General features: G+C 35.0%; 1 protein-coding gene and 1 pseudogene across 1 annotated transcript; both read right to left on the bottom strand.

The window, feature by feature from the left end:
* Positions 1-23,789: 23,789 nt before the first annotated feature.
* LOC131054303 (heat shock cognate 70 kDa protein-like) lies at positions 23,790-25,970 on the bottom strand (annotated as a pseudogene).
* A 29,798-nt stretch (positions 25,971-55,768) lies between these two features.
* Positions 55,769-57,634, bottom strand: LOC131054276 (heat shock cognate 70 kDa protein 2-like). Its single transcript, XM_057988752.2, has one exon. It carries the CDS (start codon positions 57,632-57,634, stop codon positions 55,769-55,771), a length of 1,866 nt encoding a protein of 621 aa, XP_057844735.2.
* Between the last annotated feature and the right edge of the window lie 14,455 nt (positions 57,635-72,089).

The raw sequence follows: 72,089 nt of genomic DNA on the forward strand, positions 1-72,089 counted from the left end.
GTTTTGTACTTTCTCTCTTCTGCTCTTCTCCTCCTTTGTATTTCTGTTGTCGATTATCTGGTTCTTCTTCTCATGGATGATCTTCAACTAATTATTCTCCCCCTTTGATAACAATGCAAAAGGTGCAAATATCTCCGATGTCTTCATCTCTGCTTATCTCATCTCAATTTATCTCATCATAGATGCTCCCCCTGAGGAGTAGCCCACTTCACATCAATCCAAAACTGAAAGATATTCAATGAATTCACTAGATTGATGCATCACCAACATCTTAGTTGATCTTGTGAAGGGTACAACCCTTAATCTACCTCTGAGATATTCAAAGGTTATCTTAGTCAAAGGTTTAGTGAATATATCTGCTAACTATTCTTTTCTAGACACATACTCCATTCTTACTTTCTTCTCATGTACTCTTTCCCTCAGAAAGTGATACTTCAACTCAATGTGCTTTGTTCTTGCATGTAGCACAATATTTTTTGAAATATTAATCGCACTAGTGTTATCACAATGTATAGTCACCAGTTCAAACATGTCTTCCTTAAAACCTTCCAAAATATGCCTCATCCATATAGCCTGAGTACAATTCATTGATGCTGCCACATAATCTGCTTCAATTATACATTGTGAAATACAAGATTTTTTCTTGCTTATCCAGGACACCAATATTTCTCCTAAAAAGAAAGCTCCACTGGTTGTGATTTTTTGGTCATCAACATTTCCATCCCAGTCTACATCTGTGAAAACTTTTAAATAAAAATTATTATAAGGATACCATAAACCATAATCAATTGTTCCTTTCAAATACCTGAATATCCTTTTTACTACTACCATGTGTGTCTCCTTAGGATCTTTCTAAAATCTTGCAACCAATCCAGCAACATGTGCAATATCCGGCCTACTGTGAAAACATAATGCAACTTTCCAATCATAGACTTGTATTCTTTCCCATCAATAGACAATGAATCATCTTGTTTTGATAATTTACAACCTATCTCCATCGGAGTACCAACTGGTTTATAATCTTCCATGCCAAAATTCTTCAAAACTTCTTTTACATAGTCTGAGAGATAAATATTCAATTCTCTATTTGTTGAATCTATAGACCAATAAAGAATTTTATCTCACCAATAAGAGACATCTCAAATTATTTCTTCATTTCATCTGCAAAAGACATACACATGTCATCATCTCCACCAATTATTATATCATCAACAAAAACTTCAGCAATTAACATTTTTTCTCCATCAGTCTTCAAATATATGTTACTGTCTTCATTGGTTCTCCAGAATTCTATCTTGATTAGATGTGCATGCAATATTTCAAACCATACTCTCGGAGCTTGCTTCAATTCATATAGTGCCTTGTGTAGTTTGCAAAACCATCTGGTTGTTCTATATAAACTTCTTCTTCCAGGATACCATTCAGAAAAGCTGATTTAACATCCATATGGTATACCTTAAATCCTTTAAAAGAAGAAAAGGAAAGCAACATTCTAACACCTTCAAGTTTTTCCATCGGTGCAAAGGTGTCACCATAGTCTTCACCTTCTTCTTGTGTGTACCCTTTGCAAACCAAACTCACCTTGTTTCTTACAACTTTACCATCTTCATTAAGTTTGTTTTTGAATACCCATTTTGTCCCAATAACATTTTTGTCTTCCGGTCTAGGAACAAGAGACCATGTATTGTTCTTCTAAATCTGGTCAAGTTCTTCATTCATTGCATTCAACTAGTCTTCATCTTTCAAAGCTTCTCTAATAGTCTTCGACTCAATAGTTGAAATCAGACAGGAATTCTCTCTGATTTTTCTTCTTGTCTACACACCAACATTCTTGTCTCCTATAATTTGGTCTTCTGAATGATTTAGCCTTACATATCTTAGGATTACCGGGTTTGGTGCAATGCTTTCTACTTCATGTTCATCATCTTCTTTATCGCTTACGGGTTGAGCTCCTGTTTCTGCATTGTTCTGCTCATCTTCCTTTTGCATTTATGGTTCAATATACAAGTTTTTCTTTATCATCAGTAGGCTCAAATTTGCTAGACTCATCAGGTTTGTCAGAAAATTCATCAAATTTAACGTTCACACTCAACTATTTTCTTTGTCCTTTTATTATAGCATTTGAAAGCTTTACTCTTGGTAGAATATCCAAGAAATATCACTTCATCACTCTTCACATCAAACTTTCTAGTAAAATCATCTCTCTTAATAAAACATCTTCTGCCAAAGTTCATAAGGTATTTTATCATTACCTTTCTTTACAAGAACCCGGTTCAAAGTATAAACAATAGTGCTAACTGCTTCTCTCCAAAACATTTTTAGAACATCTCCTTGTATCAACATTGTTCTAGTAGCTTCCACTATTGTTTTGTTTCTCCTCTCTACAATGCCATTCTGTTGTGGAGTTCTAGGTGCTGACATCTGTCTCTTTATTCCATGTTCTTCACAATACCTAGTGAACTCATCGAAAGTAAATTCTCCACCCCAGTCTGATCTTAAGCACTTCAGATTCTTGTCGGTTTCCTTTTCAACTAGGGCTTTAAAGATCTTGAATTTGCTGAAGGTCTCTGATTTCTCCTTCAAGAAAGTTACCCACATCATCCTTGAAAAATCATCAGTGAAAATTATAAAATACTTGTCCCCAAAGAAACTTCTAGTTCTCATAGGACCACATAGATCAATATACACTAAATCAAGAATATGATCTAAAGAAAAAGATTTACTCTTAAAATATGTCTAAGTCATCTTACCCATTTGACAATCTCTGCATAACACATTATCCAGTTTAACAAGTTGGGGCATACCTCTCACCATACTTGATTTGCTAACCTTTATCAAATTATCTAAGTTGACATGACCAAATATTTTGTGCCACAACCAGCTATCTTCAATTTTAGCCACCAAACAACTATTAACATTAGTATTCAAATGAAAAAGATTACCTCTGGTCTTCTTACCAGTAGCTATCAAATATCCATTGCATCCCATGATCCTGCACATTCCTTTTTTAAAATCAAGGTGATATCCTTTATAATTTAATTGTCCAACACTCAACAAGTTATGTTTTAAACCTTCAACCCAATAAACATCATTAGCATTACTCTTACCATTCAGTGAAATAGATCCTTTACCTTTTACCATGTAGGGTCAGTTATTACCAAATCTTACCACACCGCCATCAAACTCTTCAAGGGATAGGAATTTGTTCTTATCACCGGTCATGTGATGTGAACACCCACTATCTATTATCCACTCATCACTAGAGTCAATATGAGATACCAAATCCTTTTCATCAGTCAGATCTTCCTTCACAGCAACAAAGATAATTTCCTCATTGTTATCTTCCTCAGATTCCTCATCTTTCACACCTTCATCAAATGCAACATAGAATTATTTTTTCCCTTTTCCTTTAAATTTCCTAAACTTCTCCTTTCTATCACTGTTAGGGAAATTTGCAGCAATATGTCCAATCTTATTGCAAGAGAAACACTTAAGAGGTAGTTTGTAACCTTTATATTTACTAGTGCCTCTTGGAAGTCTCTTAGCCAGAAGAGCTTCAAACTCCATCAGATGGTCTTCATCATCATTATCTCCTCTACTACTGCCATGACTTGATCTTCAATCATAACTATGACATACATCTTTCCCTTTTCTCATAGGTTTACCGGTTACAGATGTGCTAAAAGTTGATTCAGATGTCTTAGAAACACTATTATCAAAACTATTTAATTCAAATGCAGTCAGTTTACCAATAAGAGAATCAACAGTGACTTTATCCCTACTTACTGACCTTAACTCTTGAATAGCAGAAACTCTTATAGCATATGCAGGTAAAAGAGTTCTAAGCATCTTACTAACAACAGTGTCATCTTCAATCTTTCCTCCAACACTTTTAATACCACCGACAACATCTTTGATTCTTTGTCCATATTGAACTATATTCTCTCCTTCTACCATTCTCATGTCATCAAATTTACCTCTAAGACTTTCTTCCTTAGCTTTTTGAACATGTTTGTCACCACTGTAGATTAGTTTTAATTTCTCCCAAACTTCAAATGCAATTTCTAATCCATGTACATCAATGTATTCATTATCAGACAGTGCACTTACAATTGCTTCCAGTGCTTGATTGTTCTTTGTTGTTCTTTAAGCTGATTAGGACTCAAAGGACCGATAGGAGGTAGATATTTTGTAGTACCATGTTGCCAAAACTGAGAACCTATACCTTTGATATAAATCTTCATTCTGTCTTTCCCTATTGTGTAGTTGTCCTTGGTAAACTTCAGACCCTCTTTCTTCATCATCTTTCTCCGGATTTTTTCCTCAAGTTGTTAAGCTTCTACACATAGAGGACCAACACTTTGATACCAATCATTATTTGTGAGAATCTGGTAATTATTGAGAGGGGGGTGAATCAGTAATTATAGTAAACTTTATAACTTTAACAATCACCAAAAACTTCTTTCAAAACAACTCATAAACAGTACCGATAATAACCAAAATCATACTCCTAATCAGATTTATCAAACTGCTCTTCTAAGTGCTCATCAACATGCATGTAATAGAAAGAGATTAAATCAACACATGAACACTAGGATTTTCACCTGGAAACCCAAATGGGAAAAACAATGGTGTGAATTGGTACCCACAAAATTTTTGCACTCTTTTGAAATGCGGCCTGTTAGGAGCGTAGCCTGGTTAGGCGCTTACAAAAATTCCCGGTTAGGAGCAGACTTTGTTAGGAGTCCCCCGGTTAAGGGATTTACCTTAGCCTTGTTAGGAGCTTTACTCTATTAGGAGTAACCTTGTGAAAGGATTTAGAACCCAAGCTAATGAGTCATCCGGTGAAGGGATTTATACAATCAGGCCTGTCAGGACCTACCAGATTAAGGGATTTTGAGTTTGTTGCAACTATTAGGGAACAATAGATGTATGATCTCAAAATAACACTCTTTACTTGCTTGTAAAGATCCTTCTTAGCTCCAATCTACTTCTCTTGTAGACACACACTGGTTCAGCCACACACTTCTTTTGATCACCGACATAGTAAATCATCACAGACTTACCCTAAATAGACTTTACATCTTAGTTGATTAGAAAACCCTAGCCTCATATGGATTATTACAACAAATTACAAATCAATTACATCTGTTGAATGATCATAAATCATCACCGCACTTCGATCTGATAAGAAATCATGCCCTTAAAACATTCTACTATGTTCTTCATTGTTTCCAAATAGATTCCATCTTTAAACGTGCCAAAAAAAAAATTTAACACTTCACGCGGATACAACCACGCCATCACAAACTTACAAACATAATGAAATGCACTGCCAAACTCAAAATAATTATCGGCTATAAGATTTGAAAACCAGTTCTTAAACCCTACTAAAACCATACAGAAAATACATCAGTCAATCTCAAACATGACTTCCGGTAACCAAAACATGATGCGGTTCCGATCATATCCTCATTACATTGTCACAAACACATATTCCAAACCGCAACACCAATTACTTATGCATAACATAGTTTCACATTTACCGGTTAAAGTCCTATTTGCCAGTTCACTGTCAAATCCATTTCATAGCTTTCTGGTCAATCATAGATAACTTAGATAATATGATAGAACACTGTATCAATAGTTGACATCAAGGATAACACAAACTAATCATCAAGTCATCAAGCAACATCTCAACTATATCATCACCAACAATCCTTATACCAGTTCATCAATATCATCAACAGTTATGCCAATATCCATTCACATTATCAATTATGCCAATATGACAACAAGATAATTGCACCACACAATTCAAGAATGCAAGGATGCATATGAAAAGAAGTGTACAACATTTTTTGAATTTCACTAAGGCTAGACATGGTAAGGGAGAGCATGATCATGCAGGAGCATGTGTAAAAAGAGCCCTAGCTAGAGAAGAATTGAAGTACGAAGGTGGTGCTGAGTTGATAGATGCAGAAAAAATTGTACGATGGTGTAACTCTATGATGGGTCTAGGTAATCCAGGTATGCCAATGGTTTATAGATTTTTTTGGTTGATCACTGAATCTAACATTGAAAACTATCTAGTTTGTTGTACAGTTGCAGGATCGAGTGACACGCACTCATTTATGAGTTCAAATGCAAGTTCACTAGTACTTTATATGAGATAGATGGTATGTTTTTTGTCTTCATGCATGCATTTTTTGTGGGAAGAATGTGAATCATAAGAGTGGGTTGACAAATGGTCTTGTAGACCGTTGGTTCCCATTGATACATATTAGATTCCCAAAGCACTACAATTGAGCCAGATGGAGACATAGTGGATTTTGATCATGTATCCAACCTAGTGGATTTAGGTTATTTTTTGAGTTAATATTTTTGCAAGAATTCTTTTTGGTTCATTTTGTTTTACATCACACTTTATTTTTGGTATTAATTATCACTTTATAAAATGCAGGTCATGTGTATGCAGTTGTTGTAGAAGAGAACAATGAAGAAGGAATATATTACTTTTTGTATCGATGTGTTGAGCCTAAAAGAAAAATTAACAACCACAATCATTGACGGAGAGGGTATTGAGTACCCAATAGGGTTTGTTGTCATGACATGAACGTGGCTTAGGGGATACCCTATCAAGAATTCTAATGTTTGGTTGTTCGAGGACTTTGAAACACACAGACATAGTCTTCATTTCTCTAGCCTTGCTGTTGCAACAAATATTCATTTGATGAAGTGTCGTGGTAGACCTCATAACAAGATTTTATAAAAATTTCATGAATCTGACCATGAGGCAATACTTGACACAATACGAGTTAGAGCTGATCCTGAAGGCTCACTTGATTGATTCTACCGTTCAGAGTAGAATGATTTTGAGAATTTTGTATATATCATCGACGAATTATTCTATATTCATTTTTGTATATATAAATGCCCATGAGTTGATTTGTACATGTTTAGGGGCATAATTTTGTATATTTAAATGGCCATGAGCTGATTTGTACATATTTAGATGGCAAATTTTGTATATTAAAATGACAATGAGCTAAATCGCACATATTTAAATGCCAAATTTTGTATAAAATCCCATGAAATGATTTGTAACATATTTTTTTTGTATATTTAAATAGCCAAGAGTTGATTTGTCCATATTTAGAGGCAAATTTTTGAATAATATGTAACAATATTTTGTGACTATGTTTTGAGTTTATGTGATGTGATAAGGTCAATCATGACCATTCTTGATAAGGTCAATCATGACCATTCTTGATTCTTGTATAATCATGAAGAATTATTTGAATCATTATTGGGTCATGGGAGTCATAGATTGAGTCTAGATACAATTTGAGCAAAAACTGTCATTGTTGTCAAAAAAAGTTGTCAAGCAACTTCTACATCGCGCCGGTAGAGTATGGCTCTTGACGTTCCGATACATTGGGAGGCACAATAAGAGAATTCATAGAGTAAACCTTCCCACCTAGATGCACTCGTGATGTTGGTTTGTTCCCATGATGAACGAGATCAAATCTAGCCTATCTTGCAACTTTGCATTGCATGCCACTGATGGTTTTTACAGCAGGAAAAAAAATGATACCATTTGAAGATAGCTCTGATTCGTCAGAATATGAGATAGGTCATTGTAGATGAGCCTCACGTGACCCTATAGGTTCAAACAGATCGATCATATGCATCCTGGATTGCGAGAAATAGTCCGTCAAAGTTTGATATTTTTTTGCACTCAGGGCACTTGAGAGATCGCATCGGTAGGGTATAGCTCTCGATGTTTCAATGCTTTGGAAGGCACAAAAGGAGCATTCCTAGCATAAAATTTCCCACCCAGATGTGCTTGTGATGTTGGTTTGTGCCCACAATGAATGAGATCAAATCTAGCCTATCTTGCAACTTTACATTGCATGTCACTGACGGTTTTTGTAGTAGGTGAAAAAATGTTACCATTTGAAAATGGCTCTGATTCATTAGAAAATGAGATAGGTCATTTTATACAATCCTCAAGTGACCCTATAGGTTCAAACAAATTGATCATATGCATCTTGGATTGCGAGAAATAGTCTGTCAAAGTTTGATAATTTTTTGGACTCAAGGCACTTGAGAGATCGTGCCTGTAGGGTATGGCTCTCGACATTCCAGTGCTTTGGGAGGCACAATAGGAGCATGCCTAGCATAAAAATACCCACCTAGACGTGCTCATTTTGTTGGTTTATGCCCATGATGAACACAATCAAATCTAGCCTATCTTGCAACTTTGCATTGTATGTCATTGACAGTTTTTGCAATAGGTGAAAAAATGCTACCATTTGAAAATGCCTTTGAGTTGTCAGAAACCAAGAAAGGTCATTGTAGAAGAGCTTCACATGAACCTATAGGTTCAAACAAATCGATCATACGCATCCTAGATTGTGATAAATAGTCCATCAAAGTTTGACAATTTTTTGGACTCAGGGCACTTGAGAGATAGTGCCGCTAGGGTATGGCTCTTGGCGTTTTGGAACCTTGGGAGGTACAACAAGAGAATTCCTAGTATAAAATTTCTCACCTGGATGCGCTCATGATGTTGGTTTATGCCCACGATGAATGGAATCAAATCTATCCTATCTTGCAACTTTGCAATGCATGCCACTGACGGTTTTTTCACCTACCATTTACAAATAGCTCCGATTCATCAGAAATCAAGATAGGTCTTTGTAGAGGAGCCTCATGTGACCCTATAAGTTCAAATAGATCAATCATATGCACCCTGGATTATAAGAAATAGTTTATCAAAGTTTGACAAATTATTGGACTCAGAGCACTTGAGAGATTGTGTCGTTAGGGTATGGCTCTCAACATTCCGACAGTTTGGGAGGCACGATAGGAGCATGCCTAGCATAAACATTCCCACTCTGATGTTCTCATGATGGTTTATGCACACAAAGAATGGAATCAATTCTAGCCTATCTTGCAACTTTGACAACTTTGACAGCAAGTGAGCAACTTTGACAACAACTGAGAAACTTTTACATCTTTTATCCAAATGAGCCCAAACTTTGACAACAACTGAGCAAATTTGACAATAATTGAGCAACTTTTACATCTTTTATCCAAATGACCCCAAACTTTCACAAACGGCTTCAAATAATCATTAATGGTCCCAAATTACCTTATTTAGATAAAACAATGGGAAAACAAGATGAGAACCAAAATTTGACCATTGCGAGCAGGAGGGTGCTCTTGCACAACACACATTGATAAATTTAAATGAAAGGAATCAAAAGTATCCACTGATCATTGCCATGGATCAAATCTGACCATTACCATTGAATTTCATTTTCATTGAAACAAAGAGTTTTGTAGGGTTAATTCAACATTTTAGAAAGTTTATCAAATCATATTCCATGATTACAATGCTTTATATAATAGATTTTTGTTGTTTATACTCATATTGTTGATTACATAGGCAAATATTCATTTAACTTTATAAAAGGGCAGCCACCAAATACAACGAATACACAATAATGAACTCAATACAAGGAGTTTTGTAGAGTTAATTCAACATTTTTGAAAGTTTATCAAGTCATATTCCACGATTGCAATGTTTTATATCATATATTTTTGTTGTTTATATTCATATTGTTGATTACCTAGGCGAATAATCATTTAACTTTATAAAAGGGTAGCCACCAAATACAATGAATACATAATAATAAACTCAATACATATTTATTGGATCAAATATCAACATTTATATATATCAAAAAAGGCATGTATGCCAAGTCAATACAAGTATTACAAAAATGTGGCATATGCCATGTCCAAATTGATCAATATACAATAAAAATTTAGAATATATCTACATGTATTGGTCATTCAATGACCACAAATAGCACTATATAATCCTATACTTGTGGTAGACCATCAAAATCAAGCCTCTTTGATGCAGTATGCGGCTCTGTAGATGGCTACAAAACCACAATTCAAAAGCCAAGTTAGAATCCTTTTGTAGAAAATAGTTCACAATTATCAACATAACTATGCATTTAATTATAATTTCTTTGTAATAGAAATGTAGATTACCTCATCTGTTGATATAGGATCTACTGTCTTCTCTATCTTCTCCCTGTCAGCCTTAGGAGTTCTCTTGAATACCTTCTTCAAAGGCTCCAAGTTATGACCAAACCGTGAAGGGGGCTATTGTCGATTAAATACAATTAATACAATATACTAACATATATACATCAAAAACACTAAAAATCTATAATATAGAGAACAAAAGTGTAACGAAGCCTGAGATGCTTCTCCAATAGACTGAGGAGGGATCACCATTGATGGAGCAACTGTCACTATTACCTGTACAAAAAATGATCAAAGATTAAATATAATTAATATAATGATAAGTATTGTAGGTTAAAAATAATTAATGTAATATATCAAACAAAAGTGTACTGGATCCTGAGATGCTTCTCCAGTACATAGAGGAGGGATTGCCATTGATTAAGAAGCTATGGATATTTCCTATATGAAAAAATGATAACATGATAATTTATCACAAGTTCACATGTACACATGGGTAGAATCATCAAATCAAGAAAATATAGTAGAGATACATACCTCCGCCCTCTCTCGATCCTCGGGCATATCGGGTGCATTCAACATATCTACATAGCTCAATGACTGCTGTACATATAAAACAAACAAAAAACACTAATCAATCTACAAATCCCAACTAAGATAATTTCAACCTTTTCAAACAATTATACAACTAAAAATGTGTTCAATTACCTTCTTCCTACATTTTGGCGTCCTCGAGTATATCTTTTTCTAAGGATGAGGCCTAGATATGAAGGGGGTACCCTAAAAAATAAAATTAACATGAGATATTAGTATAGATAATATTAAACATAATTTAACAAATCTAAAATGAAATGACTTGCATATTCCACCAAAAGAATACATAAAATAAGGTGTACACAATATGATACCGTATAGCCTAGTAGGCTAAAATTGATCGTTGAGAGTGTGACATCATCAATCTGGGACATTTGGTCCCCTGACAACACCTACAAACAAAAAATTGTCAAGCATTAAAGAGAGTTAGTATATCTTGTAATTTTTTTGAATTCAAAGTGTACTATTCTATTTTAACATGTTACAAAATTTATACCTCAGACGTCGAAGTTGTCGCTGTAGTAACTGTGGGAGGAATATTAGATACCGTTAATGCATATTATTTGTATCAATTTAAATTGATCTAGATAAATGAAAATTCATTTAAAATTAGAAATTTTAAGTGACTGATAAATAAAATATTATGAATTCAAATCAACACACCTGTGCCTACGGATGACTGCCAAACAACATGTCAATCAACTCATCCGTTAGTGCCACATCCTCAGTCGTCCAGGTCTGGCATCTACAACTCATCCATTAGTGCCACATCCTCAATCGTCCAGGTCTGGCATCTACACCCACAAATCATGCACAAATGGGATGTGGATCCATCTAGAATTGCCTCATCATCCATCCCTATGCATATCCCTGAGCAAGTGGCACACACATGCTGAATGGGCTCACTAGTGCCACCTACAACAACTAATGGCTCATCATCTGGTACAAGAGGGTGTGCTAACTGTGTCCCATCCTGGATGATCACATCAGTCAATGTTGTGGCTACCTAAAGAGTCTGTAGCTCCATCGACTCTTTCAGGTCTACTGGGACAGCCAAATGCACCTTGGGTTTAGGTGTTAGGGGGCAATGACTCTCCTGGGATAGTCGCCTACGGGATCCAGGTCTATCTTGGGCAGAGCCACCACCTCTACCATGGAACTCTCTCATGTCAAAATAATTAGGCAGCACATTGAGGACAAACTCACAGTATACTTTCCTCAAAAAATACAATGGTACCTCAAAATTATTACAAGGTGGTTCGTAAAAGACCATCTACCACCTCTCCCAAAAATGATTCTTCATCTGCACATTGGTACACCAATGTATGGAAAACCTCTTTCCATTAAGAGGTAATGACTCACTAGTTCTAGGATCAATAAAAAGGGCACATATTTGTCATTTACTAATGTTTTTGTTTTTCACTCCCTCATATGATAACCCACTAGCATAATATTGACGACAACTATCCCCATAGTTTCCCCATTTTGTAATTTGAGTGGAAACTGTAGTGGCATCGCTAGCTAATGTTTCTAGGCTAGTGGCGAGGGATATATGATGCTCAAGCTCAAATGTTTTCAATTTATTAATCAATTTATTTATTTTAGCTGTGTTTTGCCCTAACTGATTAAGAAATTGCTCTCGTGTATCAGGTGTACAGTCAAAAGGAGGAGTTGGAGGTGTATTATATGGGTTTTTTTCGGGGTTTTGAGGAGGTGCATCTTGTTGTTGTGGATTTTCGGAATCTGGTTTGTGTAGTTCAAAAAATTAAAAAACCTAATCAAAATAAACGAATTTAAATTCAAAACGTAAAAAAAATTGGACGAATGCGAAAGAAAAGGAAAAATCAAATAAAACCAACCTTGATCCATGGTGTTTGGATGCGAAAAGAGGGAGCCCATGCGTGGTTCAGTGATAAAAACCCCAAACTATCAACTCGCAACTTTGTGAAAAATAAGACACAGTTGGCCATTTTTGTTTTATTGACAGGTACCACGTACGCGGTTCTTTAGGACTTAAAAACGCGTATGGGGTTCTAAGTCCTAAAGAACCGCGTACATGGTCATTTTTCTAAAGGAACCCCATACGTTCTTTTGTCCTTTTAGGCTTGGGGACAACTAACCTTAGCACGTAAGGGGTGATTTGAATTTTAAGTATCACGATCGCAATGCTTGTTTATTCAAGTTTTTTTAGGTGTGTGTCGACTTTTCGACACGCCATCTTTGTGCACTTACCCTTGAGTCATTTTTTATGTGATGTAAAGAACATGGTAGATCTAATATAATTATGTGAAATATTTTGACAATGTCTTGGTATTCAAGGTTATGAATTTATGTATGTTCTTTAACACCATGTATAAGAATTTAGCTATGTGTCTTTTAGGATTATTATAGGTGGAATTTTTGATGATTTGTTCCAATTTTAGACTAGAAATTTTCCATGTAGTGAAATCCTAGGAATTTATATGTCTCCATAGAATATAATAGATAGGTCTTTTAGGTGCCTCCTATTGGCTTAACAATGGTAAAGTTCCTCATTTTTCCTTGGCTTGATAATCAAGTTCATAATTAATTTGAACTTGATTATTAACAAGTCATATTTGTGAATGACTTGTTCATAATCAAGTTCAAATTAATTATGAACAAGCTAATGATGGTTCTCTTATATGTTGAAATATTATTTCAGATAATCCTAAACGTGGAAACCATATGATGATGAAATTCCTCTAATTACTAAATCAATAATGCCCCCCCTGCTCTCTCTCTCTCTCTCTATATATATATATATGTCTCTCTCTCTCTCTCTCTCTCTCTCTCTCTCTCTCTCTCTCTCTCTCTCTCTCTCTCTCTCTCTATATATATATATATATATATATATATATAACATGTGACATTTTTATCAATTTTTAGTAATATTAAATATAAATATAAAATATATATTATTGATAAAAATAACACTATGTATATACCATTCGTTAACTTTTTATATTGTATACATTAAGGAAAATTTAATACAATTGTTTCGTTTCAATTTATAATACCTCTTATTTTTATAGATGTTGCATAATTCGATATTCTATAAAAAAAGTGAGAAAATAATTAACAAAAATATTTTTTAGATGAATATTGTTGAGAAAAACTTGATCCTAATAAGTAGAGATATTTTGCACAACAAGTCAAATTGTGATATTACAATCAAGTTTCAACTATGTAGTTTGACTTGAAAATTCAACACTTTAAAGCCTAATAACAATATTATAATAAAACTTGATCCATTGAGATTCATTATGGTCAATGTAAAGTCATTCCCATTACCAATATTTGTAATATCAACTATCCTTTATCAATTTTTCTCAATTAATTTGTAATGTTTTTAAAACTCATTTTCAATAAATTGGTTTAATGTAGGCTATGCAGGAAGAGCTTGAGCAAACACATGCAAAAAGGAAGTTGTCTATGGAGATTGTGATTGGTGCTGCTCAAGAGTCTATTGGTACCATTGTTAAGGCAAAAAGTGAGTCCCTTGCTACTTCATTTGGAAAGGGTTTGATTAAAAGGTTGTCTTTCCATGAGAAGGTCAAAGAAATTAGCTAGGATTGGTAGGTTGTGAAAACTCCCACCATGTAGACCATTGGTTTGTGTTTTCTATAGGTGCTGTTTTTTTGTTGTTGGTCATTTTCTATTTTAGTAATTTTTTCATTTTTTTGGTCTTTGTCTAGTTCTAGTTTTTTGTTGTGTCTCATGGTTCTAGTGTTGGATGTTTTACTCCTTGTGAGACCCATTTCTTCTATTGCTTGGCTACTATGTAAGGGTTCAAACCCTCTCTTTCTTGATCTAATCGAAACAAATTGGTATAGTTTAGTTCTAATTATTAAGTGCCTTTGAGTTGGAGTAGTATTAGGATGAGTGATCTTGGTAAATTATAATACTTTGTTTAATAATAATGTATGTAATTAAAAGAATAAATCTTGATATTGATGCCACAATCTATGGATTTTTATTTAAAGTTGTAATATTTCAAAAATCTGTGAAACTAGTATGCCGATGCTTTGAGATATCTCTTGAGATTATTTGTATAGTCTACATAATGAAGACCAAAATTAACTATATAACTATTATTCCACTGTCAAAGTTGTCCAACAAAGACAATACAAAATATACTTTTACATCAGATCCTTCTCTACAATCAAATTCACCATTTATGCATATGAATACTAAAAATATGAAACATACTCATCAATTGAAACGACTTGCAGCTTATCGCCATGTAAAGGTACCACAAATGTTGTGAATGGTAATCTATTTGCCATGTATCATTCAGAGATTCCCATAATGATAAATTCTCATTGTTGACTTTGTCGATACCTATGACCAAAATTGGTACATAAAGTCATTTTTAATAATAATACTTTATTTTATTTGAAACAAATGGGTTCTTTGGGATAATATTACACAACAATTTATTACCATTTTCTGTTATGAAAATGGGAAGATTATCATATCGATCTTTAATTTAGTTAACAATGTCTCTTATTCCTCGTGGATACAAGTGAAGCCACAAAGATATAGCTTGTCCACATTATTAAAAATTAAGCATTGGCCATGAGATCTTCTAAAGCAATTTTTTTAATTGAGAATCAATAATATAGCCAATTAAAATTTTCACGACTCGTCTAATGGGCGCACTGTTGGAAAATTGAATTTTCCTAGAGCCTTTATGTACCTGCCTGCACCTCCCTACGCACACCTACCTTGTGTACTGCCCCTCTAGTTTCTCTTCTGTATTTTTCCTCCTTGATGTGGATTTGGCTAGATAAGCCTATGATTGTGCCATTTTCTTTTTGGCTGTTAACATTTCTGTGGTGCTTTGCTATTATTTTGGATGTTGCATTTGATTTCAATGTCAGACCTTGAGTATCTAGCTTATGCTCCGAGTGGGTATATGTTTTGTGTTTGTATTGGACAATTGATGTTTTGGATTGAATCATGATGATCATGGTTGTGCTATTGTATTGGGATGTGTGCTTTCTTCTTGTGTCTAGTTGTGAGGACCATGGTGTTATTGGCTACTACATATCTATTTGGATACTGGATTTGTTGGAGATTGTTACCTTATTTATGATGTTGATATCAATGTTAATGCTAATTCGATTAATAACTAGAATGCAACGAATGATGTTAATTTGGTTGGTTGATTTAAAGGCAATAAATCATATTTTATGTTATTATATTTCTTTTAAGAGATTAAATATTTAGCAGTATATTTGTTTGATGATGCTATATTAATTTGATGAGAAATCATGTTACTAACAATGTTATTATGTGACCCCAATCAGAGAATGATAATGATGCTTTCAAATTTATTATATGTATATGTATATGTATATGTATTTGTATATGTATATGTATATGTATATATATGCATAGGTTTTTGTATGTTTTGGTTGGTGCAGGTACAAAGCATCGAATCCACCTGGCTCCCCAAGTTTGAGCGTGCTCATATCCTCGACGGTGGTTATAGGAGATAGAACACTAGCCATTAATGTTACCTAGCCATAGCCATCATTCCTAATTTGGATGATATTCCTTTATTTTATTTATTTATATATCTAGTTACCAATTTTAGTAACGTCCGGTTACCCCAATGCATATTTGTGAATGAATAGTAAAGATTGTTTGTACATAGTCGATAATATATGAATTATCATCAATTATAGTGTATATATTAATGATATATAAATAATATAGTGGTAATTTAATATTTAATTATGAAATGTGGTTTATATGTATTTGATTTATTGTGGATTGAATGAATTTATCTTTGGGGGTATTTTGGGAGTAATTGGATCTATTTGTTCAATTTTAATTTTAATATTTTTTATACTTTTTTTCCAAAGTCAATTTTTATTGTAATTTTGAAGTTCATTTTGGGACTTAGTTTATATTTTCAAATTTGGAGTTCTTAAAACAGTACAATGGAAAATTTGATTTGTTTCGAGGGAAATTCCTAGAGAAATTTTGTGGGTAGGAGCTTGTTGGATTCATGAGGGTGAACTCATTATGCTACCTAAATTTTGTGAGCTCTTTCTAACTCTTTGGCTCCATGTTTGATTTTGAATTTCTTCAACTTGAAGGTGCATTTTTATCGTCTTCTCCCTTGTTTCTCAATGAAATTGTGTGATTCTTGTTGCTATTATTTAGAAAATTTATTTATACATTTCCTCTAATTTGAATTTAAATTTTATGACATGAATTTATTGTGCGTGAAAATTTGAAAACATATTTTCACAAAAGGAAACTCTGCCCAATTTTATTAGATGCTCAAATTATTGACTCTATGACATTTTTGGGTTGTTCACCTATCGATCAATGGGTTTTCCTATATTTTTGATTTGTTAGGTTTGAAAATTTAAGCTTTTTGAACGTCCATCAATGGTGGATGGCCTCCAAGACCGGTTTTTGGCCAATTTGGCCTTTTAATAAAAATGTGAATTTGGTGTTTTTAATGTGATATTATTATATGGAGTAATAGTATTATATATGTAAATTTTATTGTTGGATCAATTCTGATAGGTTCTCTTGGCATTTAGGGCCAATCGAGTATGTTTAGATGCATGTGAAAATGTCAATGCATATTGTGTGTTCTCTTAGGAGCTAGTTCATCTTCTTCAAATGCACGAGATTGAGCTTATGATTTTAATTCTCCTTTTGTATGTTGAAAAATATAGCCGAAGACTTCCTTTGGTTTGTTTTCTACTATTTTTTGAGAAAGATGGAAGAATTTCCAAATTTTGATTTTTGGATGATCTCTAGCAAAATCTTACGAATAGTATTTTTTTGTATTTTTCATAATTTGTAGATGCAATCTGGCACTCTAGGGTTTTATAGTTTTTGTCTATAATGGCAAAACTGACAATCTCTTGTTATGTCTATTTTTAAATATTTTTATATTAATATATATCATATTTGGTTTCAACCTTTCATTAATAAAATAAAGGTGTATCTTAGGTGCTACATGGAAATTTTGATTTCATTACTCCTCAATCTTCCTTACGATAGCCATCAATTATCATTGCTTTAAATCAATAGTTACAATTTAAGAAAAGTCATGATTGCTCTCTTCCTAACTCTAGGATGGGGTCTATAATGTTCTATTGGTTGAGTAATTACAATTAGCATTTGTATTTATAAGAGGTTCAAGGCGTATGTGATAGGAAAGTAAAGGTAAGATTTAAATATTTTTAAACTTTACACAATTAGTTATATAATAGTATAAATGCATACATAAATCAAATATATTAAATAAGTTTTTTTGTATACAATTGAATTATTTTGAACTTGCATGTATTTATTTAAGTTATCAACATTATAAGAAAGGTCTAAGTGGGTAAACTATATTAAGGTATGGATAGTAGTTAGTATGCAATTGTAAAATATTATAAATATGGTATATAAAATAAAGATAAGTCTATTCAATTACTTTTGTTAGGAAATAATAATCTAATAGATAAATGAATACATGTTTTGACTACAAAATTGATTTTTTATTTATACAAATAATCATTGTATAAATATAATGACATATGGTTGTTTAGAGTCTTCACAAGAATAAAATTCTATAGAAAAATAAGTAAATTGAACAAGTAAAATTATTTGCTTTTGTTCAATTTGAAATTGAGATGAGTATAGATTTCCAATAAATCAAACTTATATTATCTAAGTGTCTTCCTATCTTTTTGTATGGAGGCTCTCCCTCCTTAAGCTACAGCTTCATCGTGACTCTTCAAATCTCTTAGCAGTAACAAACTCCTTTCGTTCCTATAAGCTTTTTCCAAGCTTCCTTTATATCTAATGCGATTGATATTGTAATCAGGGGTTTTATCTGGGTTGCCTATGGGCTTTTGTAATGGGTAAGTAGGCTTTTGTTTTTTGAGCAATACTTACTGGTTCTTTCCCTTTAGTGCTCGTTGAACCAGACACCATGTAAAAAATATAAAGATTTAATATAATTTCAGTGGTTCATCCACTTTTATCAAAAAAAAAAAAAAAAAAAAACTCCTTCCGACTGCTATAGCAGTTCACACCAAGCTCTTTAATATTTTCACTATTAGATTATTCAGAAATGTAATTTTTTTGTTCTTTTTATTGACATTCCAATAACTAGAAATTTTTTAGGATCTATAACTTTAAAACTTCAATAGTCTTCTTTTGCCTGCGGGATTCCCCTTAACAACAATTCTCTGTTTGAACAACACAAACAACACCTCAAATACTCCAAATACAACATGCCCTTTGCTTTGATCTGCAAATAACAAAAGCTCCAATCTGCTTCTAAACAAATCTACAGCCTTAAACAGTCTTTGAAACTTACTCTGCAATCTTTCCTCCTTAATCAACCTCACTAGCGATCTTGTCATCTAACAATCTCACGATATCTTCTAGTCTTCTACATAAAGATGGCATTTTAACAACCGCAAAAAATATAAACCCGTTCTCTCTTTACTTGTGACAAACTTATTCACGAGCATAATTCACCTTCTATTGTGATCACTTCAACTCATTCACAGGCATGATCTCCACTTTGGTGGCTTCTTCACTGACTTTGGTAGCAACTTCTTTTTCCAAAGAAATAACGGTCTCAAACATGTCCTCGTATTGACTTTATCTGATGCAAAAACTTCAAAATCTCCTTCAGCAGCTTCCAAAACATCTTCACCGATGACTCTTGAGAAAACTATCTTTGACTTCTTGGTGCACTCTGATTCACAACAGTCCCACAACCTGGTCTCCTTGCGATCTCCTGATGGTTTGCTTCTGCCACTTTAAATTTCTCCTACAAATACTTCACCAATTTCTTTCGACTCTCCAAGATCTCCAGGAGCATCAACGCTGAGCTCTGATATAGGCTTCAAATCTCTGATACCAATTTGAAGGAAGAGAATGGAGCCAAATATACAAATTTATCAATTGAATTTTACACACAAAACACAAACATGCAAAAAAACAAAATATTTACATCCAACTGTGTTGCAACACAGACACTTTTGTTTATTCATCACACAAAAAAAATGATTACAGTATAAAGAATTACGTCACAGATTAGGAGATTTAACTGATAGCTTTTACGGTGCATGGTGATCATAACAGATTGCTAACTAAACTAGCTCTCTACTTGCATGCATGCAAACTATCTAGTATCCTATGCATGAATTTCCTGCCCGATACTGCATGGTTAGTGCATGTCAATGAACTTCAGTTTCACGGCAGTGTTACTTCAGCATCACATGCCAACACAGCCGAGACTTCAAAATTCCTATCTATTCTCCACGCATGCAAGCTTTTTAATCTTCTATCCACTGTAAGAACTTATGTTAAACAATTACTTTACTATTATGGTGAAATCCTCTATAAAAGAGAAGAGTTGTATTCATTTAATGTATCAATCAATAGAAGTTAAATTATTCTCTGCTTAGCAAAATATTGTGTTGCTTCTATTTTTTCTGTTCTTTCATATTGGTATCAGAGCTAGGAGCTAGGATCATTAGAGTTGGCCTATGGGAGGGAGTATGACCCCAAGTTTGTGAGATTGTGGTAGAGCTTGGTAGAGCTAGATTGATTTATTTCGGTGAAATTGCAGATGGAGAGTAAGGAGGACAAGAGTGCTGAAAAATAGAGTATTGTCGCTAGCCTAAGTAACGAGATGATAGAGGTTTAATATTTGTATTCGGCAAAAATTTCAAAGGTCTTTTAAAGAGGATCGTTGTTTATTGTTTGTAGTTGTTTCAAGAGTGAAGCAAGGTAGAGGAAATCAGTTTGTGGTAAAAAATTAGTTGTATTAGTTGTGTGGATAGCTGGGTATTAACTATTGTAGCAGCGAGAAGGAGTCCACTACTTGCAAAAAGATTTGGAGATAGTTTGAATTGGTCATGGTGAAGTCTTGCATTGCTAGTCATTGCATGAGGTACAGAAGAGAGTAAATTAAAGATTGAAGAAGAGCTTGAAGAGCTTAGAGATTTGGAGAAATTTGATCCTAATGTAGGAGACCAAAATTAGATTGTAGGTAATGTGAGGAAATTGCTGTAGCAGTAGTGACTAGAAAGAGCATTTTTATTTCTATTTGAGGTCAGTAGAGCCCATTGATAGTAAGATCCTTGAGCACGTGTAGTGTGACTGTAAGGGAGGTGTTGATAAAACAAGTGAATCATACCTGAACCAATGATGGACTGGTTACCAAGAGGGCCAGAGCTCATGGTAAGAACATCCCAATAGAAGCATGGGATTTCTTAGGTTCGCTCTCTAGATTTAGAAGTTTTTCAATGCATGAGTGAAAGAGACTAAGAATGCAATCAAAGTTTAAAGTCAAAAGTCAAAATTAAGGGGGAATGTTGGAAGACATAATTCCTCCCATGTTTACAGCCTATTAATCTCTGAAGACTCCTTGTGCAAATTTTGCCTTTCATGCAAACAACTAGTTAAACTATATTTCAGAGGTATTTTCTAATATAAAGATGAAGAGATTTGCTAAGTCTTCATGCAGCCGGGACTTCAAAATTGTATCTATTCTCCACGCATTCAAGCTGTTTTTAATCTTCTATCCACCGTAAGAACTTATGTTAAACAAATACTTTGCTATTAGGGTGAAATCCTCTATAAAAGAGAGGAGTTGTATTCATTTTATGTATCAATTAATAAATGTTAAATTATTCTCTGCTTAGCAAAATATTGTGCTGTTTCTATTTTTTCTGTTCTTTCAGGTGCTACGCTTTCTGTTGCATGGGTCGTTGTAAGTTGCATGATCATCTCTAAGATCACGAGGCCCTTTGGTATGACTGTGGTCATTGGTGGGTTTCCCTTTTGTTGGATCGATGTTTCGTCCTCTCCCCTCTTCGCCATTGTCTACTGTGACTGGTGAGTGTTGTGCATCTCTTGGTGGATAGGCCTACATTATAGGGATTCCTTCTTTTTTGGGGTTCGATTTTCCTTCGTGGTTTGGGTGTGGCTAATGGCTATGCATTTTACGACGATTAGCTTGCGCTCCATTGTGGAGCGTTCTATTTTTTCTATGGTGTCGACTATTCATGGGGAGTGCCATTGGTGGGGGTGGGGTTTTTCTTCTCTTTGCACTACTTCTTGGGGTTGGTGGGTGCCACATTCTTGCTGGTTGGGCCCGCTTTGCAGTGGCTATGCATGTGCGGTGGCTATGGACCTGCGGTTGGTGTCTATGGCCCTATGTTCTAATAGTTGTGGCCCCTATTTTTGGACTTCGTGGCTGTCGTTTTTCTATTTGTCATGCTATTCCTGGCAGATGGGCCTACCCTGCAAATTTTGTGATTGTTAAGTGGCTTTGACCATCCGTCCTTCGATGTTGTGCTCATTCGGGTTGAGATTGGTGCTAGGTGTTGTGTGGGTGCTTGTGGTCCCTATCATTTGGTTCCTTTTTCACCCTCTTTGTGTCTTTATAGGTTTGGTCTCCTCTGTTCTGTCCTGATGGTCCTATTAAGGGGGGATTGTTTTCTGGACATGGGATTTTCCTTTGGTGCTATGGGCCTCTTGGATGAGATAGTATTGTCTTCCCCTCCGAGAGACTAGTTTTTACTTTTCCCTTCCTTATTGGTAAGGGATTTGAAGGTGTTTTGTGCTCTACTCTTTCTTGTGATCCTATGGAGGTGGGTCTTGAAGTTGCAGTGTTAACAAAGGTTCCTTATGATGGGCATGCCAAGGGTTTTTTTCTTGTTCTTCTATACGGTGTTGTTCTTCTAAGTGGTTGCTCTCCTTTTGCTGAAGTGGATGGACTTTGGATAGGTGCTGAGGGCTGATTACCTTGTGGGTGTTTAACTAGAGAGGGATTTATTTGTTGTGTGTCTACTTTGGTGTCAGATTCTTGCTACTATTGAAGGATGCTACCTCTCTTGAGGATCTCTGCTTCTACCTCTTACTCTCCTTATAAATTTGTGCATCTTGCTGGATTTGTTGCCTTCAGAACCTCTCATTCTGAGTAGGTGTTGGGATCATCTTATCTATGGTTCTGAGTAGGTGTTGGGATCATCTTATCTATGGTTTATTGTCTGGGGCCTTTCCTATTGTACTTTTCCTTACTAGGTGTTTGTTTCCTAATATTTTTGTTGACAGTTGGTCTATTGAGGTGGCCTTTGTTGGCAATAGGCCTTTGTGGTGGCTTGTTTCGATACGAGCCTATTTCAATTTTTCTTTTTGTTATGGTACGGATAAAAAATTTACAAATACCTATTATGGCTTTATTTAGTGTAAGGCCTTCTCATTTGTTTATAGTGATAGCCCATGCCAAGGATAGTGGTATTTTTCTATGGTTTCCTTGTGATTTATGTTGTATTGGTATAGTTTTTTTTATGGTATGCAAAATAGAGACAACTATGGTTTTTTCTAATTAAAAAACCATACACAAATATAATTTTGAACAATATTTATTTCAAATAAAGGGATCTATATATAGAGTCTATTTATATTTAACTAGGAAATTTCCCCACAATTGAAGGACGCAATTATTTTGGCTCCAAAATGACAATACGGTGTGCATAACACACAAATTTAACACACAAATTTTGCAAACAACGGTTGCGATCGACTAACATGCCAATAACACAGTGTACAATTTGACATTTTTCAAAGCAGAATAACTGCAACCCAATTGATAGTAGTTGACAGTGTAAACATTTCAAATGCAAACATTTCATCAAATGATTCCTAACTAGAGTCCTTTATTCACACGCCTTCTATTCTTAAAAATTTCAACAGTATTTAATTATGAGTACAAAATAATATAATATGTACAAATAATTCAAGACAAGAATGAATACATCCGACCTTACTTTTTTTTTCCATAGCAACTTATCATTCAAGTCAAATATCACGGAAAACAAAGCTAATATGTACATTGAATGAAATTTTCTTTGCGTTTATTAGAAATGGAAATTAGAAACTGCATTATAAATAGTAATGATAGACAGAGATCTACGTATTCAAACAGAGAAAGCAACAATCCAACTAAAAAATATATATATAAGTTAATCCAACTAAAAAATATATATATACCCTAACTTATGAAAACCTTTCCAACTAAAAAATATATATATACCCTAACTTATGAAAACCTTTCTTTAATATCAAAATACAAAATTTGAACATCCACTGTAATGATACACACTTCAACTCCTTATAGACACAAATGATATGGTACACACATATCTGAAAATACGCAGATATGGTGGTGTCCTTCAGGTAGATGTGCTCAACAGTAATGATAGACACTTCAACTCCAATTCTCTCAATTTGCCTTGGAGTTCAACCACTGTGGCAGAGGAGTTGTCATCTAACCATTCCTCAACTGCAGTTATACTTGATATAAGATCTTCTGCTACATCACCCTCCATAGAACCTTCACTCTTTGCCTTCATCGCCCTCTTCTTCATGTTCCAAGCATTACATTCCAGAGCGTTTTTGGCCGCAACACTCTTTTCCCTCGCTTCTTCGTCCTCCCTGCGAAAATTTTCTGCGTCCGCTATCATTTTATCAATCTCTTCAATGCTCAATCTGCCGCCTTCATTAGTGATGGTAATCTCACGGCTTGCTCCACTTCCCTTGTCATGGGCTGAAACGTTCAGAATTCCATCTGCGTCCACTTCAAAGCAAACTTTAATACTTGGCACTCCGGCCGGGGCAGCCGGAATCCCTCTCAACGAAAAATTTCCTAGAAGATTGTTGTCTGCAACCAAAGGTCTTTCACCTTCGTGAACCAGAAAACCTACATCTATCTGATCGTCATATAACGTGGTTACGGATCTCTCTTTCCGAGTGGGAAGTGGAGTATTTCGCGGAACAACTACCGCCATAATACCATTAGACACTGCGATTCCAAGACTCAAAGGCGTGATATCCACCATGACAATGTCAACGTCCTCCTTGTTCAGCACAGCTGCCTGAAGCGCAGCACCATAGGCCACTGCTTCGTCCGGGTTCACAGAACTGGAAGGCTCCTTTCCATCGAAGAAATCCCGAACCAATTCCTGCACCTTTTTGTATTCGTGACGAACCCCCTACTAATACAATATCATCGATCTGGCTCTTATTCAACTTGGCATCTTCCACGCATTTCTTCACAACTTCAATACACTTCTCAAATAAATCAATGTTGAGCTCTTCAAACTTTTCTCTCGTGATCTTCAAGTGAAAATCATGTCCTTCGTATAGACTGTCGATATCAATCACAGTCTCTACCACCGAAGATAAACTTCTCTTTGCCCTCTCACATTCTGAACGCAGTCGCCGAAGAGCTTTGGCACTCACACATAAATCTATTTTGTGCATCTTGTTGAACTTTTGGGTACAGTAGGCAAGCATTCTGTTGTCAAAATCTTCACCTCCCAAATGCGCCTCTCCCCCAACGGCTTTCACCTCAAATTTGCCTCTCTCAACTACAGCAATAGAAACATCGAAGGTACCTCCACCAAGATCAAACACCAGAATGTGTTTCTTCTCTTTCTTAGCTCTACCAAAACCATAAGTCATGGCTGCAGCGGTCGGCTCATTGATGATCTGCATAACATTCAGACCTGCAATTCGGCCAGCGTCTTTAGTCATCTTCCTTTGGGAGTCGCTGAAGTAGGCAGGCACCGTAATAACTGCATTTTTCACCTCAGTATCTAGATACCGTTCAGCTGCAGTTTTCATTTTCATTAATACCATGGATGAGATTTCCTCTGGCGCAAAGAACTTCTTCTCACGCTTGTAGGTCACTTCAATCATAGGCTTGTCGTTTTTCTCCGAAACAACATTGAAAGGCCACAGCTTAATGTCGCTCTGAACAGAAGAATCACTAAATCGTCTCCCGATAAGTCTTTTCACATCAAACACAGTGTTAAGAGGATTCGTGGAAATTTGAAACTTGGCAGCTTCTCCAACAAATCTCTCGTTTTCAGTAAATGCGACCATAGAAGGAGTAGTTCTGTTACCTTGATCATTAACAATGATTTCAACTCCGTTACCCTGCCATTCTCCCACACAGCTATAAGTTGTTCCCAGGTCAATGCCGATGGCTTTCTCTTTTCCCTTCCGACCCATTTGTGAAGATTCTACAACTATACTGAGAATGCAAAATAGAATCAGACACGGTTGTCAGATGAAACAATAAGATAGTATGCAATTAGATACAATGAAATTCTGTATACTCTGTGAAATCTGAAAACATATTCACAAATACAGAAACACAAAAGAAAACAGAGATTTAACACACAATTAAAACATTATTCAATTCACAAACGCCTCTATTACAGCTCTTTTTCAGGCATTAGTCTCATCACATACTATATTACAAACATTAATGTTGACTCAACGAATCCAAAACTAGGCTATCCCTATATAGATAAATTATTTCCTTAAAATATGCTGAAACTACACTTGTTTGTTCCATGCATCTATAATGTATTATTTGCTTCATTCTTTACCGACCTTAAAGACTGGCAGTGATAGATTAAACTAAGTGTTTAAGCATGCATCATGGTAATCAATGGAACTTTGCATGGCAATAACATTGAGTGAATCGTATGCATGGCGGTGAGAGGCTCATGCATCACTTTCCAACATATTCAGCTCTAAAAAAGCGTACAGAAAAAACTGATACAAAAGAGTTTTTAAAAGCAACACTTCAAAGGCCGCGATCCAGCAGACTTGACTAAAAATAGATTAACAAGAGTCTTTATTTCAATTTTGAAAAAAGGTCTTTATACTATACAGGCTGCATGATTAACAATGAACTCAGTGCATGGATTGAGAATGGACATGCTAAGCTAAGTAAAGAACTCAAGCAAAACTGGGCATAGAAGCTATGCATTACGCATTGGATCTCAATCAAAACTTAAAATAGATCTACCTCTATCCCCTAAAATTGTTGATAAGTGATGCTGCTCTAGCATGCAGCTTCATGCAACTCCAGTTTGGACATGAAGCTATCCATTCATCACCATGCATAAGCTATTTTTAGTTAATAGTTTTTTTTTGTTTATTCATGCAAATAAAGCATGTACTCCAGCATGCATGAATCCTTAGGACTATTTTTAGTTTTGCTTTTTGCATGAGTTTGTTTTTAGTAAATAAAGCATGTTGTGCATGCACTTATTGTATTCTTAATTTAGGGAGTAGTTTGCTTTTTTTAGTTTGAGAGCCTTAGTAGCTTTCCATGCAAAGCTAGGAATATATTTAGAGCTGCAGTTATTATTTATTCTTCTAGACTACAAATTCTTTATATATACAGCCTCTATGTAATTTTTTAATTAAGCTTCAATAAAGATATTGGTGTTTTCTTCTTTTTGTTGTTATTGTTTGCTAATCAGTTGGTTCAGAGAGGATAGGTCAGATTCAAAATTCTACAAAAATTACTGCACATGACTGCATTTTATTATGCAATGAATATAAAACAGAAGAAAGTTGTTTTGAAAATAGCGAAGAACTTCTTCTACTGCTCTACATGGATCCGTTGTGAAGCCGTTGGCCGTTGATGGATCGCATGTCTTGAGAGGTTTTTGTAATCGACTTAAAATCACATTGTCAAAAAGGATTTCCCATGATTCTAGATGTCATAAATATGATTAATTATACACGAAATTTTAAGTGTGAATGAGATCTATATTTACAAACAAATTATCATGACATATCAAACTTGAAATTTAATTGGGATTTTTTCACTTCTGTTTGTAGAGCAACGCAAATTTGCTAAAGAAATTGGATCTCTCTCATGGAATCCATGACAAGAACATATTTTCTTTAACAATTAAGAGACAACATTGAATAATGATGCAATTACCACATTATTTGATTAAAAACATCAAAATAATAAAATTAAATATTTTCAAATTCTAATAGTTTTTATCTGACTTATCTTTCAATTGATAAACTCTGACATAATAAAAAACCAATATCTACCCATCACACAAAAATTACTGGACAGCCAAGAAATACGGTGACAATTAGGCCCTTTCTATCAGTAATTAATTTTTAATTAAGAAAAATAGAAAAGAACATTATTTACTAAAATGGAGCCGCCCTTTTCTTTTGTAACAGTTGTTGTTCTTGGTGGTTTTCGTTGTATTTATCTTCAATCGCAAAAAATAACGATTCTGTTATTTTTTCCGGCTTTTAATTCTGTATTTTTTCCCCCCAACGATTCCCCGTTTCTCCCCGCTTTTAATGGATTTTTTTTGGTTTTCTTGATTTTTATAGATAAGTCTCCCGTATTTTTTTGGTTTTCTTCGATGTGTTTTATTTTTAATTTTTTTGAATTATGCCTCTTGCATTATAATTAGGATCTTAAAAGAAGAAGAAAATCATATTAGTTAAGGTTAATACATGTCCTACAAATCTTAGATCACATGCCCTCAACGATTTTAGTTTAAATTTTATTTATTTAAATATAAACAAAAGTATGTCAATTATTGTGTTGTTGTTGTTGTTGTTGTTTTTTTGTTTTTTTTGAATGGAAAAAATTATTTATAATTATAATATATCTTAAGAGTAATCTATATCAAGTAGGTTCATATATATTTTATTATATTGTAATTTATATTACATTATAATTATTGAAATTTTTTTTTTTTTACAAATAATAAAAAAATTATTTATTTTTTAATTTCATTAAAAAAATAAAAATTAATTAAAAAATGGTTTACAAATATTTAATGTTTATACGTTTTACAAATAAACAAGTCATAGTATTGTAATGAAAAAAATTGTTCTAATTTTTTATTTTAATAAAAATACTTATTTTAATTTTTAATTATTATAATTAAATCATTGTTATTTTAAAATTATATTAGTATAATTATATTTATGTAATATTAAGTATAACTCTTACTTTAATAAAATAATGTAAATAATTATAACATAATAAATTTTACAGTGAAATATATATTATTCTTAAGAGCATAATCCTAATTTAAAAAAAATAAAAATATATAATTATAATTATAATAATAAAATTAATCCCAAATTTGGGGATGACCCCACAATGCAACCGTTAGTTGTGAGCCTCCTACATGGGAGGTCTTGGGTTCAGGAAGACAAGATGGCTCAAGGAGATATAAGGGTGTTAATGTGGAACAAATATGAGGATGAGGCCCCTAAAAAATGTGGTCTCACTAGTTCATAACTTCATTCAAAAGCAATTTGGCTTTAAACCATTACCAAGAAAACAAACCCAAATTTAATTATTAATTTGTAGTGTAATATTATATTATTTTAATTATATTTATGTAATGTTAATTATAACTAGTCTTAATTATATTTATGTAATGTTAATTTTAAATTTATGATTAAAAATTAAATTATTTTGTATACATTAAAATTATTAAAAAGTTAGTCTATTAATGGGCTTGCTTGGGCTAATCTAGAATTCGAGAAGGTGAAGGTGGTGGAGTGGTCCAAGTTGAGGGAAGGATGGTATAAAATTAATTTTGATCGAGCCTCAAAGGGTAACTTAGGATTGTCGGGAGTTGGATTTGTGGAATGAAATTGGGAGGGGAATATTGTAGCAATTGGAGCCTCAAAACTTGTGGAAGGAATGAACAGTGAAGCCAAGGCTTGGGCAGCTATTGAAGGGTTGAAAATGGTAAAGGAATTGAAATTCTTGAAAATATAGCTTGAAGGAGATTCCTTGATTATTATTAATGCAATAGAAAAAGGGTGAAATAAATGCCTAGAATTTAAATAAATATATAACCGTTGCCAAGCATTTATTAGAAACTTTTGACGAATTTGAAGATGAGAATGTGATGAGATTAGGGAATGATGTGGCAAACAAGCTATCTAAATGGGCAGTGACTCTTGATGATGGGCTAAAAAGTATGGTGGAAGATTTTTATAATTTTGAGCTTGATCTCTAAGTTGGAATAGTATGATGCTGTTTTCAGAAGCTATTAATGAACGAATGTGGTGGTAGAGTGATGTGACATGGGTAGCACTTGGTGCTCATAATTGAGGATGGGTGGCAATTGCATTTTAATATGGAGACCACCTTTTCCTCGATTATATTAAGACAACTGTTAGCATTTATGAGCAAAGTAACTGAGAAAAGAATGAAAATATTTTCAAATTTGATGAAGTAATTTTTATTTAGATCATGGAATTCCTTTTGGATGAAGAATTTTTTATGGCTAAACACAAGTATAAGATGACTATACATATTATATCAATGGTGGCGGCGTGGGGGTTGGAAGTTGGATGAAAAGATGTTGAATGGGTGTTGAAGGGTTGTGTGGAAAATGATTGGTTGTATGGTCTGCATTCAATGTTGGAAAGGGCGATTTTAGAGGCAAGGTTTATGCCAGAAGAAGTGGCCAAGGGCATAGATGAGGAGACTCCTAAATAGTTGATGTTGTTTATTCATTAGGCGTAGTAGATGAACAAGGATGAGTTCCAAGCAGAAGCATATGTCGATTGGGATTTTCTTGATTCATTACCTATGGGAAAAGGAATGAGAGGGAGCCAAAGGAAAGAGGAAGGAAGGGTTGGAGGAAGAATCAAAAGCAATATTCAAGATAAAAAAACCAATGGGTTAATCGACCTTTGAAAGCAGTGAGGAAGAAATAAAAAGACAAACACTATTTTTTGTTTAAAATTTGTTTATGTAGTTACTTGATCGATTCTTATATGTTTTATACTGTTAAGCTGTATAATTGGGTGTATATGGCAGAATACTAGTAGGTAGGGGTAGGATTTTGGTTGATGTTTTGTCAGACCATGGATATCATTTTAGAGAAAATTCTAGCAAATGTTTCTTTCTGATGTGAGATAGATGATACTACAACTTATGTACTTTGTTTTGAATATCAATAAAATACATATAATTACTAACCAAAAAAATGATTAAAAAATTTATGATTTTCAAAAGTATTAAAAAGTAGAATGATTCCAAAAAGATATATAAAATACAATTATAAAGAATACATGTAATAATTAGGTTTATTTTTATAAAAAAAATATTTGTATTTGATTTTTCATTTAATTTTATTTAAATTGAATCAAATCCCTATAATTGGTTTTATTATCTATATTTTGAGATAAAAAAGAATTATTAAAATTTAGGTATCTATTTAGATAAAAATATTATTTAGAATATTATAAATAATAAAAAATGAAATTCCTGTTTATGGCAACCTCCTAAAATGGGATGGATTAAGTGTAACTTTGATGGTTGTTCTAAAGGCAATCTTGGGATCTCAGGGGCAGGAGGCTTAATTCGCGATCATAAAGGCTTCTTGTTAGTTGGGTTTGGCTTAGGTTCGAGGACATCAACTAACAATAAGGCAGAAGCTTGGGTGGCTTGGATGGGTCTTCAGAGACTATATGATTTCACTAGAAGGAAGGTAATTTTGGAAGGAGATTCCAAACTTATTATTGACAACCTCAATAATGTCAGCTCTCTTTCGTGGGAGATCAGAGAGATAGTTGGTAAATGTAAATGGCTGGTGGAATTGTTTGAAGACATCAAAGTATAGCATGTCTACAGAGAAGGAAATAGGTTGGCTGACCTCATTGCCAATCAAAGTCTTCATATGCCAGATTGGTTGGTCTTCAAGTTTGAGAACAAGTCTAGAGAGTTGAAGGAAATCCTTGCGCAGGAAAGAGGAATCATAAAAAAGAAGGTGGGAAGTGGGAGTACCAAGCCGTTAGAATGAGATCTTTAAATTTATTTTATATCCACACTCTCAAAAATTTTGAATTGTCCATTGGGCCCACACAGGTGGAGGGCTTACAAGGTGATGACTCAGCGCCTAGACGACTGGGATCTCTTCTACAGTTGGATGGCCTACGTGGCTAATGACCTAGATAGGAATATTATCGATAAAATCATGATGGTGATGGATGATGACTATGCTTGGATTTGGGAAGATAAGGTATTAATTAGAAGGGCTGCAAAAGGAGTGATTTTTCATTTTCTACGAACACAAAAATGAGTGATGTTTACATTGCCTTTACGGGAAATGATTACCTCGGGTGTCGCACATGTGAGAATTATCATTTGAGTGATATCAGGAAAGGCATTTTAAATTCGTCCCTTCCAAAAGAAGTCAGAGTTCTTGATTTTTCTGCCTTCTGCTCGGTCGCTTTCATAGAGTCTGGTATAGTTCTAATCTTTCTGGTGTTAAGATGGGGGCCCCTCTAAAACGTATTGAACTAAGTAACTGTATGGACTTGAGAGATAACATAGAGCTATGGGAGCTCTTTCAAATGGAAGGTTTCACTACTTTTTTCCTAGCCATGAAGGGCTACAATAAGGAGCTCTCAGCCAGGGTTTGCAATTCCTGGCAGAACGATGTGGTTATAGTTGGAAGAATCACCTTTACTATGTCAGCGGAGTACACTACGGAGGTGATAGGCTTACATAATGAAGGAGAGAAAGTTGAGAAGAAGAGCACGAGAGATTACAGAGGTTACATGAAGAGATTCTTTGAGAAAGGTGAAAAACCGGTTCTATTTGAAAATGGGTAATGACCGTTCGACCCTTCCCAAGGCTTTCCCTTTGATTAGTTATCATGTAATGAAATATTTCACCTTAGAGGGTCATTATCCTACTGCCCATGGCTACCCTTTCTCCATTTTGAACCACATAAGACACCATGTTAAAATGAATATTTTGTTCCTTCTATTTTCATCCCTTAGTGCCTATATTCAAAATGGGGCAAACCCGCCTTTACACCAGGGTTTAATTTACATAATGTACAAATATGCAGTGGACCATACCCCCACCATGAGCTGTATTGCTTTGGCCTATGGTAGTGAGGGTAGTTGTAAGAAAACCCCTAAAAAAACCCCAGTTTAACCCCTGAGAAACCTAAGGATGCGCCTAACCTCTCTTGTCTACTTAAAAACATGGGTAAAAGCCCTATTGTGACCCTGGAAAATAATTCCCTTGAGTTGGCCTTGTTGGACTTAACCCCTGACAAGAGAAAAATTGAAATGCCAAGAAACACCTCGAGAAAAAAGAAGAGGTCTGGTAGTGAGTCGGCAGGAAAGAGAATTATCATCGACTTGGAGATACAAAATTTCAAAGATGAAGGTGAGAAGGGAATGGAGCAAGAAAAAATTGAGAGAAGCTTGGGGGAAAGAAGGCCTGCTAGGCTCAAAGCTAAAGAGAGGAAAAATCCCATCAAGAGTCAAGAGAACAGGACTAATACTAGCCTTTATGAAATTTATGATCTGAAAGATGAGGAAGACTCAAAGGATAATTCTGAGGACGAAGATGTCCAGGTTGAGGAAGAGGAATCGATTGAAAGGCCCAATGAGGACCCAAAAGAAGAAGATGAAGGAGAAGAAGAGAACAACAAGTCGAAAAGCAAGCATGAGTCTCCTTTCAAAAACCCCAATAGCCATGACACCTCTGGGGATGAGGTAATAGTGTTGTGTTCACCTAAGAGGCCGGTCCAGGAGGCTAACAACAACTTGGAGGAGAAATTGACTGAAATGAAGGAAAAAGTGGTCATGTTGGAGAAGAACTATGAGGAACAAAACAGGAAGGTGAAACATCAGTGTGATGCTTTCAATACCCTTTGCACTATCACGGATGGGGTAATGAAGAATGCAATCTTGGGCACGGTATCTGGTCAAGGTCGATTGAAGAAAAATAAGAAGAAGAAGGACAAGAAGGGTGCAAGGGAGATGACCAATGAGGAGGAAGATGGTCATCGAGAGACCTGGATGTAGAACTTAGGCAAGCTCAAGCGGGACTAGAACTTGATCAAGAAGGAGTAATGGTCATTTTGCTTCCCTCGTTTAACCTTTTTTGTTATGTTTTGCAATTGGCAGTATTTTGGGGCCTATGTGCCCACTTTGAAAGACTTAATGTTAAATAATTATGCCATGACTAGTTCATTAAAGATTGATAAGGATAATGCTGATAACAACATTAGTAATATGGTTTATGGAAATAACTACTATGATACTTTTGTAATTAGTAATAGGAATGATACTAGTATTCGTAGAAATAGTTTTAGGGGCATGAAAAATTTTGATCATTTTTTATTAGAAGTAGTATCCTACTGCTAGCTATTTTATAGTTGGTGAATGGTTAATGTTGTAATGTTGTATCTCTCTTTTTGGTCAGGATTGTCTCCCTGCCAATCTAACAAAAAATAAAAAATAAAAAAACTATTTAAAATAGACATTTCTTTTTAAAAAATACAAAGAAATCCAAAAAAAATCTAAAAAATCTATCATTCCAAAAAAATTGCTCTTATAACACAAAATTTTTAAACCAATCAGTGTAGATAAATAATTTCTACAATATCTTAAATTTAAAAATATAAATCTCAACTTTACAAAAACCAAATTTATTTTGAAAGCAAAAATAATAATTACTTTTGATTGGTGCAAACTAATTGATTGATTAGGTCGTGAATGCAATAGTATTTCCTCAACAAGCACTAAAAATATAGTTCTTATTTATTTATTTCATTATAGGAATAAAAAAATAAAATAAATACATTATATTTTTTGAGGGATACCTCTTTTTGAGAATAGATTGGTCACCAAACTTTAATCTATTAGAATTTAAGATTGAGAAAAGACCAGTTTGGATTATTTTAGATGACCTTCCTATTGAATATTGTAGTAGTGATGTTTTGGCTCTAATTGGAGAGGTTGTAGGCAATTTTATCAATGTAGAAAAGAGCTTTTCTAACAAATGCAAGAATATGAGACCTATAATTTTGGTTGAGGTAGAAAATTACATTAGAGAAATGGACAATGTAGAAATCATATTAAGAACCGGCAAATGGAGCCAGAGGATTCTTATAGATAGAAATCAAACTGGGGACAATTGTTTGATGAAGGGCCACTTGGGTGCTAGTTGCTCAAATCAAGTCTTTTTGAAGTCATATGGTTGATCAATCAACCCAGATGATTTCTACAAAGAGAGACATTTTTGGTGTAAATAAATATTCATCATGGATATTATTACACTTTACTTAAGTTAACTTAGGATAATGCATCTCTTCGTAGTTTGGATATGAGACACTTAGGGAAGTGTGCACATAGGGATATAGCTTGTAGGAGAAATTCCACCTTTTGTGGTCTTATCTTGTTGTTACACTCCATATTTGGTGGGTCCTCCACCTCTTGTGGAATATTATATTATTTCTCCTACCTACCCCTAGTATTTCTTACCTACCCTTGTTTCTCATTGAGCCACATGTCATGATTGTATGCTCATATATCCATATGGCCTTGCCTATATAAGCAGTTTCATATTCATTGTATTGGTGAATCCAGTTGATCATTTTGTATATTGATGAGAATACAGTTTGTTCTTGTCATTCTATTGTCTCTTTTATGCTTTTCATTGTGCCCTTGATCTTGGCAAAATCTCATATGGTATTAGAGTGATTGGGGGTTCATTGATTGGTTTTGGGAGACATCTTCGAAGGCTTCTATTTTTGGATATGAGGTACTGCGCGTTTTGGAGGCATCCTAGAGTGTTTTCAACCTCACCATTGTGTCTGGGAGGCTGTTTCCATAAAAAACGAGTATAAACTCGACCTATTTTGGCGAAAGTTGATTTTTGGGTGTTGGAGAATTTTTTTGTCAAATTCGGGCGGTACGGTACGAAACTTTCGGATTTTTTCAAAAAATAAAAATAAAAATTTCTGAAGTTGATAATCTTTTTTTTGAAACAAAAAAAAAAAGAATTTTTTTTGGGGGGGTCCGTACCTTCTGCCCAGTCAGCCTGGTCCAGGGGTGCGACGACCATTTTGATGCTCAGACGACCGTCAAATTTAGCACATTGTTTTGCTGACGTCGGCATTTTTTTGAAAATTTTAGACCCCTCTTCGTTGAACAGTTTGGATTTTGGGTCAACTTTGGAGGCTCATAACTTGCTCAATTTTGCTCATTTTTTGGTGCAATTTTTTTTATTTGGGCTAATTTTTCATGCTCTTTGCAGTGGTGTAGTTATTTTCTGATTTTGGTGAATAGGTTTTTCAAAATTTTTGGATTCTCTCAGCTGAACTTGTCCAATCCTCAATTTTGCAACTTCAAAGGCTTTGTTTGTGCTCATACGACCTCCTTTTTAGGTGCCGTTTTTTTTGAAGTGCATAATTTTTCGTCTACTTTCATAATATATGATCATTTTTCATATATTTTGAGTGGATATTGTACTTTCAAATATTGGTCTTTTTTGGTCTATTTGGTACTTGAAATTTGCTTGGATCTTAGTTTAGATCTCTTGCATTATACGTTTAAGTCTCCTTTGGCCTCATTGAGGCAGTTGTAAAGTTGAAATTAGAAGTTAACTTTGCCATTTTTTGCAAGTGGCCCATTGTACATGCACTAAGTATAAAGTGTCAAATCATCATTTTTTTTTTTGGGGGGGGGGGGGCAGGGTTCTTTGATTGAGTGAATTTGGGGGGGTGTCTTGTGTGATTGTGCCTCTTTTTCCTTGTGCTCTTTCATTTTTGTTGCAATGAGTCCTCATAAATTTCCACGTTTTACTCCACATAACTATGCATCATGGAAAATTAAAGTATGGAGCAAATTAATGGAAAAAGGTCTCACACATTACATAGATAGAACAATAGCAGAACCACGTGATCCTATAGATGGAACAATAACAGAACCACGTGATCCTAAGGCTGATCCTAATGCTTAGTTAGAATGGCTCACTAATAATTGCATGGCTCTTGGAACTTTGCATAAGTATGTATTAGATGACCTTATTTTTTACATTGAGAAGTGTACTACAATCAAAGAGGCTTGGGATATGTTTTAGAAATTGTATGGTCAAGTTGATGAAATTAGAGGTTACAAGACTGACAATGAACTCACCAACTTGGATCCCAAGAGTTTTGATACAATCCAAAGTTATGTCACCAAAGCAAATGAGCTAAGAGAAAAGCTTAAGGATTGTGGAATAGACAAAAAGGATGTTCAATTGATATTCAACTTGTTGGACAAGCTTGCACCAGAATATGCAACATTTGTTTCAAGGTTCCAAACTCATCATTTGACAGTGGGGAGTTCCTACATTATGCCTTCATTTGATGCTTTCATAGAAATGTTGATATTGGAACAATCTAAGTTGTTGAACATGGGGCTTCTCAAGACATCAAAGTCCAAGGCTTTCATGGCTAATCAAGGGAGTCAAGGGAGTCAAGGCAAATATTCCAAGAAGAAGAAGAAGTGCAATCTAAGTGAAAGCCACAACAGGAAAAAGGGAAATCATCTTCTCCATCACAAGGAAATTTTTCATCCTCTTCCAAGAAGGGGACTCCACCTAAGAAGGATAAACAAACTTGTGCTTATTGCAAGAAGTATGGTCATGATGAGCATCGATGCCACACTAAGCAAGTTGATGAGTTGACAAATCTTCTTAAGAAAAACAACATCAACTTGCCATCCACCTACACAAAGAAGGATTCATCTCCTTCCTCTTCCTCACAGTCTAAGGGAAAAGGGCAAGCATTTGTGGCAACAATAGGTTCTTCACAGCAGTGGGTACTTGACTCAGGTGCCTCTTATCACATGGGTTCTACAAAGGAGCAGTTTTCTTCATTGGAGCCATCAAAGGTACCTCACATTTACATAGGTGATGGTACACGAATTGAGGTTGAAGGGAAAGGTTCAATTGACATGGATGATGGAACATTTGAGAATTTTCTTTATGTTCCTAACTTGTCTACCAACCTTCTCTCTATCTACCAAATCACTCCCTATGGGAATGGGAAAAAGGTTGAGTTTACACTTGATTTAGTTGTGGTAAAGGAACTTGATGATGATGCCTTCGTAGCAGTGGGACAAGTCAATGACAACTCAAGGCTTTATTCATTCTCCCACTTTGTGCCAAGTTCTCCTTCTAGGGCCTTGCTTACTCATGCAAATTCAAAAAGTAAGCTATGGCATGAGTGGTTTGGTCAACTCAACTACCACTAGCTTCAGCTACTCAGAACTAAAGACATAGTCATGGGTCTAGCTCGAATCAGTTTGTCAGAAGGTGTATGTTTAGGTTGTTCCATGGGCAAGCATCCCGAGGAGAAGTTTGATAAGGGGAAAGATTGGAGAGCTTTGGAAGTTCTTCAACTTGTTCATAGCGATGTAGTAGGTCCGTTTCCATCACCTTCATTTAGTAAGGCCCTCTATGTCCTCACCTCCATTGATGACTACTCCCGCTTCACTTGGGTCTACTTTCTTATTCATAAGAGTGAAGTATTTGATAGATTTCAGGAATTCAAGACTTGTGTGGAGAAGCAATCCGGGAAAGTGGTCAAGATTATTTGTACAGATAATGGAAGGGAATATGTGAACAAACGACTTGAGGAATTTTGTACATTTGAGGGGACTGATCTTCAACATTTTGTTACATACACTCCACAGCAAAACAGAGTTGCAGAGCGCAAGAATAGAACTCTCAAAGAAATGGCTAGTTGTATGATACATGCATGTTCTCTTGATCCCATCTTTTGGGCAGAGGCTATCAGTTGTGCCACACACATCCAAAATTAGGTTCCTCATAAAGGTTTGATAGGTATTACTCCTTTTGAGGCTTGGGCTAGTAGGAAACTGATTATGAGATATTTAAGAGTCTTTGGGTGTCCAGCATGGGCTTGCATACCTCCGCAAAAATGCAAGGCATTTGAACCTCAGAGTAGGCCTTGCATATTTGTTGGATATCCTGAGGGTGTTAAGGCATATAGATTGATGAATCCTGAGATACATCAGGTGTTTATTGAGAGGAGTATTCACTTTGAGGAAATCTCTCCTAGCTTGGCCTCTCTACCTCCTCCACCTTCCTCCTTTGTGGATAGTGATGCTAGTGATTCAGATGATGAGACTCCTTCAACTCTGACTCAAATGGTTACACCTCTGCCAGGTCCACTTGCAGTTGGGAAGCCTCGCTCTCCACCTCCACCTAGACCTCATTGGGCTCAACAGACACTTGAGTCAATGGGTTCTCTGGTTGGGGATCCTTCAGATACATGGAGAAATCGATCATAGCATTATGACCTTCCACATGCTTTCATTGCTACTGCTTCCAATCCACAGACATTTTAGGAAGCATCAGGGGTTCTTGAGTGGGACCACAATATGGAGGAAGAGTATAGTTCCTTGATGAGGAACAACATATGGGAGTTAGTCCCTCTCCCTAAGGGGAGAAAGATGGTTTTATGTAAGTGGATCTATTAGACCAAGTTTGCAGCGAATGGTAGTGTGGATAAGTATAAGGCTCGACTTGTTGCAAAAGGTTTCTCTTAGGTTCCAGGTGTTGACTATAATGACACCTTTGTGCCCGTAGCCAAGATAAACTCCATTCGCTTGACACTTGCTATTGTTGCAGCTCATGGTTGGGCTGTACATCAGATGGATGTGAAGAGTGCTTTTCTTCATGGGGATCTAGATGAGGAGATTTATATGGATCAGCCATAGGGTTTCATCCAAGATTCTTCCTTGGTTTGCAGACTAAGGAAATCTCTCTATGGCCTTAAGCAAGCCCCCAGGGCTTGGTACGCCAAGATGGATTCCTTTCTTCTCTCTGCAGGGTTCACCAGGTGTCATTCTGATCTGAATGTCTATATTTTGTGATAGGATGACTCTCACTTGATACTTGTGCTCTATGTTGATGATTTTATCATTACAGGGAGCACCGCATCCATTATTAGCAGGGTCAAATCTACTTTGCATGACAAATTTTCTATGACTGGCTTGGGTCTTTTGCACTAGTTTCTCGGGATAGAGATTTCACAGTCACCTTCTGGGATTACACTATCATAGCCCAAGTATGCTCTTGATCTACTTGCACACTTTCATATGGCTAATTGTAAGCTTGCACCAACTCCCTTTATTTCAGGAGTCAAGCTTGAGGCTCAGTGCTCTTCTCCACTAGTTGATGCCACATTGTATCGTTAGCTTGTGGGTAGTCTCATCTACTTGACTCACACATGCCCTAATATTTCATTTGTGGTTGCCATGGTTTCCCAATTCATGCAGGAACCACATGAGATTCATTGGAAATCCGCCAAACACATCCTTCATTACATCTAGGGTACACATAATTATGGGATTCACTATGCAACAGGCATAGGACTTTGCTTGGTTGGTTACACAGAATCCGATTGGGCTGGCGATCTTGATGATCGTAAGTCTACTTTAAGTTACAACTTTCACCTTGGTTCGGGCCCCATTTATTGGTAGAGAAAGAAGCAGCATGCTATTGCTCTCTCTTCAACTGAGGCTGAGTATCGAGGAGTTGTTAACGTAGTGATTGAGACCATTTGTCTTCAATAGATTCTCACAGAGTTTGGGTTCACCACTCCACGACCGATAGTTCTACATTGTGACAATCAAAGTGCTATTGCAATCTCGAAGAACCCGGTCCAACATCAGCGGACCAAGCACATTGAGGTTCATATGCACTACATTTGAGAGCTGATTCAAGAGTAAGTCATTGATTTGCAGTATTGTCCTACTGCGGAGTAGGTTGCAGACATATTCACCAAACCTTTCACCGAGAGTAAGTTCCAGCAGTTGCAAGCTCTCTTGGGGGTGTGGGATGTCTCATTAGGGGGGTCAGATGACTTCTCCTTCCTCTCTTATGGGGGACTTTTTCCTCTTTGCGGTTTTGTCCTTCTTTGAGAGTCTTTTGTATATTCATCTCTCTTTTGGGGGGGAGTTTTTTCCCACTGGATTTTCTCCCTTTCTCCGTTTTTGAGAGATTGCATAACATAGTTTTGCTTGCATTTGCATATTGTACATGGGTACTTATCATGGCCTAGTAGTCGGGACCCATTGGATATTATTACACTTTACTTAAGTTAACTTAGGATAATGCATCTCTTTGTAGTTTGGATATGAGACACTTAGGGAAGTGTGCACATAGGGATATAGCTTGTAGGGTAAATTCAACCTTTTTTGGTCTTATCTTGCTGTTACACTCCACATTCGGTGGGTCATCCACCTCTTTTGGAATATTATATTATTTATCCTACCTATCCCTAGTATTTCTTACCTAAGCTTCTTTCTCATTGAGCCACATGTCATGATTGTGTGCTCGTATATCCATATGGCCTTGCCTATATAAGCAGGCTCATATTCATTGTATTGGTGAATCCAGTTGATCATTTTGTATACGGACAAGAATACAATTTGTTCTTGTCATTCTATTGTCTCTCTTTATGCTTTTTATTGTGCCCTTGATCTTGGCAAAATCTCACACACACTATTGTTGAGGAGAGAAGGAAACAAGGCATAGAATCAAAGGAGGCCTTAGACAGAAGGAAGAAAGATGTTAGAAAGAATCCATAAAGACTATTATGGATTCAATTGATAATAGGGGGAACAAGAATTATATCAAGAATCCAACAGAAGAAACAAAGGAGACTCAGATAGAAAATGAACCTCCTAGGTTGGAGTCATAGAATTGGAATGAGACTAGCTATTATGATAAATCCATTCAAGCCCTCCCCACGAAATTGGAAGGAGAAACAAGTGATACATTATTATGAAACAACCTAAATTACTTTGTATCATTATTTTGAGTCAATTCGAATAATTCATTCCAAACCAAGGATGCATAAAAGGAGAAACTTTTAGAAGATTAGATCTTAGAGGAATCTCATGAAATGATGAATTATATAATGACTAGCAGAGAGAATGATGATATCTTATTAGAAGCTCCTTTACAAGTTATATCAATAGACATAGGAAACAATAGCAATAGTTTGGAAGAAGAGGAGATTTGGAAGTAGAAGGGGAATGGTTAGAAGGAAATAAGGAAGAAATCAAGATTCACAACAATTTCAGAAGAGGAAAATAAAGAAATTCTAGAGATAGTTACGCAAACCCTTGCTACTAAGACTACTCCAGATTGTGGGCATAAGAAATCCATGGGTAGAAAATCTATTAAGAAACTAAGATCATAAGATCGAGATTCCAAATGAAAAACAAATATATCTTGGATGTTGAGATCCAGGAAGGGGGCTCCCCTTCCTAAGGAGATATGAAGATCATTACATGGAATGTTAGGGGCATTTATGCTCCTAACAAATAGTACTTAGTAAAGAGTAGAATATTGCAGAGTGAAGAAGCAATTATCCTCTTACGAGAAACAAAATTGACTAGTAATGATTTTGAGCTTTTTGTTAAAAAGCTAAAAAAATGAAACGAATTAGTAATCCAATCCCAAGGAGCCTCAAAAGGATTAGAAATACTTTGGGATCCTCAAATGATAGATTTTAATAGATTGAAGGGTAACAATGATTGGTTGGGTTGTAGAATAAAGAGTGTTAAGTCAAAATTGTCTTTCATACTAATTAATGTATATGGCCCTACATCTTGCATTAGAAATATAGAGGTTTGGTCTCAATTGGATAAATTTCTAGCCTCTATGTATGGGAGTCAAATATTTATTGCAAGAGACTTCTATATGATGAAAAAAGTGTGTGAGAATACAAAGGGTTAAAAGACAAGCTAAATAACCAAGCAAACACAAGACATCATACACCTCAAGATTAGAATGATAAAATCAAAACAAGCATAAAATGATAACATAAGTGCAAACCAAAATGCCCACTTTGATTTGATTATTCCTCAATTTTATGTCCGCTCAATGATGTCTTTAGATGCTCGATATTGCTCCATGATGTTGATACAAATAATGATGGATAATGGATAATAAAAAATGAAGTGTAAGTTGAGTAGTGATCTGAGTAGAGTAACGATGCGATTGACTGAAAGTGGATAAAATGCATAATAATGGGAGGGATTAAATAGGAATGGGAAGAAGGATGAAATGGATTAAGAATACAACACTTGTCCTCAAGGAGGAAAAGTGGCATTCCAAAGGGTTTGAAGTGGAAGAAGATTCCACACTTGTCCTCAAAGGGCTTCAAGAGAGAAGACAAGTGTCCCAAAGGAGGGACACATGTCTTAGGGAGAAGTGACATGTGTCCTCAAGGATACATGTCTTTTTGGAGAGTAACCACCCAAAAATAGGGAATATCTTTTATTTAAAATAAAAGATATTTGGGAATGTGCACACGTGTGAGGAGAGATGGTTAGGACAAGGTTGGTTAGGGAGTATAGGGTAGTTAGAACCCAAGGGTAAGGATAAGGGATAAGTTAGATGGGGGTTAGGATAGATGGTTAGAATGTAGCAGACATGTGACAAATTAAATAATTATTTAATTATTTAAATGGGGAGAGGGTAATTAATTAATTTAGGATTAATTACTTAAAGGAGATGGAAAAGGGATCATTAATTAATCAAGAATGAATTAATTAATGGGGATACGAAAGGGGAAATGAATTAAATAAAATAAAGTAAATTTAATAAATATAATAGAGGAATGGCGAAAAGAGGATTTAATTAATTAAATATTTTTGGATTGCTCACAAATTAATTAAACATGACTATAGCGTAATTAAAAAATAATAATTAGCTATGAGGGGAGGAATGCCAATTTAATTAACAAGCATTCAGAATAGCAAAATTTAATTAATTAGATTAACCAAATTCTGGGTGTCTACAACTTCGATGTAATCTTAAGTGAAGGAGACAAAACATGAGCGATTGGTAGCCATAACCAATCCAGTAAAGACTTTGTGACATGGGTGGACACTTATAAATTTATGGATATTCCTTCATCCAATGTAAATTATACTTGGACTAACAAAAGACTAGGACTCAGCTACATTGCAGAGAAACTTGATCACTTTTCTTTCCTAGGAGATCTGGCAGAATTTGAATTTGATTTTGAGTGCAAGATCATTCCTTTCTCGTTCTCAAACTATTTCCCCTTGCAATTGGAAATCTTGGGTGACCACACTAACACATTCGGGGCTAATTTTCGATGGCCTATTGTCAAAATTTTGACTACTTTTCATCAGACTGCCAACAAATCAAGCCATGAAAAACTCATCGTCGGACTTCTCGACGATGCCATTGAACGTAGAAATTTTGATGACATCGTGAACGCTTCCGACGACGGCCATGATCGCTCCTATGACCAAAAATGTCATCAGATGGCCGTCAGAATTCCGACACTCCCCTAGTAATATGCATCGATGACCATTTGACAAGGAAGTATTGTCAGACATACAACATCCTCGTCGGATGTTTCTTTAGTTGGCATCAGAATTCTGATGGCAACCAAAAACTTTGCACTGACAAGAATATTGTTGGTCTGACGGTTTGGCCGTCGGTGCAAAGTTTAGTTGTTGTTGGAATTTCGATGGCTATTTATTTAAATTTTTTTTTTAAAATTGATTATTATCTAGACGTATAGAACACCTCATTGATATGGACAGTGAATGGTATTCTATCCCCATCAGCTACCAATAGGGGGCATAGGTTTCAAGCTAATATGAGGCATACCATGGTTGAGATGGTCCAACTCCTACGAGGACTGTATGAACCACTGAGTACTGGTAAACCTATTAAAAATGGGATCAAAGGGAGAATCTCTGGTGCTAATAGGGAATTAGCTAACCCAAATACAAGATCCTTTAAAGCCAATTTTCTAGAAAAGGAAGGGACAACACCAATGAAAGAAGAGCAACCCAATCAAGGAGATGAAATGACTTCATCTACTTCATCTAAGTTAGTTGTTCTTGTTCTTCTTTTTTCTTTTCATAAGTACTTAGTTGTATGAGTCCCATTTGGTTTGCAATGACTTTATCTACTTGAAACCTACTTTGGATGTTTTTCTTAAGCTTTTAGCCTTTGACTCCCTTCCATGTTTTCAACATTGCCCCCCATTAGGTTTCCATTTTAGGTTATCAACCTAATGGGAATAGTACAACTCTATCTTGGTAGAAAAATCCATTTGCCTTCAACATATTCTCCCCAAGTTTGGTATCTAGCTCGAATGACCATTTATCATATTCTATAAAAACTCTAGTACCATAAAAATTTCATAGCACCAGTCACATAGAGGTTCACATTCACTAGAATCAAGAGCTTATTCACTATGGCATGGATGACCCTTCCTTCCATTTCCTACACCCTATTTTCTAACCCACACCTCATAACCTTTACCTCACTTCCTATCATTATTATCCTCCATCTACCTTTCATATCCCCTCTCTTAACCTCCTTCACTTTCCTACATCCTATCCTAAACCTTAACCTCATAAACATTTACTTTTACTTCACCTACCTAACCCCATTCCATTCTTCACATCCTTTTATCTCCCCCCATTCACTTTCCTACCTTCCAAACCCCTAACATATCCTAACTTACTCTTTCACCATTACATCCTTCATCACTTACATCCCTATCTTATCCTAACCCACACCTCATAACCTTATACCTCTTTGATTCCATTTTATACCACCTTCCTATCACTATACAGTTATCCTCCCTTCCAAAACACCGATAAAAAATGGCACTCGATCACTACACAGTGGTCTCACGGTCTTGCAGCAGGGAGTTTCTATCACAACCATATATACCAGCATCCATACCCAAGGTAACCTCCTCAGCTAGAGCCTACATTAAGGCCACTTCTAGCGGATGTCGGATACAAGAGTGGCACAATTTGTGGTTCTTCCCTATTTGATCACGGAGGTTTAGGTCTACCCTAAACTCTAAATCATTTAGAATCCCTTTCAAATTTGAAAATATGTGGTTGAAAGACCCCAATATTATGAATTTCATCAATGATTTGTGAAAGGAGGAGAAAAAAGAAGGATCTAAAATGTATAAGTTTGTCTCTAAATTGAAAAGAATCAAATACAGATAAAAGACTAGAATAAGGAGCACTTTAAAAACATCTTCAAATATAAAAATAGATTGGATCAAATCCACAAACCTTACATGAGTCAAGGCATGGCTCACTAATTATTTCTCAAAGAAAAGGAACTGATGACATCTTGTGAAGATATCTTGTCCAAGGAAAATATTTTTTGAAGACAAAAGTCACGGGAAGTTTGGATCTGAGAAGGAGATAGAAACACCAAGTTCTTCCATAATATTGTGAAACATAGGAGAAATATTAACATAATTTCATCGCTCAAGCTCTCAAATGGCTCTATCTTGGAGGACCCAGTTGTTGGCTTGATGATGATTTTTGTATTGGATGACTTTATGTGTTGTCATTGATGGCACACATATATTTTGATTGTCTTAGTTAGGTCAAAATGGTACAACTATTAAGTCTTTGTATCGTAAACTGGTATCATATATATAGAGAAGTCTAGTTGATATGAAGGTGTCTAAACCGGTATATGAAGTAAAGACAATCAGCTTTGGTCAATTCCACTATTACCAGTTTCGAGATGCAACAAGGTGCGAATGGAGACAATCGGTATGTGAGTTGGAAGAAGTCAACACTAAACCGGTATCAGTGTTCAAACCAATTTCATAGATTGTGTGATGAATTATCACTGGTCATGATGTGTTACCTCTAACCGACATTTTTGGTGGTGATTTGTGATGTGTTATGGAAGATTGTCTAGATTCACTAAATCTAGGAAATTGTGTTGAGGTTCTTGAGCCAACATGAAATCTAATGTCTATAAAAAGACAATATGATGAGTTATTTTTATATGCAAGATACAAGTGATGTTATGAGTTAGAGTTGATGTGATTTATTGAAGGAGTTGCATACAAACCAGAGAGGTTCAAAAATTTCAAAGGAGGAAATAGGAGAAACTATCTTGTTGTAGTTGATGAAGGTGTCACTGATGATGAATCAGAAGATGAAGAAAGTGAAGACATAGTATTTGTAGCTGTCGAGGAAGATGTGTCAAAAAAGAAGGCTCTTGTCTCCCGCTTTGATAATTCTAATGAATAGATTATTGACAGTGGTTGTTCTCACCATATGACTGGTGACTGGAGAAATTTTCTGTCTCTGGAACAATATGATGGATGTGTAGTCCGATTTGGTAATGATGCACCTTGTATGGTAAAAGGAAGAGGGACCATCTCTCTAAGTGGAAAAAGAAGTGCTGATACTGTGTATTGGGTATAAGGTCTCAGGCATAACCTTCTGAGTGTTGCTCAGCTAAATGATAATGGACTCACTCTGGAATTCAAAGATGGAGTGTGCAAAATAAAAGGAAAGAGTGGTGAACTGATGGCCACCAATATGCGGACCAAAGGTAACTTATTTCAGTTGAATGCAAATATCAATCAATGTCTAATGGCTAAGTATGATGATAGTTGGATATGGCATAGGAGACTTTGTCATGTAAATTTTGATAACATTATGAAGGCCAGTAAGATCAGTGCAGTTAGAGGATTGCCTGTGCTGAACAAACTGGAGAATCCTCTGTGCAGAGAATGTCAACTGGGGAAAATGTCTTCCTCAACCTTCAAAGGTAAATCCTTCACAACATAAAATTTACTTGATCTTGTGCATACTAATTTGTGTGGTCCTATGAAGACTATGAGTGTTCAAGGAGACACGTACTTTATGATTCTTACTGATGATTGCTCAAGAATGATGTGGGTCACATTCTTGAAAGACAAGTCTAAAGCCTTTGGAAAGTTCAAAGCCTTCAGAGCACTGGTTGAAAAAGAAAGTGGTAAGAGAATCAAATGCCTTAGAACTGACCAACAAGGTGAGTTCACTTCTAGTGAGTTCAATAAGTACTCTGAATAAAATGGCATCAAGAGGCAACTGTCTACCCCCCAGACTCCACAACAGAATGGCCTAGTAGAAAGGAATAACCAAACTGTAGTTGAAGCAGCCAAAACCATGTTGATTCAAGGAAAGGTTGCTCACACTTTTTGGAGAGAAGCGGTGAGCACTGCAGTTTACACAATGAACCAGGTACTCATCAAGAAAGGTAAGGATAAAACACCTTATGAGTATTGGACTGGTAAGACTCTTGTAGTAAGATACTTTAGAGTGTTTGGTAGAAAGTGTTATATCAAGAGGAGTGAACACCAGAGCAAGTTTGATGCAAAATGTGATGAGGGAATATTCCTAGGGTATTCCACCAAGAGCAAAGCTCTCAAGTGTTTTAACAATAGGACTCAGAGAATTGTTGAAAGTATCAATGTTAGAGTTGATGAAACTTCTGAGAAACCTGAGGAAACCTTTAGTGAGCAAGTGGTAGATGAACCGGTTGTAACCTTCTGGGAACTAGTTGCAAAACAACCTAGTACCAGTAACAGTGCTCCTACACCGGTAGATGTTGATGCTGATGAAGATGAGGATGAAGAAGAAAAGCAAGAGGAATCTGTTAAGATCATTCATAGGTATGTAAAGTTGAATCATGATCCAAAGCAGATCATAGGAGATAAGGATGCAGGAATTCTTACAAGAAGAAAGGTTAGAGAAAACTCTTGCATGATCTCTCAATTTGAGCCTAAAACATTTAAACATAAAGATGAAGTCTGGATGAAGGCAATGGAAGAGGAACTTGACCAGATAGAAAAGAATGGTACATGGTCTTTGGTACCCAAACCTGAGCATAAAAATGTCATTGGCACCAAATGGGTTTTCAGAAATAAGCTAAATGAAGATGGCATAGTGGTAAGAAACAAAGCCAGACTGGTGTGTAAGGGATATGCTCAAGAAGAAGGAGAAGACTATGGAGAAACCTTTGCTCCAGTAGCTAGATTGGAAGGAGTTTGAATGCTTCTTGCATATGCAGCCTTCAAGGGATTCAAAGTATATCAAATGGATGTAAAATATGCATTCCTGAATGGAATACTTGAAGAGGAGGTGTATATAGAGAAACCATATGGGTTTCCCCTATCAGAAGACATCGACATGGTGTGTAGGCTGCATAAAGCCTTGTATGAATTGAAGCAGGCACCTAGAGCATGGTATGAATGCTTACACTCTCATCTTTGTGAAGATTGGATTTGAAAGAACAAGTGAAGATAGAAATATCTATCTGAAGTCAAAAGGAGATCAGATTCTAATCTGTGAAGTATTTGTTGATACATAATTTTTGGTGGAGATGACAAGATGAGTCATGATTTTACAGATGAGATGAAGAAGGAATTTGAGATGTCACTTATAGGGGAGATTAAGTTCTTCATTGGACTATAGATTCAACAAATGAAAGATGGTATCTTTATCACATAGTCCAAGTATGTCAAAGAGCTGTTGAAGGCCTTTGGCATGGAAGATAGCAAACTGGTTGGTACACCGATGGTGACCGGTTGTAAATTATCAAAAGAGGATGACTCAACATTCGTGAATGAGAAGGAATATCGATCAATGATTGGTAAATTGCACCATGTAGTACATAGCAAACCAGACATTGCACATGCAGTGGGCATTACTGCACGGTTCCAGAAGAGTCCAAGAGAATCCCACTTGGTAGCAGTCAAGCGGATTCTTAGATAGCTGAAGGGAACTATTGACTATGGATTGTGGTATCCATACAGTAATAATTTCAACCTCAAAGTGTTTACAGATGCTGATTGGGTTGGTAATGTGGACGACCAGAAGAGCACAACCGGTGGTGCATTCTTTCTTGGTGGTAGACTAGTTTCATGGATGAGTAAGAAGCAGAGTTGTATCTCTCAGTCTACAATAGAAGTAGAATATGTAGCAACATTTATGAATTGCACTTAGTCAATTTGGATGAAGCATGTACTAAGTGGTTTCAAAGTCCTTGTATTTGAACCGGTGAGTATCTTTTGTGACAATACAAGTGCAATTAATATTTCCAAGAATCTAGTTTTGCATGCTAGAACCAAGCACTTTGAGCTCAAGTATCATTTCTTGAGGGAGAAATTTTAGAACAAAGAGGTGGTACTGGAACATGTTTCCAGTAAGGAGCAGTTAGTAGACATATTCACCAAGCCTCTACTGAAGGCTACATTTACCTATTTAAGAGGTGAATTAGGGGTGTTTCCCCTTCAAGAGGTGAACTAAAGGTATGTGCTCCACATCAGTCAAGTATTGCATTGTCAAATCTTTTTTAGGATTGGTGTGTTGAAGGATGCTACTTCTCAGGGGGAGCGACATAGTGGAACATGGATGTGTTTGCTTCCACTTTGGCATTGTTGTCAAAGGGGGAGAAGATGTGAAGTAGAGAAGATATCTGTAGTTTTGAAGACATAATATGGAAGAGATTGGGGAGAAGATGTGAAGCGGAGAGATATCTTTTCATATTGCCATCAATCCAAAGGGGGAGATTGTTGGTATATGTGCAGATTTTCATGACATGATGATATTGTATGTTGTCATTGATGTCAATATGCTGAAGGAACCAATATATTGAAGGAAGAAAAATGGCAAGAGAACCGATATGATGATGTGAACCGGTATATGTGAAAAGGTGAAGCGGTATGTTGGAATGAGAACCGATATATGGGAAGTTTTGTATCAGGGTTTCATTTGGTATGACTACCAGTTGGTAGTCTTAGCTTTAGGGTTTTCGGTTGATGCATTTCAAGTCTATGTGATTCGACTGATGACATCCTATGATGGGTTAGCATTAAAATGGAGATCAGATCGTGTTGCCGCATCAGCCTTGTGCGCGTCAAGGATTTCCTTGAGGATCTTGCATGAAGATGATTGATCCTATCTACCTCAGGAATGTGCGAAGTCTCAATAAATGGTGGAGAACGCGTGATGGGTTACCAACTTCTAGAAGCGGCAAAGAATGAATGATGGAGAACATCTTGAGATCTGTTCAAGATTGTTTTATTCAATACAATGTGTTTGAATAGTCAAGATAGGACCGAATGTAGTGATAACCTAAATGTTTAGGGTTTTATGGTTTATGCTACCGACCTATCTGTTTCCTATAAGGTTGACGATGATTTGCATTGTGAAGTTGTTGGCAAATGTTATGTGTGTATCCAAGTGAAGAGATACTTGATTCTTGCCAGACTGGACAAGTATGTTGATACCTGCAGAGTGTGACTGCAGAAGTAAAGGAGCTAAAGTGGATCTGCCTTGGCATTGTGTGTTGTTATCAGGTTAGTGTATTACCTGTTGACTTCTAACCATTTCAGCAGTTGGAAAATCCCTTAACCAGGTAGCTTTAACAGGCTTTTGTGTAAATCCTTTAACAAGGTGACTCAATTCAATGAGTTCTTCAAATCCTCTTGCGAGGTAACCTTTAACAGGGTTCTAACCTTTAATCGAGTATTTAGCCATTCTTAGAAGGATCGGTTCCTAGCAAAACCTATTGTAAAATCCTTAACCAAATTAGGCTCCTAACAGAGTAGACTTTAGAAGAGTTCAAAGAACAACTTGTGGGTATTCATCCCCACCTTGGTTTTTCCTAGTTGGGTTTCCACGTGAAAAATCAGTGTGTCATGTGTGATGCCTTTTCATGTGATGATCGGTATTTTTTGTTAAGTGGTAATGCATGTTGATCGAGTGGTCTTTATATTTATGATATATTACTTGTTTATGCATATGGGTGAAGTGGTAAGGAGATATTAGGTGTGGTGAAGATCTAAGTGTTACTGGTTTATGTGTTTCACAGTCTCACTGTGTTTTACCAGTAGTGCCCTGTTTTAGATTGGTGATCCTGTTTACCAGTTAGTTCATTCTTTGCAGTCAAAGTGGTTTAAGGAAGATTTTCGGCTATACTGATTCACGCCCCCCCCTCTCAGTATCTGTTCAGTATTTACTGTTCATCATTATTCATAATTTTCTACCACTTAACATATCATTCCAGAGGGCCAAACCACATGGCAAGTTAGAGGAGATAAGGAAAGAGTTAAGAGACCCCACATTGGCCAAGTATTTGCTTTTTAAGATTCTATTCCACTCACTGTTGGAAGAAAAGGTTCTCCAAATTTGTTTGGCAAGGAGAGCCTTATTAACTGCTCTAATTCTCCTAAGACCCAGGCCTCCAGACTCTTTAGGCCTACAGACCGAGTCCTAGCCAATGAGTGGCAATCTTTTCTTTTCCTCCACTCCGAACCATAAAAAATTCTTTTGAATCTTCTCAATGGCATCCACATATTTAGAAGGGATTCTAAACATACTCAAAGAATAAATAGGGAGGTTCTAGAGAGTAGGCTTAAGAAGATGAATCTTACCTGCTTGACTAAGAAGAGCTCCTTTCCAACCAGCTACATTTTTACATATATTAAAATATATTAAATTTAATTTAAGTTATACATTTTGTCTTATTTAAATTTAATTTATTGTAGAATAATTATATTTGATTTTTTAAAAATTTCTATAATAAAATAAATTTCAACTTAAAACCTAAGTTAAATGTTTAGAGCAAGGAAGAAAGAGAGGTAAACTAACTTTTGACTACTCATTTTATACGAATAATTTAAGGATAGCATGTGTTCTTGGGGAGTTATTTTGAGTGTATCATGTTGTTTCATTATTTTCTCCATCTCTATCTGTCTCCCCTATCTATATCTCCTTACCTCTTCTTATATTTCTCTCTTTTCCCCTTCTATTCATCTAACTCTATCTATTTCTCTATCTCTCCCTCTCCCTTCATCTCACTCACTCTTTTTATATCTATCTACTTCTATATCCTTTCTCTCCCACTCTCCCCCTCTTTATACTCTTTTTATATCTATATCTACTTCTATATCCTTTCTCTCCCACTCTCTCCCTCTTTATCTATTTATATATCTTTCTCTCTCTTTATATTTATCTCCATATCTATTTCACTTACACACACATTCCCTATTTCTCCCTCCTTATCTCTACCTTTATATATCTCTCTCTCTCACTCACACAGATAAACACTCAGTATTTTTCCCTCCCCATGTCTATCTCTATCTCTATCTCTATCTCTATCTCTATCTCTATCTCTATCTCTATATCCATGTCTAGATATTATACACTCCTCTTCCTTCATCTCTCCTACTCTCTCTCTTTATATATATTCGTTTCTATGTCTTTATATATCACTTTTTATATTTTTATCTCTCTATCTTCTCCTCTCTCATTGTCACCCTCTTTCTACCTCTATTTCTCCCTCTCCCCCTTTTTATCTTCTTTAATATCTCCATTTTCTCACCCCCTTATAATTTACAATCTATATCTACCCTCTCTCCTTTCTATCCTTATCTCTATCTCTTTCTATCCCTATATATATGCATCTATCTCCCTCTTTCTATAATATCTCTCCCTTTGTCTCTCACTCCCCATCACCCCCTCTTTTTATATCTCTCTATTTCTATTCTCTCTAATGTGTATGCACACCCCATGTTTCTCCCTCCCAATATCTATCTATATCTCTTTGTTTTTTCCCCTCTGTATCTCCCTCCCTCTCTCTGAAGTCTAAACCTTTCTCTCTATTTCTTGTCTTTGTCACCTTTCTCTCACTCTCACCCTCTCTCTCTCTCTCTCTCTCTCTCTCTCTCTCTCTCTCTCTCTCTCTCTCTCTCTCTCTCTCTCTCTCTCCATCTCTATTTTTACAGTATCTCTTTTTTGTTTATTTTTCTCTAGCTCTCTCTTGCTCCTCTATTTATCTATTTCAATACATATATCTCTATATCCCTCCCTATCCCTCTATATCTATCTATATTTCTCTCTATCTATATCAATCTCTCTTCCTCTCTCTCTATATTGATCTCTTTTTTCTCTATCTCTTTCTAACCATTTCTCTCTCTTCCTAGGCCCTCCCTCTCTCTCTTACCCTCCTCTCTATTTATCTCCATCTCTCCCTCCCCCATTCCCTCCCTATGCACCTATTTATCTCTTTATCTTGACATCTTCCCTTTTCTTTATTTATATCTATTTATCTCTTTCTTCCAATGTAGTCTATCTCTCCCTCTATCTCCTTATATCTCTCACACCCTTTATTCGTATCTATATTTGGTAAGTAAGATATAATATTAACGAATGGCAGAAGCTATGTAACCGATTATGGGGTAGTGATATTTCTCCTAAAAAGAAAGCCTTCAAGGGGCTCTTTACTCTTCAGAACCTTTGTTTAACGAATAATCATAGAGATATTGATAATTGTAATATTTGCACGGTTTCTGAAACTATTAAACATGTTTCTTTTAAATGCATTTCATAAGGAAGTTAAGTAGCAGAACAACTTCCTACACTAACCTTGAGAGGAGGGTAATGCAAAAACTTTTACAAATCGTCACAATAGTTACAGAAAACATAAATAGATATAATAACATTCAAACCATAACACAATGATTTACGTGGGGAAAACCCTTTCAGGAGAAAAACCCCACCCTCCAAAACCCACCCAATATATTATTCTGCAATCAAAATAAATTACAATATACTTGCAGAGAAAGCTCTTCGTAGGAGTACAATTAATCAGATATTCAAAGGTAACTCAATAGCCATAAGACTCTTACACACAATCTCTATCTCACGCACCTCATATATAGGAGATACAATACAAGAAATCGTCAAATGGTATTACAAAACCATGGGCTAAAATCACCCAATAAGGTGTAGCCGAACTTATCTCCCTTCTAGATGGCCTATGATATTTTCCTCCCTTTTTACAGCTCATTTATGTGTCCGATGTATTTTATATTTCTTATTTCAAGAGTACAAACTTTTGGAGGTCATAACTTGAGAACCGTGTGTCCTATTGACGAACAGTTTGAAGCACCAAAAATCTAGCGAACTTCTCTAATACCTAATAAGCCTCTACGCCGCTTACACCAACTTTTCAATGCATTTTGAGGCCTATAAAGTCCTCAAAATCAAATTTAAACCTTTCATTGGACCCCTCCAAAACAGAAAATTTAATTTCTTCAAACTAATTGTGATCTCGCGATGTAACTTTACCGAAATGCTTATCTAGCCAACCAGAAGCTTCAGGGAGAATTTTGCACCATTTTGTGCTCAAATAAAAACTTACTATAAATAGTAACCTCATGTAAATGCAAGTTGAGACACCATTTTTCCGAACACATTTTTGGTAAGGAAATCTAGAATTTAGTTGGGGTCAATTTCCCATGTATCTTTATTTATCATGATGTTGTAGTCGAGCACATTAATGGTTTAAAAAATGATAGTAATTTATTCTGGCATCTTATGTCTAGCGAAATTTTGTTAATCATTGGGACTAGTAGGAACAAAGATAAATTTCAAGGTAAGGAGAGATTGCTTACTATTTCTCTAAGGAGACTCATTCTTTATAACATTGATGTGCAGGTCATATTTGTCATGAGGCTTGCCAAAAGGAAGTTTGAAATATTTATTGAGGATAGGACTACAAGGTCTATAGCTCCGAGCTCTTACATGGATTTACCTTGTCCAAATTCAGTATGGAGAGAACCCCACTCGGTAATGCTCTAGCAACCTTTATGAACAAGATCAATGAGGGGAGGAAGATGTAAAGATAGCATCGGGCCCAGTTAACAGCAATGGGAGCAGCACCATGGAATAGAACTATCATATGGATGGAGGGCCCTCTTGGATGAAACTCATGGATTGAGCAATAAGGTCATTATGCAACTATTCCTAAACTTTTTGTCCATTGTCATGGTTGCTACAACATAGTTTGAACTATATAGTTGTCGTTTGTATGTGAGTATAATGTATAGGACCCATTTTGTACACTGGTCATGGGGTCATTTTTTATATAAATCTCTATCCAAGTCAAATGTATGTATTCTTTTGATAAGTCTAGTATATAAGTCAATGCAATAGTCTTTGTACAGTCTTTGTTGAAGACAAATGTAGCTAGCATAAGTTGGACTATCTAAATATGGTGCAATAATCCAGAGTCTATATTGTAAGAGTTTTTCTTCTTATACTTAATACATATTTTATGGTATAGTTATGTTCTAGTTCCATGTTCTACAATTCTCATATACAATAAATTATACAAAATGGATTATTGAAATATCTACTTATTAAAAGATCTTGATATTCTTTCTACTTTTATATTCTAAAAAATACAATCAAGACAATTGTAAATAAAAGTTCTATATATTTAATTCCTTTAAGATATTTTTGAATTATTTTATTTACTTATACTTGAAAATTTGCTTTTTATATTTTATTTATATATATTAAACTTGGAAAGTATGCCAATTTTCTCTTTTCTAGTACAGGGTAAGCAACAAGATAACTGCTGTAAATGTATTACTATTATAATCTATAAAAAGAGTGAGGAAAAAACGTGAGAAAATATTGTATTCACCGGCGCAGATAAATGAGTGCTATTGTTTGTGTTACTATCCGATTAGTTGTGTTTTGTTAAATTTCATTCCTCTGCTTCAGTAAATTTAAATCGCTTGGAGGAAAACAAACGCGTACATTTCAACTTCAGTTCTTTCAATTCGTCTTGCAGTTCAACCACTGTCACAGTGTCCTCGTTGTCCTCTAACCATTCATCAACTGCAGCAATAGTTGATATTAAATCTAGTTCTGTAACATCAGCGTCCACAGAGCCTTCACTCTTTGCTTTAATCACCCTCTTTTTCATGTTTGACACGTAACATTCAAGGTCGTTTTTCGCAACATGCTTTTCCATCGCTTCTTCGTCCTCCTTGCGGAATTTTTCTGCGTCTGCTATCATTTTATCAATCTCTTGAATGCTCAGTCTCCCACCTTCATTAGTAATGGTAATCTCATTCGTTGCTCCACTTCCCTTGTCGTGAGCTGAAACGTTCAGAATTCCTTCTGCGTCCACTTCAAAGCAAACTTTAATCTTTGGCACTGTAGCTAGGGCAGAGGGAATCCCTGTCAATACAAATTTTCCTAGTAGATTGTTGTCTACAACTAAAGTCCTTTCACCTTCGTAAACTTCAAAATCTACAGACGTCTGATCGTCCTCCAACGTGGTGACCGATGTCTCCTTCCGAATTGGAAGTGGACTATTTCGCGGAACAACTACCATCATAACACCATCATCTACTTCAATTCCAAGACTCAAAGGCGTGACATCCACCATGACAATGTCAACTTCCTCCTTGTTCAGCACAGCTGCCTGAAGCGCAGCACCATAGGCTACTGCTTCATCCGGATTTACACCTCTGCATAGCTCCTTCCCATCGAAGAAATCTCGAACCAATTCCTGCACCTTTGGTATTCGTGAGGAACCCCCTACCAATACAATATCGTCGATTTGGCTCTTACTCAACTTGGCATCTTCCACGGATTTCTTCACAACTTTCATGCACTTCTCAAATAAATCAATGTTGAGCTCTTCAAACTTTGCTCTCCTGATCTTCAAGAAAAAATCATGTCCTTCGTAGAGACAGTCAATATCAATTACAGTTTCTACCGCTGAGGACAAGCTTCTCTTTGCCCTCTCACACTCTGAACGCAGTCGCCGAAGAGCTTTGGCACTCGCACATAAATCTGTTTTGTACATCTTTTTGAACTTTTCGGCACAGTAGGTGACCATCCTATTGTCAAAATCTTCACCTCCCAAATGCGCTTCTCCCCCAACTGATTTCACTTCAAATTTGCCTTTTTGAACTAAAACAATAGAGACATCGAATGTACCTCCACCAAGGTCAAACACCAGAATATGTTTCTTCTCTTCCTTAGCTCTACCAAAGCCATAAGTTATGGCTGCAGCAGTCGGCTCATTGATGATTCGCATAACATTTAGCCCTGCAATTCGACCAGCGTCTTTAGTCATCTTCCTTTGGGAGTCACTGAAGTAGGCAGGGACCGTAATGACTGCATTTTTCACCTCACTTTCTAGATACTGTTCAGCTATGGTTTTCATTTTCATCAAGACCATGGATGAGATTTCCTCTGGGGCAAAGAGCTTCTTCTCACCCTTGTAACTCACTTCAACCATTGGCTTGCCATTTTCCTGCGAAACAACTCTGAAAGGCCACAGTTTCATATCGGCCTGCATAGATGAATCAGTAAACTGCCTTCCAATAAGTCTTTTCACATCGAAGACGGTGTTAAGAGGATTAGAAGAAATTTGAAACTTGGCAGCGTCTCCAACAAGTCGCTCGTCGGCTGTGAAAGCAACCATAGAAGGAGTAATTCTGTTACCTTGGTCATTAACAATAATTTCCACTCTGTCATTCTGCCATACTCCCACACAGCTATAAGTTGTTCCCAGATCAATGCCGATGGCTTTCTCTTTTCCCTCACCCTCCATCTTCCTTCCCACGCTTTCTGATATCAATTGGTGAGTATTTCAGATCAGAAAGGAAATATAAATTCTGATTTTCAACAATCAAATATTATACCAAAAAAACAGGCCAATCTCGGTTTTGGTGATTTTTCAGCAGCTTACAATAGAATACTTCATAAGTTATCCACTCATTTATAAAGTCTCCACAAAATATGAAGAGACGCGTGATAGAGAAGTGAATCGTTTATAAAGTCGCCTCAAAATATGGAGGGACATACGAGAGATTATTAAAGTAAAATGAAAAGATTGATTATATTCTAATTTTTATTTAATTAATAAATATGGAAGGTGCATTCTACATGCTACATAGACAAAAGTAGACTGTTGTACTTCATTTTTAACAATAAATTCATAAAATTTCTTTACAACAAATGGTCTATCTTTGTCAACTGGACACCATCATTTTATAAAATGTCAAATTAAAACTTGCAACAGAAAGGTTGATAAACCAGTCTAGTAAGTTTGTAGGCCTTTGGAATTGGTTACACCCAAGGGTGTTTTCATTTCTTCCTTTTCAAAGGCCTTGGATTATCATTCGTCCACAACTACTACTAGTGGAATTGAAAGCTTGATTATGTTATCCCCATGACTACCCGGCCTGAATGACCAAAAAAAATTATTTTGGAGGTGTTTCATGAGGTAAGTCTCTCGGTCCACCTTCAAATATTATGATTCCACTTTCCAAAATTTGAAGAAGCCTATAAGTGGTTTGAAATTTTCATCCATGCAAGTTACTTTGTGGGAAGGTTCCCCCCTAAAAGTGTGCTTCATGACCACGTTGCCAAATCTTGACCCCACGTAGGATTTGGCTTGCCACTATACAAAAATTTTGTAACTTGGATGTTTTTATTTTAGCTCTGCTAAAGCCAATCATGTCTAGGTTTTTTTCACTTGGGGTCCATAGCTTGTCCATTCTTCCTTGCTTACTCTTAATCCCCTAACTTGTGACTATTCTATCACAAATGAAATTTTTCTTCACATCCCAATTTGGGTTCTATTCATAGAATTACTTATTCCTTTCTAACACTTTCTTTACCAGATAGTGATATTAGCGAGTTATGTTGTTTATGTAGAACACAAAAAATCATTATTTGTCTTGCCCTAAACATCAAGTATGTGTCAAGGTTGACCTTCCACAAGAACTGAAAATAAGTGCCTATAATTATATTGGTGAATCTTGTTGTACTCCCAAAGCATATAATATATCAACCTCTTGAACACGTGCTATTAAATTCAAGCATTTTACCACAAGATTAGTGATTATTCGCCAGGTTTTTAGTGCCCTAAACCCCTCTTACAACCCCCTATATGATCAGCATCTTCAAAAAAAGATGTTGTCTTGTCTACTATAGTTAATCACAAAACTAAAATTGCTAGTGACTCTAAACCTAATCCCAAATATTTTGGATAAAGAGTTTTAATTCTCGAAGCTTTAAAGCTTTTTTATTATCCTATTGTCAATGACAATAGTTTCTACTTCGCATCTTGTTCTAGTTTCTTCTCAACCCTAGAAATGGTCATGTTCATCATATCTCACTACCTATGATGGGTTAAATGAGATCTATAGCCTGTCAAGCTATCCAAAAAATGGTGAGTATTCCCTAGACATTGATAATCAAGCCAATAAATCTTCAAATTGATAGTTATGTTATTCAAGACACTTTAGCTCAAAACAATTACTCCATCCTTGATGGGTTTCATAACAAGGAAATGCCCCTTAATTTTTGATAAATTTTATTTCTTGAAATATGAGTACCATAAACCTCCCTTGAAAATACTTTGTTCATGATATGTACGTTCAAATTCTAGATTTAGATATTTTTTACTTCTTGGAGATCATAGTGTTTGGTTTTTTACATTTGGGTGTCTTCCATGTCATTTGGCCATTTAGTATTGATCTCTATTTAAACCAATAAATTGGCCATGATAGAGTTATCACCTCCTTCTTGACCATGTAGCATTAGGTTTTGGTTGATGATTGATGTGACCCAACCAAAGAGATTTAACTATATTTATTCCCTCTCCCCTTTTCTTGCAAAGTTAAAGAAGATTTAATCCTGAATGGCTAAGGAGTTTGAAGGAATAAAAATGATTTGAAATCACAGGACATGAGGAACCCAAAGATTGTCTTTGAAGATACTATCTACCCTATATTTCATGACTTGAGAACTATAATTTTAACCTTCCCACATCAAATTAAAACTCACATAACAACTTGGAGTTGAGATGTCATTCACAAATGGATGAATAGCTATCTAGCTTTCCCACATAACACTCTTCCATCAATATTAGAATGGATTGCTAAACCCTGGTGAAGAAGCTTTAGGACCCATTTACAAGTGTCATTCCCTTTCTAATTATAGTGCAGGGACCCACAAAGACCCACAAACTGGTTTTAATAATACAAAACTAAATTATTTCTATGATTTGGGGCCCATGTATGTATGAATAGTTATTTTCTTCTAAACACAATGTAGAGGTGTGCGAAGAATAAGAGATTCTATTTTCTATAGGATCCAATTTGAAGGAATTGATATTTTTAATATTTTTCTTCCTTCTTATACACCATTAAATTTCTACCATTCTTTCTAGTATTATTAAATTTGTGAGGTTCAAGTTCCTACATAATTTATTATTTGGCTATAGAGAAACATAGGTTTATAAAATCATTCCCTTTTATATGTAGACTACTTTTTGTATATATTCTCATCTTAGTTTTCTTTCTTGTTAAATTTGATAACACCCAAATTTGTACCATCATCATCATCATCATCATCATCCTCATGCTAATTCTAGATTTTATTCAGTTTACTTCTTAATCCACTTGATTTTATCTAGATCAATTATATTTAAATAAATCTCAAAGCTTGTAAATTCTAAGAATAACTTTTTTTATCGTTTATTCTGTAAGAGTCACAATCATTTGGAGATTAATTGCACCCTTAAGGAGCCAAAAAAAATTGTGACGAGATGGGTTGAAAAAAAGAAATAGTTCATGCTCATCCAAAGATATCACAACGACACTTCCTACTAAGACATCCCACTCACACCCATCCCTAAATACGATCTCATGGACCACCTTTCCCAATTCCAAAGCCACTAGATTAGCACACAATGAGAGGGAAACGTTGACTATTTGAAAATTATGATTGGTTGCAATTAAAATTTCCCAATTTGAGGATTGGTAAATATGTGAATTCCCATATTCCAACTCTATTTTTATATCACAACTAGTGTGTGTGTGTGTGTGTGTGTGTGCATGCATATATATATATATATATATATCTGTGTGTGTGTGTGTGTGTGTGATAATGGCAGAACAAATATCTCACGCCCATCCAATCTTACTAGCTCCCATATTCTCATGTATATGTACACACACACACACACACACACACACACACACACACACACACACACACACACACACACACACACACACACACACACACACACACACACATACATATATACATACATATATATACATATATACATATATACATATATATACAAATATCACTAGTACATTTTGGGTTGATTTCCGATGGCCTATCGTCAAAGTTTCGACTACTTTTCATCGAATTTCTGACAAAAGAAGTCGTCGAAAACTCATCATCGAGAATTCTAACAATTCCATCTAACGTCGGAATTTTGATGACATCCCGAACTCTTCTATAATAACCCACTATTAATTAACCATAATTTTTATCTAATTTATATATATATATATATGAATATTGATTTCTTATTCTTACTTATTCTTTATTATGTTTGATTCAATCGCATACTCAAGCACATCTATCCAAACGAGATAGGCATCCATCCAACCGGGATAGGCATCTAACCATACGGGCTAGGCATCTATCTATACGGGACAAGAGGTTTCATCAATCCAATCTGAGATAGGCATCTATTCATAAGAATAGGATATGCTCTAGCTAGAGACTTTAGACTCATTGGCACTATCTGGGTCCTGAGCCACTCTCTAAAGACTACACTCCCCTACTATAAGTGCACCAAGGTCGCCATCCTTAGGAGTATAAAAATAAATACATAAACAAGCTCGAGTTCTACCTCGAAATTCGGACTATTAAAGCCTCCAGAAGTCAAGCGAATCCATACGGGATTTCTTCTGAGTATGCATTGAATTAATTTTAACCTTTCAATTAGTATTTGCACAATTTGGTTAAAAGACCAAGGAGCTTCAAGAACAAAGTACTCACCCATAACCAAATCCTAATCCCCATCCTCGAACGCCTAAGTAAAATGGACAACTCTATCCCTAGATGACCTACATACCTATTTTGGCACGAGATCAAGGCATAAAGTATGTAGTTCTAGTTTCTAACTATGGTTTAATATAAATTATTTGGTGGGTATGCAACACTTTCTAGGGTTAATGTCCCAAAAAGTTTCTTTGTGGTTGCTACCCACGATGGTAGCTCTATAGAAAAAAGGCTCAAGGTGGCCTTCTTCTTGTGGCCTAAAATAACTAAGTCCTATTTCCTATTAAATACAACACCCTTAATCCATTATCATCCTTCAAAAAAAAATCATCAAGATAAATAAATTCCAATATATCACACACCAGCAAACCCTAATGGGGTTTTCCAAGGTTTAACTGAGCGGATGTAAATTTTTTTTTTTTTAAATTTCTTTTATATTATCGATCCAAGGGGGATTATCCGCCCCTTGGATTTTAACTTCCATATGACCCTTAATTCTCCCCGGCGATTTATAGGGACGATGCCACAGGTGTTGTTGTTGCAGCTTTATTAGGCGTTAAGTGCAGTAGTTCAACACAATGACATTACCGGTAAGCGTGACCCAGAGGCACCATAGATACCGAACGCTGCTAAGGTTTTTAGTTTCAACTCCTCTTGTTTAGTTGTCTATCTAAGAATTTAACTAAGAATTCATCAAAGGAAAGTATGCAAGGAATTAAAAACTGAGATATAAGTATTACATGCCAAACGATTCAACCAATATTTGGAAATAGTATTTTCTTGAAAGAAAACTATGGTAATAGTAATTAAAATTCCATAACTTGAACTATATACATGAAAGTACTTATCGCTTGAAAGCTATGACACTTATAGGAGATAGCTTATGAAAATGACCATTACACTTTAAGTATGAATCCTAAAACTTGAAAGGTACAAAATTGCTTGATAGAAAATTAAATGATTAAATAGAAAGACTTTGGAAAATAATTTAACATTTACTTGTTGAAGAGAAAAACTATTTAATAATAAACATGAGAATAAGCACATTATTGATAAACCAACTAATTCTTCCATTTGAAGTAGCATAAATTTAATCTTTTATTAATTTCTACAAATGATAACCTTACGTAAATATGAATCCTAATACTTGAAAAGTGTTAATTTTCTTGATTAAATAGCAAGACTTTGGAAAGGAATTTCAAAATCACCACATCACTTTAATTTACCAAAATTTGAAAATAAGATTAGAAGAGAGTCTAATTGCTTGCCAATTGACCATTATAAATCAAGCTCCTAAATAACTCCAATCAATCTACTTCCAGTTGCTTTAGAACTAATATCAATTCCCTTGCAAGATTATAAGAGATAACTAACTATTCCTTCCACTTGAAGTAACGTTAATTTTATCCTTAGGTATTTTCTACAAATAATATCGTTATAAATTTCAATTTTCTTATTTCAATTTAATTCTCTAAGTGGTCATAGGATAAGTTTTCTTGAGACTCATTTGCTTGATAAGGATAAGGATCCAATAATCTAGGACAATTGATTCAAACTTTATTTCGTCTTCAAAACTAAGTTCATTAGACATATACAAGGAATATGATTACTTGATAAAATAAGTCAAGTCTTATGTTAAAGGGGTTTTTCAGATCTAGTAAAACTATTTGGTTTCAAATAAAGTCTTCTTTGAATCCTAAGTAATATTATGTTTTTACAAATAGACCATATCATGTAATTTACCTCTAATTTAGATGTTAATTCATTCATCTATACTAGTTGCTTTCAATAATAATGGAACCCCACCCTTTAATAATCTTATATGCCTTTGACTATTCAGAGATCAATTACCCTCAAATTCCTTACATACTCTATATCTTGTAATTTAACTAGAGAAATCAAATATATTCAATTCCTAGAATTGAGTAAATCCTTAACTAACATTAATTCATATTTATTGAAATACACAAAAGGGTAACTCAGAATCTAAGCACAATATTACTTGAGAGGTAGATTATTTTTTAGTTTTAATACTTACGCTAATTTCAAGTATACAAAAATCTCTTTTATGTCTAATAAATTACTTAGTTATTTGAAATGCATGATTGGATCTATTTACTACCAAAATTTATTTGAAGTTAACTAGTAATACTTGAAAAGAACCAATACTATGGAATAAGTGCAAGGAAATAATGCTTTAACTAAGATTATAATTCTATGAAAGAAACACTTGCTTGAGAGTGATAGTATCAAGGCAACTTTTAGTGGGATTATTATTACTAAAAGAGTAAGTCTATTAACCCTATTCTTTGAAATCGACAAGTACTCAACTACAGGTCTAACCAAACAATTATTTCATATTGCTTAAAATATATAAATTGTTTCTGAGAAGGGACTACACATATTTACATGGAAGATAAATCCTCTTAAAATCTAAACTATGTGAAGGAACCCAAATGTTTGAGATGATAGAACTAGGTGAAGCATACAAAAGGTGCAAGGATTTCAAATATTCAAGGGGGATGTTAGGTGAACTGCTATTTTGGATGAAATTATTTGACTTGCAAGAGTTTGTAAGTTCTCATTCCCCCTTTAAATCAACTAATTAAGAATAATTCTAATTAATTAGAAAAATTGGTTTTAAGGACCCCAAACCTTTTAAATAAAGATCAAAAGAAAGATCATCAAAGATCAACTAGACCAACATAAAGATAACATACAAAAGACTGGCAAGAAAGCCAACAACTTGAATGGACAACAAAAAACTAGGAACAACAAAGAAGAAAACATTGGAAACAAAGACCTAGATAGCTAGCAACACCTATAGAGACTTAAGAAGTTGAACAACCTTGATGACCAACAGGTCATAATTCGTTGAAGCAACTTTGAGCTCTTCGATTTCCTTGTTTGGATTTTTCTCCCTCTTCTTGCCTTTGGTCCTCGTTCTTGGTCTAGGGATCCCTTGTCATTCTCTAGCTTACTAATCAAGATTTTGATGTTGTCAGCTGAGGCCTTTAGAATGTTATAACTGTTTTCAGCAATGCTTCTAAGACAGGTATCGATTTTATTGAGTCTGTTTTCAGCATCCACCATTCTCTGGTCCCTAATAGTGTCATTATTTTTTATTTACTCCAGGGCCTTCTCCACTTGCTCAAACCTTGGATTGAAGGCGTCCCTAATCTCTTCACCTCTGACAATACTCTTTCCCAAATCATCAACATGCTTAGCCATGGATTCACCTTCACTGATGCTAATAGTCTCCAGAATTTGAATCCTATGACTCAAGTTCTTGTTTTCCTCCACAACTTTCTTGTGACTGTTTATGAGCTAGTTGAGGGTGTCCACAAACCCTTTCAAACCCTCAATGGAAGGGTTAGAAGGGGGGGATTTTTCACCAACCTTGGCCTGATTAGTTTTGGGGTCTTCACCATCGGTATTATGTTCGGCATCACCACCAACACTCTGGTTGAAACCATCCCCCGTAATCTCCTCCTCAACTTTTTGGTCTGCATTTGAATCCTTACTCACTAAATGTTTAGTATAGCAAAAAAAACTATAAATGGAATTCCCTTTGATTATCAAAATTAAAGAGAATTCATTTACAACCAATTAATTGATAAAATAATTCTCCAAAATTGTTTGCCATTAACATAAAAATTTTGATAAAACAAATACAAAATAATGTTATCAATCCATAATCAATTTTTTATATTATCAAAATTTAATTATAAACTAACTATAATCAAAATTTATAATATTAAATTTTAATTATTAACCAACAAAAAAAATTACAAACTATAATCAAAATTTATATTATTAAATTTTAATTATTAATCAAAATCAAAATTTATATTATTAAATTTTAATTATTAATCAAAATCAAAATTTATATTATTAAATTTTAATTATTAATCAAAATCAAAATTTATATTATTAAATTTTAATTATTAACCGAATAAAATCACATTACAAAAAGTAAAATTAAAAAGAAAAAAAACAAGGTTCCTTTTGCATCCTGTAATAGTTAGAGGAATTAAGAGGGTAGTGGGTCATGCAAAGATTTTTAATTAAAAATGTCATTAATAGTACCCACTATTAATAACCCATCACTATGCATATATAATTAATCTACTATTTAATTCATCATGTTTAAATACAAAGTTTAATCTGATAGGTAATTTAACAGAGGAGAATAAAATATGCTGAGAGTTAAGAAAACACAAGGAGTAAATTATTCTGGGAGGAGAATAAACAAAGGATTAAAAATTATTCAGATAAATGAAATGCATGGAGAAATAATTTATCCCAAGAGATAAATAAATTCATAAGAGCACAAGAGACTATAGTAAATTATTCTGGGAGGTGAATAAACATAGGAAAATAATTCATTGTAAGAAATGAAATGCACAGAGAGATGATTTATCCTGAGAGATAAATGAACTCATAAGAGAAAAAGAGATTCGAAAGGGGAAAAGATAGCATTCACAGGAGTGAATAGATATGCATTTGAAATATAGAGGTAAAGATCCATAGAGAGGAAAATTTCTAGAGAAATAAATTGTACAACATATTTGGGGCAAATTAATATTTTGAGGTAGAGCTTTTAGAGAGGAATATTTCTCATAAAATAAATTATACAATATACATTTATGCATATTTTGAGGAAATATTTCACACAGAGGAAAAAGCACATGATTTTTCTTTCTATCATGATTTTTTTAAAAATAAAACAAGGGTATTTACCTATATTAAAAAAATCAGATAATTTTTTTTTAAATTTTTTTTTTTTATCAGTAATTGGCCGAAGCCTATCTTTGAATTATTATTATTATTATTATGTTTGATTAGATTGACCCCAAGACCTTCCCCATCCTATGGAAGGCCAAGAGTCACAACTTAGAATTCCACTTCAGATGTCCTTATTGGGAATTGAACTTGGGTCTCCACAGTGAGAGCCCAGCATTTTAACCAGTTAAGCTCAACCCCTTGGACAAATAATTTATTTTCTATTTGAGAAATAATACAGATTTAAATGATATTTTCATATTTAGAAGAAAAAAAACTACTATCAAATATTCATGTAGATCAAAGAAATTGAGAAGGATAGGAAAAAAAGGATTTCTCTTATTATTCTATCAAAATAATTGAGAAAGAATTTATTTTAAAAAGGAAGATTTCAAATAATAATAATAATAATAATAAAAGAGATTAAAAAGAAATTTCTTTTGAAAATTACAAGATTCATACATGCAACAAGTAAATGGAAAAGGGGAAACCTGGATTGGATGAAGAACTTGTTATAGGAATCGACTTCAATCTCTCAGCTAATCTTTTTCAATGCTTCCTTGTGGCTTGATCTTTGAAAATCATATCTTCTACCTTAAAAAGTATTCACAAAATCCTACTACTACTACCATGAAGAATTCAAGAATACTTTTCATCAAAAAACCATGAACCACTATTTCGAAAACTAAAATCCATTATATAGAAAGGGAGTCACTTTCCCACTACTACAGGAATTAATTGATTAGAGATTCTTTTTCCAAAATAAACTCCATGCAAAATTAATTATTGACAAAGTGGAGGTTATATGCATATTAAATTTAAATTTGAAATTATTTCATGCAAGATATATTCCTTACAACTTGTCATAGTGGCGGTTACATTTGACCATGCATTTAAAATCTGAATTTGAAATTTGCTTCTAGAATCTCATTTTCTCCTACAAAATGTGCTTGATTAATATGTTAAATAAATAAATATTTCCTTATGAGTGAGTCACTTATTAATTCTTCTTTTAAAATAATTCCACCCTTATTCAATTTCTATCAAGAAATATAAATTTCCAAATAGATTTGCAATTTCAAGAGTGTGTCGCCACTATTTGATTATTATTATTTTTAAAATAGCTTCACCCCCATTCTATTTATCATTTATTAACATTAATCATGAAATTCAAAATAATAATAATAAGCAGTAGTGATAACAATAATAATAACAACAATAATAATAACAATTATAATAACAATAATAATAATAATAATAATAATAATAATTGTTAGTGTTAGAAATCACAAACAAAATACTTTTCTACACAAGCATATCAAAAGAGATATCAAAAGCATGACAAAATATCTAACTAAGAAGGTAAATATGATGAGGCATCTCCAAATGCCTCCTAACATGCTCTTGGTTTCTTCTCCTTTGTTCCTCTCCTCTCCAAGTTCCAAAATAGTGTATCTCTCAGCAGCTTTTTGCACTATGGATGCTTATGGAGGTTTGAGATTGAAGTATTTGCTCTAAATATGAATAAAAAGCTAATACTATGCTATTGATACTAAAATGATTTATTTTATCCAAAATGACAAGATATTAGTTGATTGTGCTAAAATGCTCTCTTAAAATGCCTATAGCTTAAATGCATACAAGTTTTCAGGATTCGGATTATGAAGAAATGGGCTCTATTTATAGGAAAAATGGAGCAATGGATGGTTGAGATTGAGTAATCTCAACAAGGGTCAGGATTGAATGATATTCAATTCATGTGAGGGCTTTCAACCCAATCCCAGGATGATAAGTGTCAATGTGAGATGGGTTGAGAGGAGAGGGAATAAGCATTAAATGCTTGACATGACCTTGGGAGTGAAGGTCAAGGTTAGTTGAATGAATAAACTCTTTATTCAAAGAATAAAGCTTTTATCCAATGGATAAACTCTTGTGCAAAGGCAAAAAGGGATAAACATGGTCAAAGGAATAAATGCTTGAGGAGACACATAAGTGCAAGTTGAAATAACCATAAATGGTTATGTAAGAGCCATTAATGGTCATGTAAGAGCCATTAGTGGTTTTGGAAGACTTTGGAGGTTAAATTGTTGAACACACAAAGCATTAAATGCTTTTCAAAGACTTTGAAGTCTTTGAGAAGTGACTCCAAGTTGCTTAGGAATGTGACAATAATTAGGAGATGGATTAGGTTAATTAGGAAGGGTTAGAAGAATATAGAAAGGGGTTTAGGTTTGCAAGTGGATTTGGTGGTTGAGGGAAAATAGGATTTTATTGAAATAAATTAATTTATTTCAATAAATGTGTGCAAGTTGCATTTGTAGGAAAATGCAAGTGGGGGGGATTTATGATGTAAATAAACGTTTTATTTAATTTATTTAAAAAGAGGAAAGAGGATTAAATTGAATAAAAAGTATTTATTCATTTAATTGATTTGTGATTTTGGTATAATGAATTAATTAAAATAAATTGAATAATTTATTTAATTAATAGGAGAATATTTTGAAGATGAATTAATTAAATATTAATTTAATTAACTGTCGGCTTAGTGGATTTTTAATCAAATAAATAGGGAATATTCATTTAATTAATTTGGACAGATTTATGTGACTACATTTGCCCCTCTTTGAGATGGTGCGGTTTATCGCGTCGTTTCAAAGAAAGAAAAATAGGTGTGAAGAAATATGCCTTATAAATGTTAATTTAGTGGGTGGTATGCCCCCTCGAGAGATGGGCTAAAAAATTTCAAAAAATTGGGCAATCTCTCGGAAAGGAATGAAAAGTGGAGGGGAGGTAGAATAGAAAAAATTAGCAATAATGGTGAAAAATAGAAGAAATTGGAGATAAAATAGAGAAACGTCAAGCCAAAAACTACCCTGAGGTCATGCAGGAGTTACAGTGAAAATGTGGTGGTTGTGCTTTTGAGTGATGCTATATAATTGATCAAAATTGGTTGAACAATCTGGTGCAATTGGTTTAATTGCCCTGGGTGAGCAAAGCATGACAATTGATGCCAGTTGTTTGCTTGGACAAGATAAAGTCTGAGTAAGTGAATCAAAGTGACCTGATGAGACTTAGACAATTGATGCAATTACCCGATGAAGTCAAGGTATATGAAGAAAAAATACTCGTTGAGACTTAAACAATTGATGTAATTGTCCGTTAGATTGTGTTTGATTGGTTGATCAATTGATAATGTGTGCGGGTGATGGATGGTTGTTGTTAATCATAGCAGCCCTGTTGAGACTAGGTCATTATGATAAATGCCTGATGTAGTCTAGGATTACCATGATCGATTACCTGTTGAGACCCGAAGATACTTGATCAGAGTATCTGTTGATAGTCTAGGTGTGTGTGAGTTGATGTACCCGTGCAGACAGAGTAACTTGCTTGATTTATAGGATAACTTAGGATGGGAAACATAGTCAAGCCTATTTAGAGATGGATGGTGATGAACGTGGCTTGATTGGGTTGATGCGACATGATGAAGAGATTATGTGATGTTTGATTATTGAGATGGGAAGGGTGAGGGGGGGATTCAATGTTAGATAGAAGATATGGAGGACCTATGGCTCATTCCTATGGAAGAAGATGAAAATAGAGTATCCATTTTCATTACTATGTATGCATGATATGCAGCTATTTATGAATGTATGAATGGATGGAATGCAATATATACAGATGAGATGGAATGACAATCCATAGTGCTTTATTTTTCATCATTGAGCTTTAAAATGTTGTAAGAAAATACAAGCAACTTGACATAATGATTCAAGATGACCTGAGTATTCCTTACATGGATTTTGATATAGCAAGTTAATACAAGCAACTTGATATAATGGATCAAGTTGACCTGATTATTGCTTGCGAAACAGTATGCATGACTTGGATCGTCCTCCTTGATCTTGAATTGATCATATCCTAAGACAAATTCATACATTAATAAGAGATAAAACCTTTATCCAATTTGGATGAGGTAGGAGGAACCAAAGAAAGAGCATTCGCACCTGCAAGCAAACAGTATGTACATAAAGAGTAAAGAATATGGATCCTTGGTAATGGTTAATGCTCATATGGTCGAGGTATACGCTATAGTCAGCAAGCCGTAGTGATCTATGACTGCATTTTGCATAAGATCATGTAGCTTAGTGAACTTCCCACGTAGACACCATTAGTACATGCCCCAGAACTTCATCAGAATAATGCGTCGAAGATACACAAACAATGCTGTAAGATCTTGATATAAATAACTAGCCCATAAATCAACCAAGTATTTGATAGCTTAAATAGAATTTTATTGTCAAAGAAAATGTCATCTTGTCTTTGTTTTGGTAAGGAAGGATGCATCCTTGTTGAAAACAGTTTGAGTGTTGATTTTGATTGTTTAGTTGATTGATAAGTGGTCATTTTGGGGAGTATATTACAATGTTTGTTTGGTATCTGCACGGATGAGTATGTACAACATGTTGCCATGTTTTTGATTGATTTTTTATGTTTTCTGATATTTTTGGATTTTGTTGATTTGATTTCCAATGTTTTTGATATTTTGGTGATTGTTTTGAATGTTTTTTGGATTTTGTGAGACAGTTTTGAATGAAGAACTCAACGAATCACAAGTAATGCAGAAATCCACTTCCATCAATAGGTTAAGGGCATTGCCCCCAGTATAGGTAGGACCATGAAAAAGTGGGATGCAAGACACATGAAGTACTATCTCTTTATTGCAGATCAATAATGAGCCACGGTGTGGATGGATGGATGTGTGTGTGTAATGAATGTTTGACTGATGGATGAGTGGATGCAATGAATATGATCGCAACAAGCCTGAAAGACAATGGAGCCATAGAATTTATGAGTGGTGCCTGTTTGCTAGGTTTTCACCATTGCACTTACCCAAGGTGCCACCAGAGTGGTTGTTCACCGTTTGGATGTATGATTTTTCTTTACTATTTTGATGTTTTTGTATTTTCTTCAGGACATTTTTCTGAATGTTTTTTATGTTTTTGCTGGTATGTAAGGGAGCCTGTGCAGCTCATGTATAAAACCTTTTGATGTGCACGCTATTGATTGGATCTGCTAGTGATTCTCCTTTTGAAGTAGCCAACTGATATGCCCCAGATCCAAATATAGCAGTGATAACATATGGACCCAGCCAATTTGATTCAAACTTTCCCTGATGTTCTCTGTTTGTTTGGTTATGAGGATTCTCTCGGAGAACAAGATCACCTACCTCAAATGTATGAGGTCTAACCCAATGATTATAGCTTCTAATCATGCGCTGATAATAGGCCTTGAGGTGATTGTATGCAGCTTGTTGCTTCTCATCAAGAAGCTCTAAATCTTGGAGACGGGATACTCTGTATGCTTCATCATCTATCAAATTATGCAAGGAAACCCATAGTGATGGT

This window comes from Cryptomeria japonica, chromosome 2 (assembly GCF_030272615.1).
Source record: "Cryptomeria japonica chromosome 2, Sugi_1.0, whole genome shotgun sequence".
Classification (NCBI taxonomy): Eukaryota; Viridiplantae; Streptophyta; class Pinopsida; order Cupressales; family Cupressaceae; genus Cryptomeria; species Cryptomeria japonica.

What these genes read in the sequence shown, in the direction of transcription:
- LOC131054276 (XM_057988752.2), bottom strand. Translation starts at nt 57,634, where the DNA reads ATGGAGGGTGAGGGAAAAGAGAAAGCCATCGGCATTGATCTGGGAACA.